General features: G+C 36.1%; 2 protein-coding genes and 1 pseudogene across 2 annotated transcripts; 1 reads left to right on the top strand and 2 right to left on the bottom strand.

Moving 5' to 3' along the window:
• Window positions 1-18,597: 18,597 nt before the first annotated feature.
• On the bottom strand, window positions 18,598-23,761 carry LOC115966711 (annotated as a pseudogene).
• A 7,024-nt stretch (window positions 23,762-30,785) lies between these two features.
• Window positions 30,786-36,417, top strand: LOC115969541 (mitotic checkpoint protein BUB3.1). Its single transcript, XM_031089211.1, has 9 exons — window positions 30,786-31,113; window positions 31,183-31,313; window positions 31,966-32,048; window positions 33,462-33,728; window positions 34,203-34,278; window positions 34,808-34,888; window positions 35,774-35,852; window positions 35,943-36,043; window positions 36,117-36,417. Exons 1-9 carry the CDS (start codon window positions 30,994-30,996, stop codon window positions 36,202-36,204), a joined length of 1,026 nt encoding a protein of 341 aa, XP_030945071.1. The 5' UTR covers window positions 30,786-30,993; the 3' UTR covers window positions 36,205-36,417.
• Window positions 36,418-37,536: 1,119 nt separating this feature from the next.
• Window positions 37,537-51,647, bottom strand: LOC115967651 (ATP-dependent Clp protease proteolytic subunit-related protein 1, chloroplastic). Its single transcript, XM_031086793.1, has 9 exons — window positions 51,331-51,647; window positions 49,958-50,073; window positions 49,592-49,795; window positions 49,398-49,502; window positions 49,180-49,242; window positions 48,872-48,983; window positions 38,292-38,353; window positions 38,020-38,202; window positions 37,537-37,936 (listed from the first exon to the last, which is right to left on the bottom strand). The coding sequence occupies exons 1-9, from the start codon at window positions 51,566-51,568 to the stop codon at window positions 37,853-37,855; spliced, it is 1,167 nt and encodes a 388-aa protein (XP_030942653.1). The 5' UTR covers window positions 51,569-51,647; the 3' UTR covers window positions 37,537-37,852.
• Between the last annotated feature and the right edge of the window lie 20,442 nt (window positions 51,648-72,089).

The raw sequence follows: 72,089 nt of genomic DNA, 5'->3' as shown, positions 1-72,089 counted from the left end.
AATTTGAAGTAATCATATACTCAATGATGTAAATTTAAAGATAAGGAAGCAAAGTCACTTATCTCTGATGGTTTGCAGTCCCAGCTGTATAGCGTTAGTGAGCTGATAGGATTCCAACAGAATACCAGCAGTAGGGAGGCAGTTTGTCATGATAACTTCAAGATTGAAGGGGAAAAATGGGTACAACTGGAGGGAGAGAGAGTATGCCCAGTTGTGTATAGGGGTTGGTTAAGCTTGCTCTTATTATCATGCACTTAAATGAGTTTCCCCTTTGACAATGCTCTTTTAGTTATTGTGGAGTTATGAATAGTGTTGCCTTCCATAAGAAGGGCTTTTGTATGGAGTATATGTGCCTTCTAAGAGAAGGGTTTTATGTAAGAAGTAGTTGTGCCTTGTAAGAGAAGGGCTTTTGTAAGAAGTAGTTGTGCCTTGTAAGAGAAGGGCTTTTGTAAGTAGTTGTGCCTTCTAAGAGAAGGGCTTTAATATGAGCTCTTGGTGCCTTCTAGGAGAAGGGCTTTAGTAGTAGAAGTTCATGCCTTCCATGAGAAGGGCTTTTAGTATGAGTGTTTGGCATGTCTTGAGAAGTGTGGAGATGGTAAAATATATAGATGCTTTGTGAGATGCAGCATCTGTAATATGTATGATATATGAAGTATGAGAAATATGGAGGTTAAAGATAGTAAAATGTGAGATTATAACCGCTAGAGAAGTTGTAGAGATTACTTTCCAAGAGGAAAGGTTTTGTAAGAGAAGAGTATGGAGATGTGTTTAGGTACTTGGAGATAGGAGCAATAAGATAGATTTATTTTCAGAATATGGAGAGTGAGATGATGAGTATAAGAGAGTAATAGTATTGTAGTGTGTTTAGCAAAGCTACTGGAATTTTTTGCTGGGATGTATGAGGGCTTCTGAAGGCATTTATGAGCTAAGGGCTGAAGAGTTTAGTTCCTAATTTGGAAACTAAAAACTCAGAAGCTCAGTACTTCATTAAGAGCTTCAGAAGATAATTCAAGGGAGAAAGAATAGGGAAGCTTATGAGAGAGTTGTTCTCCATTGGTGTCCCCCCCTTGAGGTGTTGATGAAGGGTTCCATTTAGCTAAGTTTAAAGGGGTATTTTAGTAAATAATATCAGCCAAAATCTGTCCTAACTAGCAATAAATCTTCAGAGAATCCATCTTAAGATTTGGCCAAAAATGGTATGTTTAGCTTAAAGATATTCTTGCTATTTCGGGTAAGAGTTGCTGGGGAAAAAGTAACAGAAAAGGAAGGTATTTTAGCAAGAGAAAGGTAGTTTCAATAGTTAGTTTTAGTTTTAGCCAAATGTGGAAAAATCAGTAATGCTCAGGCTGTTGGGTCAGCTGTTCTGAAAAAGGTTGTCCCAACTGTCAGAAAAGCTGTGACAGCTATCATGAAAAAGCTGTCCCAACTGTCAGGAAAAGCTGTTTGCTTTGGGCAGAAGCCAATGAGGTCAGATGGGTGATTTTAGACTGTTGGAGAGGTCATTCAGCATTTATTGGATGGATTTGACTGAAAAATGGTAAGATCTCTTTGAAGGGTATCTTGCTATTTTGGGTATAACAGCTGGTTGCTTGGATTTCAGCATTAAATGGCTGATGATATCACTTCTAGCCAAGTGTTAAGTGCTAAATGCATTGTTGGGGTTCAGCTGGAAATGTTTCTTTTTCGGGTGTTTGTGTTTTTGGTCCAAGGTTCCATTACAACACATTTCTAGTAAATAATAGAAGGATTGGTTGAAGGCTAAGGAAGCTTTAGAGATTTGGTCAAGGTCTCATTGTGTTGTGACATAATCTTGGTAAGCAAGAAGAGTATTTAATGCTCTGCTCTGGCAACTGGCAGAGACATATATGGTCTAATTGTGGCTGACAACAGCTGGGTATAAAAGATATCATGAATATTTTGTATATAGTTGGAAATAAAAGACAGCCAATCAGATTAGGCCATATGTTTGAGTTAGATTTTAGCTGAAAGAAGTAATGAAATTTATGTAGAATAATATAATGAAGTCTCTAAATTTGTATAGCAACAGCTGGGGATTGAATGAACAGTTACCCAGCAATTAGATGGCTGGAGATATTGAGTATTTGTCATATGATGAATATTAAGCTTTAGGAAAAGAGTAATGGGGAATTCTATCATTTTAAGTGCTACGTGATAAAAGATGCTTACCATATGTTACCCACTACACACAGACTCGTCAGAGCTTAGGGAGTTGGAGAAGACATGCCAAGCAACATGTTTCTTTTATCAACTTTGAACCGCTGGAGCTTTACTGAACATACCTCTTAGCCCTTCAAACCACGACTCCCAAAGTTTCCCTAAAGAGACTTATGAGTTGGGTCATAAGCCGAAGATGAGATGACGTACCTCGGGTTTTGTTGTCATTTTGTGTAAATATGGGCTCTTGTTGAAGAAGCCGCTTGCCATGAGTGTAAGAGAGGTAATATGGGTCGTGAGCTTTGATTCATTGCTTAAGCCCAATCCATATGTTGATGTTGATAATGTCATGGGGTTATGATCCCAATTGATGAAGAGGAAATGTGGACCATGAATCCGCCTCTTGAAGTAAGGATCTTGCGGGCCATGAAAGCCTAATCCATGTAGTTGAATGAGATATGAGCTTGTTTTGGGTTTTAAAGAGATTTACCCGAAAAATCAATAATATGTTGATGTGGCATAGGTTGCCAATGAAATAATGCCATGTGGGCCGAAAAAACAGTCCTCAACATTTAGCCCCCCGAATGCATGGGCTTGTACTGCAAGGGCATGCACGAGTAATGGGTTTGCTTGAAGACCTTTGTAGATAAGGCAGTATGAGATTGTTGACCGCTAGAGATGATACTGCTGGATTGAAGGCGGCAAGGTAATGTTGCAACTAGATTTGGTGATGCTGGGTTGAGGGTAGCAAGGCAATGTTAAAGTTGATCAGGATTGCAGCTAGGTGTGGTGCTGCTGGATTGAAGGCAGCAACGTAAGTTTGAAGTTAGTTAAGATTGCAGTTGGGTGCAGTGCTGCTAGAGTGAGGGTAGCAAGGCAATTTTGCAGCTGGCTAGGATTGAGTTTGTTGAAGTCGACGCATTTGGAGCTAACTTCATTCTTGTAGATGTGACCATGGTTGGTCCATTTAGAAATATTTTGAGAAGAACTTTTGATGCTAGGACTAGGGAGGATACTGCTCTTGATCTAGTTGAGCTGAAGCATTGAAGTTGTTGCTGCTGAAAGTCTGAATACTGAACTTACTGCTGGAGTAGTCTAGAATGTAGTTTGATATCATAGCAAATTAATATTTTGCTGATACCACTGATTGAGTCAATTCTTGAAGAAATTTGATAGATGGCCAAGATAATATAAGCTTTCCATTGAGATTCCGTCCTTGTTGGAAGAGTTGGTTTAGGAGGCATAGGGATTGCATGGCCACTTGTAGGATTGACTACATGATTATGATTGTATTGATAGAGTCGTACGTGATGATCATATTGCTGAATCTAATAGTACTACTGGAGTAAGAAAATAGGTGCTACTAGGCATGTGTAGATTCAATGCAGCAGAAAGTTCCATAGCTGGAGTAGTAGCTTTGATTTAATTGGTGGAGTGGCTGGTCTTCATGTAGATCTACATGTAGTCTTCTCAAATAGATAGTGAAAGACCAAGCCCCCAAGTGTAAGATGACGTTTAAAAAGATCGCAGTGGTGTGATGCATAAAACCGCCATGATTCCAATAGTGTAGTGCGTGGGACTACCACGACTTTGAAGAGGTTGCGTGGGATTGGCACAGCTTGATATAATAGTACTTCAATGGACAGAGCTCTATTTGTTGCTTGTAATTTTGTGAGAGTGCCGAATTGATGAGTAATGTGTTCTTGAAAAAAGTTGGCCGCTGGCTGGACCAATAGACATGTATAGTGGAAATGCCTCCATTGATATTGTTGTACTTTTTTGTGATAAATATCCAATCGTAGCCTCAGAGATGGAACCTTTGGATTGATAAGACCAATCCCCCAAGTGTAGAGAGGCCTTGGATAAGCATATATTAGCAAATGAGGAATACCTTGACAAATTCAGTAGTAAAATCGGCACTTTGCTGCTTGAAATAATGTAGGTACTTGTAGTAATGATCTTGTGTGATGATTGCTTGATTAAGCATGCTAGATGAGTAAGTTTGTCTGCTGGAGACATCTGTATAGACCGATGGATTTACTAGAGTTCTGAATATGAGTAGCTGGGATTTCTTCTATCTGCCCAGGCAAGCTGCTAGGTGCATGTCACTTTACTACTGGAATAATCTTTTCTTGATTTGAATAAGTGCTTCATCATTCCGAATGACTTTGTGATTTGTTTAATGTGGTGGAGCGTGATGAACGACATTGAGCATAGCTTTGTTGGCATCGTCTCCACCGAGAGGATCCTGTAGTGGAGGGCCGCGATTCAGGAGCTTATCAATGTGGGTTTCGCTATGGAGTTTATTATGGATCATCTTCGTGAGGTTGCCCAAGCCTTTTTTATGAGGAGAGTTCAGCCAACTGTTGATACTATCCTCATTTCCGGACTCCTTGATGATGATGCAGTTCCCTTCTTTCTCTTTTTCATTTTTTTTTTCTCTTATTACTTCATCCAGAACACTTATATGTTTCCTATAACACTTATCTGGCATGTGTTTGCCACAATTTGGGTTTGTAATTATGATGCTATACTTTGCTACTACTTTTACTATTGCTATGACATAGAGTGCTAATACCTCTTACTTTTTCATTACATATTCATGAAAGCACGTTACAATTCTGTCTTGTGACATAGTCACTTAAAAGAAGGAAAATGTAAAGGAAACATAAAATCTTTTTAACAAGACAAAAGAAAGGGACAACCACATAACTTTTCTCCTTAGGCATAATAACGTTTCAGCCACTTCCCATTGATGGGATCCATTAAATCTCTGCCATCCATTTGAGTCAGACAGTAATATCCACTTTGATGCGTTTCCCTTATCACAAGGGGTCCTTCCCACTTCGGTGCAAACTTAGATGGTCCTGCCATGCCTCGCCTAACATAGTCTGCTACTTTTAACACAAGTTGTCCCTCTGCAAACACTCTCTCTTTGGTCATCTTGCCATAGGCTTCAGTCATCTTTTTTCTGTATCTGCGGCTACGCTCCTGAGCTTTTTCTCTTTTTTCATCAAGTCCTTCTAAATCTTCACACCTTTCTGCCACAAAGGCTTCTCATTCCTTTTCTTTTTCTTGCATCTACATGACTGTCAGGGATGGAGTCATTATTTCTACTGGGCTTACTACCTCAGTTTCATAGACCAAGGAAAAAGGTGAGAAGCCTGTGACTGACTTTGGTGAATTTCTATAAGCCCAAAAAGCATCTGGCAAGTGTGTCACCCATCCTCCTGTATACTCTTGGCTCATCTTGCTGATAATCTTTATGAGAGTCTTGTTTGTTGCTTCTGCTTGCCCATTCCCTTGAGGGTAATAAGTCGATGACCGGTGGTATTTGACTTGGTAGAACTCTAGCATCTTCCTTACATCACTGTTGACAAATGGTGTGCCATTGTCACTGATGATCCTGTAGGGCACCCCAAACCTTACAATTATATTCTCCTTGATGAAGTTTGCCACTACTCCTCTTGTGGCCTTACGAAGTGGTACTGCCTCTGCCCACTTAATAAAATACTCTGTAGCCACTAGTATCCATATGTATCCACGCGATGGTGGATTAACTGGTCCTACTAAATCTAGCCTCCAAGTGTGGAATGGACATGGGGTGACCATGCTATGTAAATTCTGCGGATGAGTGTGAATCAAGTTGGCCTGTACTTGGCAACTGTGGCACTTTTTCATAAATTCTGCCATATCTCTTTTCATGGTAGACCAGTAGTAACCCATCTGCAGCAGGCATCTGTAGAGCTTTTTCTTCCCTTGGTGTTCCCCACACTCTCCTGAATGTACTTCTTTTATCATTTCTTTTGCTTCTTCAGGGCTCAAACACCTCAAAGGGTCCCCATCGTACCCTTTTTTGAAAAGGACCATATTATGCAAAAAGTAACGTGTTGCTAACCTCTTAAGCTTGTATCTTTCACTGTGCTTTTGCGGTAGGATGCCTTCTATTAAGTACTGTATGAATGGGCTTCTCTAGTCCTCGCTAATGAACACAGCGTAACTTTCTTCTCTGTCTGCCGCGAACTGGCAGGTCCCACATTGGGTTTGAACTTGATCTGCATCCTTACCCATACTTGGCCAGTAGAAGCCTGCCCTTTGAAGTCTGCAATAAAGGCTAACCTCCCCGCAAGATCCGCAAGTCTTGTCGTGTACTTCTTTCAATTTTCTCTGGGCTTCCTCCTGCCCCACGCATTTGGACAAGACCTCACCTGGCATCCTGCGGTACAACTCCTCTCTCACCAAGGCATAGTCTTTTAATATCTTTAATTCTGCGGCGTCTTCTCCTCTCATCAAGACTTCCCTTATGGGGATCCGCCAATCCCCTTTGCACTGTTCTTCCCGAAACCTTCCCTTCAACACCTCAATAATGGATTCTTTCCTTTTGCTGACTTTTATCCTGGTGTTATCCCCTTCGAAAATTATTTGTGACCCTAGTGCGGCTAATGCGTCCGCAAATTGGTTTTTGTTCTTTGGAGCATGCTCTATTTTGAAGGTTGAAAATTTTTCTTCCATCCTTTGGGCCATTGCTCTGTATGGGGCTAGGCTGGGCTCTTTTAAGGAGAAGCTTCCCTTGGTCTGGCAGACGACTAGGTTCGAATCACCCAATACCCTTAAATGTTTGACTCCCATTTCGAGAGCCATGGCTAGCCCGGTTAAATAGGCTTCGTATTCTGCCGCATTGTTTGAACAAGGGAATTCCAGTTTGAACGATAGCACCACTGCCTTGTCTTCTCCATGATACAAAACTACTCTCATCCCTCCAAATTGGGTGGTAGAAGACCCATCGAATTTCATTACCCATTATTCTCTGACCTCTTCTGCCATGGCTACTTCTCCTGGAACTTCATCATTCAGCGGGAATTCTTCCTCTCCTAGAAACTGTGCCAATAGATTCACTATAGCCTGGCTTTTCACCGCCCTAGGTGTCCCCATTCTCAAGTCGTACTATGACAACTGTAACAACCACTAGGATATTCTGCCAGAGAGGTTCGGTTGCTGTAACAAAGCTTTGATAGCATGGGACTTGGTCACTAGCCATACTTCGTAGGCCAAGAAATAATGGCGCAACCTCTACGAAGCATACACAATAGCCAGGCACGCCCTTTCCGCCTTCGAATAACGAGTTTCTGTATCTTTTAAAGCGCGGCTGATGTAGTACATTGGTTGCTCAATGCTACCTCCATCCTCTTGGGCGACTAATGCACCAATGGCATACAAGTTGGTAGCCAGGTAAAGTAGCAATGGTTTTTTGTGGATAGGGGCCTGCACCGTGGGGAGGTTCATCATGATCTACTGTAGCCTCTTGAAGGCCATCTACTACGCTTCTCCCCATTCAAAACTTTGCCCCTTCTTGAGCAGCTTGGTGAAAGTAGAAGTGATTGATACCAACCCAGGAATGAATCTCCGGATATATGAGACTTTTCCTAAGAAACTCTTTAACTCCTTTACCGTGACCAGAGGTCTTATGGTTGCTATGGCCGTGGCTTTGACCGGGTCCACATCTATTCCCCTGCTATGAACTAGGAAACCTAAGAATTTCCCAAAGGACACCCCAAATGCGCACTTGAGAGGGTTCATTCTTAACTTAAAGGCTCTGCATCTTTCGAATACCTTTTTCAACACGTAGAAGTGCTCTTCCCTCTTCTTTGATTTAACCACTATGTCATCCACATAGTCCTCTAGTTCCTGATGCATCATGTTGTGAAATATGGCCGTCATTGCTTGTTGATAAGTTGCACCTGCGTTTTTCAACCCGAAGGGCATCACAGTGTAGTAGAAATTGCCCATGGGGGTTCTAAAAGTAGCTTTCTCCGTATCCTTTGGTGCCATCCTGATCTGATTGTATCCGTTAAACCCATCCATGAACAAAAACATTACGCTTCCTGCCACAGAATCTATTAGTAAATCCATGTTCGGCAATGGGAACTCGTCCTTTGGATAGGCTTTGTTGAGATTTCTGAAATCTACACAACATCTTATCTAGCCGTTCTTCTTCTTTACTGGTACTATGTTGGATAGCTAGCGAGGTTGTTGAATAGGCTTGATGAATCCTGCGGCCAGCAATTTCTGTACTTCTTTGACTATCTGCCCTTCTATTTCCGTGTGAAATATCCTGGCAGGCTGGGCCACTGGCTTGGCCTTTGGGTCTACATTCAACGTATGTGCAACTAGCCCAGGGTCTAATCCTAACATTTCACTATAGTCCCACGCGAAAACGTCTTTGAACTCTTTCAACAGTAGTATCAACTCTAATTTTTCCTTTTCTGTCAAACTTGCACTAATTGAGATAGGCCTTAGTTCTTATGAACCAAACCCTAGGTCAACTTCTTCCAATTCTTCTTCTGCCACAACCTGTGCATCTTTTTCTGCCACAACTTCCCCATCCCTCTCTTCCTCCTTTTTCAAACTTTCTTGAGCGACATAACACGCCAAACTCCCGTGCTGCCATTCTCGGGTGGGGCCCGCTTGTATCTCACTTGTGGGCCCCACACATCTTCATAATTTGTACATAATCCTGCCATCAGGGCCTCAGACCGTGACGTATTGGGGTGTGTCATCTAATTCTGCGGCAGGCGCTTCTTTTCTTTTCTTCTTTCATGCTAACAACTCCCTTAGATCAGGTTCTGGATCACTTTGGACGTCTTCCCACTTAGGTACGAAGGTACCTCGTGGCTTCGATACTGAGCTTTCCCCAGACAGAGCCCATTGGTCATAGAACATAGTTTCCATTAGGTGAGCCTCTGCTTGCTCGAATGTGAGGGGTTTGCGGCTATACGTATCATCCTGCTATTCAATCTTCCTTTCACATACTAGTGATAAGTGGACGGGACCAATCGTTGTTTGTGCAACCAAGGCCTCCCCAAAGCACATGATAGGATACTTCTGTTCTTACCACATGGAAATGAGCTAAAGAAGCTATGGGGTCTACTTTCAACCACAATTGGATGTGGCCTGCGGTGTACTTGCCCTTTCCACCAAACCTTGTCACTTCCATTGGGCATCCTTGGATCTTTCTTTCTGAAATTCCTGCCGCTTGTAAGGTGCTCAATGAAATGAGGTTTACGGAAGCACTTGTATCTACCAAGGCTCTCTTGATGGGGATTTGGTTTATGGATGCTGCCAAATAAAGGGGCCTCTTGTGATCTGGGTGTCCCACCTCCATATCCTCATTGCTAAAAGTGATCTTGGTTGATTCCTGTAAGAGGGCTCTGTCATCTGGGATTTTTGCTGATAAACATTCTACTCCTACCCCAGAGGCGATACTCACCAAAGCCTCTGTGGCTATCTCTCTTTCCTTTGCTATGAGCCCCAACTAGTCAAACAAATTTTTGAATTTGGTGCTTTACTGTAGGGTGGTAATTGCTGCGGCAAGCAAGGCCGGGTTTTCCTCCTCGTCCTCCCCCGGGTCTGCACATATTACCACTACTGCTACATCCTTCCCCTTGTGATTCAGGAATGGGTTTCTTTAGACCTCCTGCTGGGTCAACTCCAGAGTCCCTTCTTTAATCCTGCGGTGCACCAATCTGCAGAGCTCCCAGCATTCTGCGGTGGGATGTTGTACATAGTTGTGCAGGCGGCAGAAGCGAGTGTCTCTTCTCTCTTCCTCTGTGGGCTCTCTGGAAACCTGGTTGGGTTTAAAGATTCTGTCTGCTATCCATTTATCTAGCAGCACATCCAGTTCCTTTAGGGTACGTGGTATGGGCGGGGGCATATCATATTCCCTCCCTTCGGTTTTCCTTCTTCGCTCTCCAATGGACACCGCCATAGCCTGCGGGGCATTTCTTTTGTCTGAGCTTGGTTTTACGGACTGGGCCGTCTTTTTGGCTTTCTACAATAACTGTGCAAACTGGGAAATTTCTAGATTTTTCAGGACTGCTCTGTATTCCCGAATCATGTTAGTCATGCACATTTCTACTAAGGTTCTTTCTTCACAATGGTCATAGCAGTCAAGTGCTATGTCCCTGAACCTCTTGATGTATTCCATCAAATCTTCGTCATTCCTTTGCTTGGTCGCTTGCAAGGTTGCAAGCATTATTGTTTCTTCTCCGTGGAAGTACTTAGTACAAAATACATCCACCATGTCATCCCAAGTTCGGATCAATCCTGGTTTTAAGCCAATGTACCAGGTGTATGCCCGGTCACATAATGACTTTGAAAATTCTCAAAGACATAAGTCTTTGTCTGCGGCGTAAAGACCAAGGGTATCAATAAACTTGCTCACGTACTCAACTACACTTCTCTTCCTGCCATCGTATTGTGCAAAGGCCCTCAGCTCATACCTCTCGGGGTATGGTTTGCTGAGTACCTTTAGTAGGTAAGGAGGCCTTCGTGCGTAAAACCTCTCCTTAGGTGTTTTGGCTCTCTCTTGTTCTAGGAAAGCCACTACTTCAGCCATAGTAATGAAACGTTATTCTGCATTTCGTGGGACACCTCCTGCTAATGTCTCTTCTTTATCTGCCGCATGCCCTGAGTCATGCTGGCTTCCTTTCTCCTTCGTCTTGTCTGCTTTTAGTTGATGGATTTCTTCAATCATTTGTTGCTGCGAGTGCTATAGTGACTGCAATACTTCAATGAAAGTATTGACATTGTCCATGGGAATTCTTGGCTGTGGCTGAGGATTAGCCCCCGTTCTGTTGGCACCTTCCATTTGGTTAGGCTGCTGTTGGTGAGGCGTTGTTGGCCTGGACTCTGCTTGCAAGGGCACGACACTCATATTTCATGTCGTTCTAGACTTTGGTGGCATTGTCTGCGAGGGATTCTATGTTTTTTTTTTTTTTTTTACCCCTGTTTCCCAACTCCCCAATAAAGTCGCCAATTGTAAAGTGGTGGGCCTTGCTTGTAGTGTTAGGATGCTTCCTGCTACATTAGGCCCAAGTTTTTTGGATAAGGGAGTTGGGACCGGTCCAACTGCAACACAATTTGGTCCGACTTGTGCGCAAACTATGCCTTGTTTGCCAAGAACATGCTTGCGGTAGGTAGAACTATTTCAGATAAGTTGTGGCAGACAGACATGGGAATAATAACAAAAATAAAATATCCTGGCTACTTAATGGAAAATGACCAAATGATCCCTATTCAAGAAAAATAATCATAGTAATAATAATCACAAAAAGAACAGAGGGAACAAATGGTAATATATGTGGGTTAATCAGAAGAGAAAGAAGTCAGATTAAATCTGGTCCGCAGGAGCAAAACTAGAAAGGAAAGAACCTTTCTTCTCAACGCAATTAATCTCCCAGGAAAGTCCTGCCGTGGAAATTAACTACCTTGAGGGAAACGGACCTGAATGGTTGATGCACAAAGGGCTCCTTTCGGTTTTAACAGAGAGTAGGATTTCGTGAGGGAGATAGGGAATTAATCTATTGGTGCATGCCTGCCGTTCTAACTCCCTATCTATTTTCTTTTTGGTTTTTCTCTTTTCTTTCTTTCCCTCACACTCGTTTCTTTTTGTTTCCTGGTCTATCTTTTCGAATTCCTATCCTCAGTTATGGTTCTTGTCGTTGTTGTCCTCCTTTTTGTTCACGGCCAGGGTCTCTTTTTATAGTGCCTGCCGTGATCGGATTTTACTGTTTTAGCCCTTAACCTTCTTTGTCTGGTCTGGGTGTATTTGCCGACCACCACTAGTCCATCTATGTGCCACCCCCCATCACCAAACAAAGAAGGGTATTTTGTTTGTTTGTCTGCTGTGACACCCTTTTCTGCTACGGTCTGGGTTCTTTCTCTCTCCCTATCCCTCATGGCATGCACCTAATGGTTCCAACTCAGCTTGCTTCTTTTGGGTAGTATGTCATCCAGCAGGACACTCCCCCCAAAAGAGCCTGAGCAGGAACCTCAAAAATAGGATTTTCCCCTCTTTCCACCACTAAACCATGCTCACTTACCTATGACCCACAACCTCACCATGCCCTGTATTGGCTGGGTATATGCTGGTGGTGCTTGGGCCTTGCGCGTGCCTCCCTTCCATGTGTGTCCAAAATCTGCCTGCTGCTCATTCGCCTGCTGTGGTCTGAAGGCTTGCCAGCATAGTCTGCCGTTCGTTTTCTTTAACCTTTTATGTGAGCTGCTCTTTGATTTCCCGCTCCCCTTAGGAGCTGGGTTTTATTTGATACTGGGCCTTACATTTCTTTCGGCCCATTTCTTGATTGCCCTCATTTCCTACCATATTATTCTATCATTCCTGCTATAATGACTCAATTCTGCTGGGCCTTTTTAGACCAACCATTTACTCTTTCCCCCAGTGGCTTGGCATGGCCATTGGTTTTCCTACTTATGGGCTCCTGTGTCCCTTTTGTTTTTACTCTTGGGAATCCTTGGCCCATTTGCTCTCTTTGGGCCTCCTTGGTCCTTTTACTAACTTTGCATTCCCATGGGCTTTTACTAACTTCATTGGGTTTCCCTGACCCAATTACCTTATTCTCATCCTTGTGGTTCATGGGCCTGCCATTAACCCGTTACTTTCTTTGTTTGCATTACTTTGGGCCTGTGGTGGTCCTTTTTCATTTTTCTATATCATATACTGCTCATGGGTATGCTATTTCTCTCTTTCCGGGCTCCTTTAAGCCCACTTGCCCCTTCAAGGCCCATTTGTTTATTTCATGGGTCTGTGATCCATTATTCCTGCAGCTTGGGTCTAATGGTTTTGCCATCTATTTGCCAATCCTTTGTTGCCCTTGTCATTGGGCTTTCTTCTTTCTACTTGGATTCTCAAAAAATGAATCTCAACAGGGTTATATTTTTAAATAACAAAAATTTCTAGGAGTGTGATGAGATGTAACACAAAATATAAACACATATGGAAATGTATAAATCTCATTACATCCCTAGATATTTTTGTAATCGGAAAAAATGCATCAATCCTGAATTATGATAAATAGATAGTTTTGTCATTTAGGGGGAAAAAAAAGCATCTTTAAGCACATGCAAGGCTAGTTTCTTCTAATGTGACAATTGTCAATTGTTTTGATTTTTCTATATCATTAAAAAATTAGTTTTAAAAATATTACTTAATTTGAGTGCCTCTTGAACTAATGCTTTCATCAACTAACATAAATGCGCTGCAATGTACGTAACTATGTATTAGTCCTTTCATGCATGCTTAAAGTTTTTTCTATTTTTTTAAATGTCAATACTGTTTTTTTCCTAATATTTATTTTTTTCTTTTGCCATTAACATATAAATTGTAATGGTAATGATAAGATACAAATAGAATAAATTTTGTGAATAGATTCATTAAGCAAAACTTAATTCAATATGAATTAGTACATCATTAATCCCAACATCTTACATGAATACATAATGTAAATATCTTGAATCCACTACTAAAATATTCGCAATTTTTTTTTTACTACTTCAAAGCTTACAAAGCATTTACTATTCCAGCAACAAAACTTTGTATGAGTCTCATGATTAATATGATACAAATTTAAGACTCAACTTCAACTAAAATATTCTTAAAAAATCATTATAAAAAAAAGTTTTACAAAGCAATAATTCAACTCTTGTTCTTGAGTTTGGTCCAATGGAGATTCGTACATTCTATTTGAAAAAAAAAATAGCAGTTATTTCATTATTATATAATTTGGACAGGACACAGAAATAGAGCAATAATATTTTTACATTGTGTAACTCATCCAAAAAATAAAAAAGCCTGAATACAATTTATGTTCTTTATAATTAGAATATAGAATCTATAGATAACAAATCCAGAGAAAGGGGTTCCCTATATAGCTTAACCCATTATGTATGTTGTGGGTTCTTTAGATAGTGGTTTCAAATTTGGGAAGAAATAGACCATTCAATTCCTTACTTGGATAGAATTGATCACTTGACTCAGCATCCACTCCAAGTGTGTTGTATTTGGTAGCTTTAATCCCTTGTTTACAGGCCTAATCAAGGAGCTTAGAATTAAGTCTCTTTCTTATTGAAAATAGTATAACAAAGTAGCACAAAGGAAAATGTGAGCGTGTAAAAGATTTGATAAAATTTCTTCTAAAAATTTGAAATTGACAAAAAAAATTTTCCATTCATGGACATCTTGGTTTTTTGGAGCCATAATTTGCTAATAAAATTGTATAAGAAATTCTAAAATCTCAAAAAAAAAAAAAAAAAAAAAAAAAAAAACTCAAAGAATAAGGTATAGACATAGACATGAATATCAATCCACTTGAATTTTTGATCCTCACTTAACTGAGTGCAAAGAAATTGCTTCAATACCAAAAGACCTTATTTGTACAAATCTTCTACAAAACACACAAAACAACAGACAAAATCAACATGCCATAATTTGCTGATAGAATTATATAAGAAATTGTAAAATCTAAAAAAAAAAAAAAAAAGATTTGGCCGCAATAAAGTTCTAGGCATGCTGAAGAAATGCTATCTTGGAATATTTTGGCAAATAGAACTCAATAAGGCAGTAAACAAAAAACTAAAAATTTAAAAAGAACATGAGAGAGAGAGAGAGATGCCTAGCATATAAATGAGATACACCAACAATTGTATCAAATCTTTGCTGATAAATTCCCACCTACACACCACCAAATTGAAACAAATAAATAAATCACAACCTATGAAAATCACAACACATAAAAACTAAAATGTCAATAACAGAATACATAAGGAAAGATTAGAGTACCAACCTTTCGAAATTTATTTTGAGTAATGACCTTCTTTACATGTCCTGTCTGCCAATCTTTTATTTATTTATTTATTTTTGGTTTCATAGTTTTCATACCAGACCTCTAGGACTCTTAATGTAGCAAAGATTGTTTTTTTATTTTTTATTTTTTATTTTTGAATTTGAATTTGCATAAAAGATGGGGACGTGAGGATAAGGATGGACAGAGTCAAATAAATTGTAACGGCTAGACTCCTAACTATTTGATGGTAATGGGAAGTTTTTTATTATTATTATTATTATTTTTTTAATTTATATGAGAGAGGGGAGTTTAAACTTGTACGTGGGTGAAAGAGTGGATTTTTTTTTTTTTTTTTTTTTTTTTTGTGTTGAGAAGAGAGTGGATGAATTTTCAGTAGAGTGTTTAGTATCATAACTTTTCTTTCATCACAATTTGAAAAAATAGATAGGATTTTTCTTTTTTCCAAAGAGAATAGGATTCCTATTTTAATAGTTTAAAAAAGATAAAAAGGACTAGCCTCTGAGCATGCGCTCACGCATGTGCTCAGAGGCTCTTCTATTTTTTTTTTTTTTTTGATAAATTTTAATAATTTGAATACATTATAATTTAGGATTACTACATTTTTCAATTACAAAATACTTAGGGTGTAATGAGTGTTATGCATTTATAGATGAAATATTTTTTTCATCACACCCCTAGGTATTTTGTGATTGAAAAATGTAATAATCTCAAATTATAGTGGATTCAAATTATTAACCTTTACTAAAAATATAGAAGAGCCTTTGAGCAAAAGGGTGAGAGCATGCTCAGAGGCTAATCTCAATTTGGGTTGCTACATTTTCCAATCACAAAATTAATTCCCTTATTTTTAAGAATGTTCAAAGGTTAGCAATTACACAATCATTGAACTAAAAATTTGAAATTAACTTTTTTTGAGAAGGAATCTGAAATTAACTCGAGTGATAAATCTAATCAAAGTAGTAGTAGCATAATTAATAAGGCGATTTCTAGTGTTAAATAATTAAATAGTATAATCGTTGATGGACAGCAAGGGTAAAGTTCTTTTGCCTTCTCATTAAATCTGATCAACGACTTTCAAATGAAATACCTTCAAGCAAAAGAATGAGAACCATGAAATAAATAAAATACCAACTTAGAAAATCAGAAGTACTAAAAAATATAATTCTGAAAACAATTAAACTAAAACTTTATCAAAGTAAATATATCGAAGTACTTAAAAAATGGCCAGTGAAGTACTAAAAAAATTGGATCTTTGAAAAGTAACGAAAGCTTAGAAAAGAGTGTAAAAGACTACATCGAGTGATCATAGAAATTGTGGCCATCATATTTCTCTCAAAAGACAGAATATTAAACAACTTACATGTTACATGAGTTCCAAATCTTCTACACAGCAATTATAAAATCTCCATATATGTCAAACCCCATATCAGTACATAAATTATTGATAAAAAAAAATAAAAAATAAATAAAAAATAAAAAACCAGCTTATGCCGATGGGACAAGAGAGAGACCTAGAACTCTCTAGAAACAAAGAATGAAAATATGGATTACCATTGAATTGTGATCCATCAATTGATCCACGCCCATCTCTAAGGCTCAGCAACAAAACTATAAACCCATCCCCATAGCCAATTCATCACCACTGTGAGGAATAGCTCTGGCCTCCTTCCATCCCTCGAATGTTTAAATTTCAATTTGTAAATTGATGGGAAACTGCAACAGTTTTATGTGACATTTTTTTTAGGAGTTAATGAACGTATTTTTACTGTTATGTCCTCAATTGTTTTCACTTATTAAACGTTGAATGCAAGGGTATTTTAGAAAATTTAATGGGGCATTTTTTTAGGAGCAGTTAATGGACATATTTTTACTGCTTTATCATCAATAGTTTTCACTTATTAAACGTTGGATGCGAGGGTATTTTAGAACGAAAATTGTCCAGGCCAAACAGGTACAGCCCCTTAAATAGTAATATCAGTCTCTGAGCATGCACATGAATAATAGTACTAGCCTCTGAGCATGTGCGTGAGGCTCTTCTATTTTTTGGGTAAGAGTTAATTTAGAGCATTTATTATAATTTGGGATTACTACATTTTTCAATCACAAAAAAAACCTAGGGGTGTGATGAGTGTCATGTGTGGAGAAATAATTTTCCAATCACACCCCTAAATTTTTTTGTGATGAAAAATTATTGTGATTGGAAAATTATTTCTCCATACATGACACTCATCACACCCCTAGATTTTTTTTGTGATTGGAAAATGTAGTAATCCCAAATTATAATAAATGCTCTAAATTAACTCTTACCCAAAAAAATAGAAAAGCCTCTGAGCACGCACTCACGTGCGTGCTCGGAGGCTAGTATTCCATAATTATTATCCATTTTTGCCAACTTTTTTTTTTAATGTAGTAATCAACGTGTTTTTGATTGGAAGCTGATGCAATAATTTAGTATTAACCTTTAGGGGGAGGAAAAAAAAAGATCCTCTGAATAAATCTTATAAATAGTGCATATATTGAAAATGCATAATAAAATTGTAACAATAAAACTATTTACAAAATACATGTGATGACCTTTACAAAAGCTATTATGAAGAAGTTGATGGATCAATGTAGAAAACTGAAATATTTACATCAGGTAAAATTGTAAAATAATGCACTACATCTGAAACATGGAATAGGTGAACTTATTAATATTATGCCGGCTACGGTGGAGAAGTTGGTGGGGCAATGTTATTTGTTTCACATTCTAATTGCTTTCCAGCAATATTTGCCATGAACCTATGATACAAAAGGTGTTAGTTTGTGTTATTTGTCAGATGAAATATTTGAACTGACCCAGTGATGATATTGCATAGCTTCATGTATGTGAAATGGTCTACTTCAGCTTGGGACTTGAAGAACTATCATTTAATTTCCAAATTTTTTAAAAAAAAATTATATAAAAACTATGTAATGAAGTTTTTTTTTTTTTTTTTTTTTTTTAAGACGTGTGGTTTTTTTTTATTATCTCGTCTTGACTTTTTTTTTCTTTACTTTTGTGTTGAAGATTGCATCTTTTTTTTTTTTTCGTATCTTTTGTGGATGTTGGACATTGATTCTTCTATTTTTTTGTGTTTTGTTTTTCCTTTCTCTTTATTCTTATGGATGTTGGAAACCTCATTGCTCTTGACAGTGATTTTTTGTTTGTCTTTGTTCTTGGAACTTCAAAATGAAGAAAAAAAATGTTTGTATATTAAGATTATCATTTAGTTATTCTCCTATTTTAAAAAATAGCGTAACACACATTTCCAATTCTTGTGACTCTAAAACTCGTTTCACTTCTTTCCAAAGCTCTTTCTTGTCAGCTCGAACAGTGAATCCCCAACTAGGTGAATAAATTTGCAATTTTCGAACCTAACCCATACGTAGCATGACATTTTTAATATTAATTTTGATAAAACAATAGAAAGGGATGCTGATTAAAGATATCATTAAAATGAAATATACCTTGTTATCAATGGCCTCCATGTTCGATATTGATTGATCATCCTTCCACTTCTCTCAATGAGTAGTAGGAACAGCATGCACTCCATTATTTACCATAGTAGACTCAATCCTCACATTTGAGTTGGGCATCCGTCCTGTTACCAATTAATTGTATATATAAAAAAAAACTTCAAGAAATGAAATATTAAAACAAAGATAGCATAACCATTAAAATTTGTAAATTATTAAAATAAATCTATATGTAAGACAGTTCTTTTCAACTGTTAATTAATACCTATGATGAAGGGAACAAAACATCTTTATACACAATATTTCTTGTGTAAACACCTTCCTCCTCAAGTATTCTTCCTTTTTGTACCAATAGTTTTATGGTGGATTGGGAGACTCCCCTTGACAACGCCACATATAATTGGCCATGACTAAAAACATGATCAGGAAGATAAATTCCAACAGTTGGAATTGTCTGACCTTGCGCTTTGTTTATTGTAAGTGCAAAGCTCAAACGTATAGGAAATTGTCGTCTGATCATTACAAATGGCAAGTGTACATTTTCTGTTGTCTTCAAAGGGATTCTTGGCAAAAAAACGTGTGTACCCACATATTGTCCAGTCAAAATTTCAACGTCGATTACGTCGTTAAAACATCCCCGGCATATCAATCTTGTACCATTACATAATCCGGCTTTTGGATCTATATTGCGCAGCAACATAATTGGAGCACACTTTTTTAGCCTTAGTATATGTGGTGGTAAACCCCCTAGAGATATAGAATTTAGGAATTCTTGTTGATATAGATGTTGCGTATCTCCTTCAACCTCATCAAAAGAATATAATATAAACTCATCTCCTGGAAACTGAGAAATTATCTTTGCATTAAGCTGTTCAACATCATCATTTATAGGTGTTAACAAAGCCCTATCAACCAGATACCTTGCATCATTGGCATGTTCTTGCAAACTTGGAAAAACTTGATCAATCAAGTTGTATATAGAATGCTGACCCTCCCATTGCATTGCCATTAAGGGGGTAGTTTAATCAAATCATCCATTATATATGGTTCATTCCCATCACCAATGTGTTGTATATACTCAGCAAACTCTTCATCATTGATAGACCTCATATTCTGCTTCAAATGTAACACTTTGACATCTTTCCATAATGGGGACTTGACTATGCATGCATCAATCATTTCTGCCTTTGTACCCTTTGGAACAACTGGAAGTACTTGATGAAAATCTCCACCCAAAATTAGCACCTTCCCACAAAAAGGTAAATTTACTTCCATAATATCTCTAAATGTTCTATCTAAAGATTCGAGTGCACGTCGATTTATCATTGGGGCTTCATCCCAAATAATTATATGGTGGCACGTCTAATAAGTTCAGCTAAGTCTGATTGTTTACTTATTGAGCAAGTAGATGAAGCATCGGGATTTAAAGAAATCTTAAACCTGGAATGCGCTGTTCTTCCACCAAGGAGTAATGTTGCTGCTATGCCAGATGTAGCTATGACAATTGCAATGTGACCGGCTTTTCTCAAGGTTGCCAATATTGTGCGATACAAAAATGTTTTCCCAGTTCCCCCTGGCCCATCAACGAAGAATATCATGCTTTCCTTACGATCAATAACTATCATGATTGTCTCATATGCAACTCTTTGGTCATTATTCAACTTCTCAATTAAAGTGAGTTCTTCATCTACATTAGAAATAGTTAGCTCATCTTGTATGAGTCTTGGTACAGCTGAATCATTGCCACATTCTCCAGTTGAAATCGGCAAATCATACTCTGTTATATGCTTTCCATATTGCAAGAGTAATGCCTCTAAATCATTAAGAAGTTTATTTGTACGATGTGTCTCTGTTGTAACAGATGTTGATGGGTAATCTTCTACCATGTATGGATAGAACTCATTCCACAATTCTCTTACTCCAATTGGTAAACAAAATACCAATATTGTTGCAAACAATCTTCTTAAAGTGGACGGCATTCGAATGTCTCTTGCCTCAAGCAGACACTGTCGTATGTTGTTATCATTTTGTAGTAAACCCCTTTGTTCAGCTGCTAGCTTAAAAGTTGGATAGGTTATCCCATTCACAGTCAATAAATCATCAAATCCTGTTGGCCCCTTGACATGATTAAGAAGAACACACAGATTGAACTTCTCTCCATCAAATGGTGAAACAGTATATATCCTGCCCACTACTTTTTTATGAGATCTTCTTCGTATCCATGTTTTGTTTTTATAATCCCAACAATAATGCTCAGGGAACTCTCTATATAGATAATTTCGTGCATCATGATCAATCATATTCATATAAAAAAATTCAGTGAGCATTGTATTTTTACTTCGCTCCAAAACATTAGCAATAGGTTCATGTGGTCTAAAATGTACCTGTTATCTATCTGGAAGATGAATTTGCAAACGAAAAACGGCAAGGTACATTCAATACATAGGAAAAGAAAATATCTTCCAACATACCTCTAGAGCACATACCCATCTTGTATCAATGTACTGTTGGACCACATCATAATTTGGGCCTGGTCTAACTTCCATAGAGACACAATCTGGGCCTTTATACACATATTTATATAAGTACTTTACACTCTTGATACTGTAACATATTTCAATATTAATATAACAATTATATTTCAACAGTAACAAAGGATTATATGGAACAACCCATGTGTTGTCTACCATAATCCTGCAATGATCATTCAATGGCACGAGATTATTAGTATCATATCGTTTGTAAATAGGATATGAGTCATTGCCTTGGTAGGTTTTTAGTGAGAAAGGCTTTGGGTATCCTTTTTTACATCGCCTATTTTTCATGCACAGTGATCTTGGATTTTGTACTCTGCAAGGACCATGTATCATATGCTTTAGTACAGCTTTATGTAACTGAGATTGTTCCTCCTTACACGGTATTTCAACTTTAACAACTCGATCGAAATCCTCTAGATTATGCAATTTATCATCTTCATTAAGAATTATAAGCATATGTGCATGTGGTAAACCCCTTTTTTGGAACTCAAAGACCTGCACATATACAATAACTCTTCCGAGAACCCCCTTAACCACAATATCATCTTTCAATTCTTCAAATTTCGATTTGAAAACTTTGGCAAGCAAGTCTGGACGATCTTGTGCGGTTTGTGTGGGTAATAGCCCATTTTGGATTTCTTCCCATCCTGGATTACACGTCATTGTGATGAATAAATCTGGTTTCCCAAACTTTTGAACCAATGACATTGCATCTTGAAATCGTTGGATCATATCGCGCAGGCTTTCCACAAATGATGAAGGTAGAATGGTTCTATGTCCAACATCTCCTAAATATAAGATGAAAAAGTTAGGTCATTAATAAATATTGATACCAATTTGCCATAAATAAAGTAATGTAAATTTCAAGTGTAAAGTTTACATTACCAGTATCACTCTCTCCTTTATGGAAAGCATTTTGTAGGCCTTGGTACAGATCTGCCCTAATAGAATCTTGATTGTGCTCAAACCACCCAAGTTTGTGTGTTTCAATTTTTACATAATTATCAACAACATACTATTGTGAAAGACGTCCTCCATACCAAATCATTGATAGAGCATCATCGCAAATCTTGGACATTAGTAAAAATAAATGTAAGTTCAGTCATTTTATAGTGTAAGTGGCATTTTGAAGTAAAAAAATTTGAAAATAATAAAACTGTTACCTGAAAGATGTATGCATAATAATCATGACATGACACTTTATTTCTATTAGTGTCGCGTGTGTTGATATCTCATCCATATATTCCAAATGGGAAAAGTATTGGGTATTGCAATGGATCATAATATCCTGCTGTATCTTGAACATTGATCAAATTACCACCAAACATTTGAACCAATATTTCTCTGCCACTTAAATGACCAACTTCTTCTCCTCCTACAATAATAGATGCCACTTGGGAAGTACTGGGAAGGCAATATTGAGGTTGGTTTAGAGGTTGTTCTTTAATGAGGAGTTTACATTGATGTAAATTTGGACTTCGAGATAGTTGACGAAATTTCTCCACAAATGGGTTATGCATGTCTAAGATCCTTTGAATAAGTCGCACAACATCTTCGTGAGCTTCTACAGATTGAGACATTCTGTGTTGTATTTCAAAATCGGTGTCGTAGATATACAATTGTAGATGCCGCACAGTTAGCACAGTTAGAGGTATATGTAGTAAAAGACTACCAATTCTATGATAGATGGCACCTTAGGCACGAAATGTATATATTCCTTGACTATTCAAGGCCATGCTTTCATCCACGTGCACACCCATTGAGATAAATGCAAACATGTTGTTGTAAAACAGTAAATATTGCCTGAAATATCTGCCCTGTGGTCTTTGCTCATAAATGAGCTCCCTAAATTCAGAACAAATTGGTATGTTGGGTAAGGATATTTTTCCATCCTTGCAACACATTGAGGATGTCTCTCGATGGAACAAATGGGCATTACAAAAGCAACATGTCTTTGGTTGTGGTAGTTGGTACCTAATGGTCTCTATACCTTCTTTAAAATCCTTTGCACAATTGTATCTACCTCGCATACAATTTATTACATGTGCAGTACCATGAAATGTGTTGTCAACACCTAATTTTTATTTTGAGGAAAAAATTAGTGATAAAGAGTTTTATGATAGTTGTGAAAGAAAATATTAAAATTGTACCAAATATTATGTTGTGAAATAAGCAAAATATTAATAATGTTTTGAATATGCAGCTTGTTAACAAATAATAAAATTGATAATGATAAACATGTAAATTGAAATTAAAATGGTGACATTGAGTAACAAACCTTGTTCTCTATAGCCATCCCCGTGATTTTGACCATTTATATTTTCAACTTCTTCAGTTCTTTCTACACCTACAATGTAATTATAGAAAATGCTCAATTGGTGTAATTATATATTAAAAATAATGATGAAAGCTTTATAGAAGGATATAAACATGAAATTGAAGATAAAAATGGTGACATTGAGTAATGAACCTTGTTCTCCATAGGCATCCCCTTGGTTTTCCTCAACTATATTTTCAACTCTTTCAATTCTTTCTGTAACTGCAATGTATTTATATAAAATGCTCAATTGGTGTAATTATATTTAAAAATAATAATGATTAAAGCTTTATAAATATATTATATAAAACTTACCAGTATTAACATTAAAATTTATATGACTTGGTCCAGCCTCAAAGTCATTTGCCATTATAGTTGGATAGGTTGGAGGGAGACCTAAATTTAATATTATAAACATTGACTTAGTATCTTTGTATACATTGACATACAACTAACATGCCAAAAACTATGGATTCTCTCAAAATAATAAGATTCCAAGCAATGAAAAATGTTTAAAGATACAAAACTATAATCTTACCACTGACTTCTTGCATAGCCTTATGCTCAACTGGCATATTGCGTGCCAAGTTACGGATATGTGTAAGTCGACGACTTCGTCCAGCCTCATGATTAGATGGTATTAGTGATGGGTTTGTTGATGTTGAATTAGAATGTACAACATCTTCTTCATTTAAATTTGCTAGGCCTCCCACTAAAATGTGATCACCACCCAAAGTTTGTTGTCTTTGTCTTGAGTAATTAGCACGACGTCTTGCCAATCGAATATTTCTGCTTTCATTATCTTCTCAAGCGAGCATAATATCTTCATCGTTCTCGACGACGTTCTATGTCATCGATATTCACCATCGCTGTATTTTGCGAACTCATTTCTACATAAAATTATATTAAATTTATAGTGGTTGTTGCGCATACATACACAATAATCAATAGATTTTTCCTTGTCACAAATAGGGTGTATTAAAACCTCAATAAAGTGATCTAATTTTGAACAAATTAATCACATGTAAGAATTGTAATAATATGTGTAATTGTAATAAACTTTTAGTAAAATAGGAGAAATAAGTTACACTTCTTAAAATTATTAAATTATTATTTTAGGTAGAAGTTTTGAGAATATATTTAAATTTAGGTTATGATTTGTTAGATCAATATGACGAAAATATAATGTAGAAAATGTTTACTTTATTTCACAAAATCATTTATAGTTAAAATTAGATTAAATTTTATGTACTGATTTCACACACTTTAAAACAAAACCATGCCATTTTGGTTAATTTGGATGAGAAAATAATGTGTCTATTTGTAACTTTGTGTTTGTGTGTAAATAAAGAGAGAGAAGAAGTGGCTTAGTGAGTTTAGAAGTTGAGAGTTGTGGAGGTGATGAGGAAGATGAAAGTCTATAAGGGTACCCTTAATTACGTGGGACATACTGATACATGGCTTGCATTTTTGGATTGAGATTTGGATGCTTCTACTAATTTTTTACATTAGTGAGTATCCAATGAGTTTTAAATTGTCAAACTATCATTATCAATACTTATATTATATTTTATAAGGTATGTAACATTTTTTATGGAGTAGTAAATTAATATGATTTTTGTTAAAGGAAATGCTCTTGGAAAGATCCTAAAATTAAGTAACTACACATCCACTTTTTTTTTTTTTTTTTGGTGTTGTTGATGTTGTTCTTTTTTTCAAATTTTATATATGGCAGTTATCGTTTTTTGTCTAATCCTAAAATGTAATTTCTTAATCCTAAAATTTAGCCATTTACTACACATCCATAACATAAGTAAATAAAAGCTTAAATTTAAAATTTTATGGCAGGAGATACACGTTATTTTTGGTGTTGTTTTTTTTTTTTTTAATTAATAACATTTATCAATTTTTGTTTAATCCAAAAATTTAGTTTTTTAGTCCTAAAAGTGAGCCACTTACTACACATCTATAACAAAAGTTAAAAAGAGTTTAATATATCAACAGCATCAACAACCTTTAAAACTGAGAAAAAGGTACGTAACATTTTTTATGGAGTAGTAAATTAATACTTATGGAAAAAATTTGAATTTGACATAGAATTATACAAATGATAAATATAGTTTATTTTACAAAAGGAATTTTCAGTTTGCTAGACACAGACAAATACACGGGTGAAATTATGATTTATATGAGACTTTTTTTTTTAATATAAAAAACAAATTGAGATTCTGGTCCAACACCATGTGCCATTCCACACCAATCATATAGATCACATCCCAAGAATCAACGGTTTGAAATGCCTTAGTTTAAAGTTGCAAAAACTAAAAACTTTAGGAGTGATAGTAAATCTTTATATGGAAAAGTTTAGGCCGGATGGGTTAATAAAGTGGGTAGGAATTCAAACTCAGCTGATTCAAATTTTATTGCAGGAGATACACGTTATATTTTTGTTGTTGTTGATCTTTTTTTAAAAAAAAGTTAAAAAGAGTTTAAATTTCAAATATATCAACAACATCAACAACCTTTAAAATTGAGAAAAAAGTACGTAACATTTTTATGGAGTAGTAAATTAATACTTATGGAAAAAATTTTAAATTGAATTTGACTTAGAATTATACAAATGATAAATATAGTTTTTGTTACAAACAAAATTTTTTTACAACAATTTCTTAGATAACAACCACTTTATGTGAGATTTAAATCATATAATAATCCTTGTAAAGTCTCTGACCCAAACTTATCTAATATTCCATTCCAATGACTCCTCAATGCAATCCAAAAACTTGTGCGTACGTGAACCTGGGAAAGATAAAAGAATTAGGGTTAAACCAAGTATTTAAAAAAAAAAAAAAAAAAAAACTTTATTCAACAAACCAAAGTTAGCATGTGTGGCAATTAAAGATAATAGTATAATTTTGTTAGAGTTTGTGTTTGATTTAAATTTTGATGAAATCATTTTTTCCTGAAAATCCTATTAAAATTGTTCAGAATAAAGATAAATTTTTTTTAGAATTTATCTCTATCATGGACTCTTTAAAATCTTATGACCACATCACCAACTATTTAAATAAATAACTAATGTAGATCTAAAAAAAAAGGAGTTAATGTGTCAAAATTACATTTAAAAAAGAAAAAGAAAAAAAAGGAGTTAACATTTCAAAATTAAATTTAAAAAAAAAAAAAAAAAAGGAGTTAACGTGATATGTATAAAATAAAAAATAAAAAAAATAAAGAAAGTAGAACTCAAGGTTGCTACATACCTAAATAAAAAAATAAAAAAATTTAATCAACAAACCAAAGTTAGCATGTATATCCTATGTTTAAGTAGAGACAAAACTAAAGGACAATCCAATAAAAATGCAACTCTAACTCTCACAAAAACATTACCCTAAAAATAGGACAACTCTCCTATTAATTTTAAAATTAATTTATTCACTTATAAATTAGATTTTCAAAATAAAAATTATATATATATATATATATATAATAAAAAACACAGGTTTTTTTTTTTATTTTTTTATTTTACAAAATAGGATCACTAAAAAAAAGGCCTCATCGCACGTCCATTTCATATTAAGAGGATTCATAAAGTTAGTTACTGCCTTTTTCATTTCCAAAATTACCCCTAATTTAATTAATTTATCATTATTCCTAAAAATAAGAAATGAGGTTAAAATCGTAAATAGATAAAAATTTTAAAAAAAAAAAAAAACCTACTGATTATTAACTCCCCACTAAATAGTCAACGTTGATTAAAAAAAAAAAAAAAAAACCTTCCCACTACCCACGTTTGAAAGAAAATAATTACCCCTCCCATAAAATAAGGAAAAACTATCCCACGTTTTTAAAAAAAAAAAAAAAAAGTTGTCAGACACCATCCCACGTTTCTTTTTTAAACTATTACATTATCTTTCTTTCTTTTTTTTTTTTTGATTTATTACATTATCATTTTTTTATAACTATTATATTATCAATTGGATTTGGATAAACACGCAAAAGCTTCTAATTGAAAAAGGAATCTTATTCTCTTCGGAAAAAATATCCTCTCTATTTTTTCAAATTGTGATGAAAGAAAAATTATGATAATAAATCTATAAATTTTTTTTAAAAAAAACCTCATCGCAGGCGCGAAGTGCATGTGATGAGGCTAGTATTATTAAAGATAATAGCATAAGTTTGTTAGAGTTTGTGTTTGATTTAAATTTTGATGAGATTATTTTTCCTGAAAATCCTATTAAAATTGTTCAGAATAAAGATAAAGATTCTTTAGAATTTAACTCTATCATGGACTCTTTAAAATCTTATCACCACATCATCAACTATTTAAATAAATAACTAATGGAGATCTAAAAAGAAAAAAAAGAAAGAAAAAAAAGAGTTAACGTGATACATAAAAAAAGAAAAAAAAAAGTAGAACTCAAAGTTGCTACATACCTAAATAAAAAAATTTAATGCCAAAAACATATACAATGATGGTAAAAAAAAATTCTTAAAAAGAAAAAAAATACAAAGAAGGAATGGAAATTTGTGAAACATAAAAAAGAAAGGAGAGAGTTAAAAAAAAAAAAAAAAAAAAAAAAAAAAAAAAAAAAAAAAGAAGAAAAAGAAAGAAAGTAACCCAGAAAGTAGCTGTTCTTAAAAAAAAAAAAAAAAAAAAAAGTAACATAGAACGTACCAAAATATATGGTTGCTTTTTATTTTCTTTTTCCTTGTTTTCAAAGTTGGGTACTTTTGAAGTTTGAATGTTGAAACTTGAAACTAACTGATGGGATTATGGTAACTATTTTTATTTCAATTCAAAATATTTAAATAAAATGTAAACAAAAGCTACTAAAGGAGGTAAGGGAAGCCATATTGTTTAATTGTTCACAAATGATTTTGAATGCTTCTTTTGTAGCATAAAGCAATCCTGTCTTTGGATCACAATACCTACAACATAAAATTACAATTCATTAAGAAGTACAGTGGTAGAGTATGTGAAGGAACCATTCATTTCAAAATTACATTAAAAAAAAAAGAGAGTTAACGTGATACACATAAAAAAGAAAAAAAGAAGAACTCAAAAAAAGTCAATCATAAACAAAAGAAAAGAAAACAAAGAGGAACTTGCAGAAGATAAAACCTGAAAATTTGTTGGAGCCTCTGACAGTAAATGTCTTTAATCTAAAGAAAAAGAAAGAAAGACGTTGAGCTAAACTAAATGTCTTCAATCTGAAGAAGAATGAGAGATAGAAAGTGAGATAAAAATTGCAAAGCGTACGTGAGTTTGTGGGTCTTAAAGTGTAAGAGTTTTAATTTACATATTTATCCCCGTTAGATGAAAACTTGTGAGTGGATATGATAAGGGTATTTTAGACATAAAAAATGAGGAATCCAAACACACGTGTGCTCAGAGGCACTTCTATTTTTGGATAAATTTTAATTATTTTTTGATCTCTTTACACAAAATGCACTAAAAAAATTAAACATGTGAATCTGGGCTTACTAAACTTAGGAAGACACTTCCCAAATCCAACTCCCACAATACATTCTAACATATATTTAGATCTAGACAACATGAAATAATTACCTCTAGAGATGATATTGCTCTGTTAGGAATGTAGGCTTTATAATGAACTTTAGCAGCCGGGTTGTCAACATGAAGGGACTTCAAAATAGTGGCATATCATTTGTAGCACGGACTTCACGTCCCCTACCCTTTGATTGCAAACTTTTATCCTGAAAACATAAAACAACGTTCATTATAGAGGCTACATACAAAAATAGTTGTTGCTATGGAGGATAGGGATGGAGGGAGAACATTATAACTGCTTAATGATAATAGGTGGAAGTTTGAAGTTGTGTTTGTGAGAATTTGTAGACAGATTTTTTTTAAAGCGATAGTTCATCATAGTTTATTTTATCCAATTGTCAACTTTTTTTTTTTTTTTTTTTTTTTTTGGGAATATATATATATATTTATATATATATATATATATTTTTTTTTGATAAAATTTTTGTTGGGAATATATATATTTTGATAAAATTTTTGTTGGGAATATTGGTGGTTAGTTAAGGAATAAGAAAAAAAAAAAGGTGGTCAGGTAATTTTTACCAGATTGTCCTTTAATTTTATTTCTATTATCTTTATTTAAACATAAGAGTGTAAGAGTATTTTTGAACTAAAAAAATAAGGATCCCAAACAGGGAAACCCCTTAAATAGTAGTATAGATAGATAGAAGAAAACGTGGGACAGTTTTTCCTTTTTTGGTAGAGGTAGTTATTTATTTATTTATTTTTTTGAACATGGGTAGTGGGAAGTTATTTATTTATTTATTATTATTATTATTATTATTATTTTTTGTGTGTGATTAACGTTGACTATCTAGTGTGTAGTTAATAACAAGTAGATTTTTTTTTTCTTTTAACTTTTATCTATTTACGGTTTTAACCTCATTTCTAATTTTCAGGAATAAAGATAAATTAATTAAATTAGGAGTATTTTTAGAAGTGAAAAATGCACTAACTAACTTCTGAATCCTCAAATTCTCAAAAAAAAAAAAAAAAAAAAAAAAAAACTTCTGAATCCTCTTAATATATAGAAGATTAATATATAGAAGAAAGAAAAATGATATGTTTACAACATTTTTACAATAAATCCTAAGTGATAGGTTGTTATTGGTTGTTATTGTTAGGAAAAAAAAGTAATCTTAGTATTAGTTTCAAATTTGAACCAATAACAACTAACCACCTGTGATTTGTTGTAAAAATATTATAGACGTAGCATCTCTTATAGAAGAGAAACGATATATTTTTTTTTAAAGAAAACCTTAGTTTCTAGTTGACATTAGTTAATAACTGGTAGAATTTTTTTTTTTTTTTTGGTTGAGAAAACCTTCATGCCAAATTGATTAGAAATAAATTGGGTAAAATACAGTTAACACTCTTGAGTTTTGGACTAATGTCAATCAAGTCTAAAACATTTCAAAACGGATCAATTTAGGTTGAGTTTGGATTGCACTGAAAAACTGTGGAGTCTGCATTTGGCGTTTTTTCTATGGGTCTCATACACTGTTCATGGGATCTGCAAGTACGGAAAAACACAAATGTTAAGTTAAAACTGGGTCCCACATATTCACACATTTAAAAATTATTTTACTACAATATTTTCAGTTTTCAGTAATAAGCGATATCCAAACAGACCCTTAGTCTCTAAATTGTTACTTATTTTCTTTTCTCTCATAGTGATTAGGGAGTAGAAACCAAATTGGTCAATTTTCAAATGTCTTAGACTTAGCTAACATTAGTCCAAATCTCACCGTATTAATTGTATTTTACCCTAATAAATTAAATTTAAATAATTAAAAATAAATGAATTATAATGACAAAATTATTATTTTTTTGAGAAAGTAAAAAAACTTTTTCTTTGTCATTATAATGACAAAATAAAATTGACTAGATGTAATTTCACTAATTTGTAATTAAATTAACCTAAAAAAATAATTTTGTAGTTAAATTAAAAAAAAAAAAAAATGTAATGAAAACGAAGGCAGAGAGGTCCAAAAAATTAAAAATGTCACCGCCTGTGTCCCATGTCTCTCGTTTGAATTCAAATTCCTCACCCTACCAAATTTAAAATATATATCTTTTTCTCAAACGTACTGATTGAGATCCGAAATCATACAAATCAAAATCCCATCTCACTGTTTTTATTGTTACTCTTATATTTTCAAAACCACCTTCCCTCTCTCTCTCTTCCAAAACCCTAAAACTCACTCTCACACACACACAGTGAGTGATAGACTTGTGAAGCAGGCAATATCGCCGATGACAGCTGTCCCAGCGCCGACGCCGGGGCGCGAGCTCTCGAATCCGCCGTCCGACGGCATTTCCAACCTCCGCTTCTCCAACCACAGCGATCATCTCCTCGTCTCCTCCTGGGATAAGGTATTGATTCTCTCTCTCTCTCCCTCTCTCTCTCTCTCACTAACATTTCGTATTGTTCCGATTGGGCAGAGCGTTCGACTCTACGACGCGAGCGCCAACGCGCTCCGCGGCGAGTTCATGCACGGCGGTCCCGTACTCGACTGTTGCTTCCACGACGATTCTTCTGGTTTCAGTGCCGGCGCCGATAACACTGTTAGGCGGTTAGTCTTTTTTTATTTATTTATTTTATTTTATAAACATTTTGCCCTAATTTTCTGTTTGGTAGCTGAGAAAGTGCGTGAAACGAAAAGGAAAATTAGATAATATTGAAGCCGATTTATTCTATTATACGGTACTAATATAAAATATAAGTACATTCACTTAACTGAGCTTAGTACAAATTAGTTGAGAGTTAGTGAGGTTTTTGTTCTCTGCCCTAATTTGATGTTTAGTTGCTGAGGTAATGAGGGAAAGGGAGAGAATGAAATAGGCTTCACTGAGTTGAGCTCAGTGAAATTAGTCAATTATTATGGTTTTTGTTGAATTAAGATTTTTAATATAATTTAATAGCTTTGGAGTTGAGTTTTCACTTTCGATGTTCATAAATTGATGTGTTTTTTCTTATTTAGAGTTATGTTAAAAAAAATCTGCATACATTTTGCTAGTTGATTTAACCTTTTGCGTGTATGACTAAAAAATATATAATGAGCTTGTGACTATCTCTATCATTCTGAATTTAGCTGAAGCTTTGCATTGTTGTCTTTGAGTTTGAGTTCATTACTTCTATCTAGTTTTTATGGCCCGTTTCTGATGTTGATTATGATTTTGGAGACATAATTTTTCGCTGCTTAAGATTATGGGTCAATGTTTCAGGCTTGTTTTCAGCTACAATAAGGAAGATATTTTGGGAAGGCATGATGCACCTGTGCGTTGTATTGAATACTCTTATGCAGCAGGTTTGTTTTCATAGTGCTCATATTCACCTTTGCCCATCTAAATTTTCTTGTAGTTGTTTTGCTGGTATGTGATGATTTGGAGGCCGTTGCAGCTTCTGTGTTTGATGAATTAATAACGGTTTTTATTACAAACCCTTTCAAATCTTAAACGAACCTGAATATATATACATTCTAGTATTTTAAAAAATATAAGACTTTTCAACCACAGGTGTGTGAAATTATTGCTGAAAAATGTCACTTAAGGCATCATTGTTATTTACCCTCTCTACTGTAGGTGTTTTAATTAAAAGTGAAGGTTTAACAGTTTCAATATGCTTTAGTATTTAGCAACTCAAAAAGTCACTTTATATATTTTAATAACTCACTTTATAACAATACACCTAACATCAAAGGTTCTATTTTTACATTCATCCCATTAAAACAATATAAACAACTTATTAAAATAAAATAAAACTTATCCCACAGAAATTCATAGCAGCTAGCCATGTTCACCACCACCACCACCGTGGTAGCCACAACCCACCGTTGAAAAAAAAAAAAAACCACAAGAACGACAACAACCACCCAAATGTGACAAAAATTCAAAGAAAATTGAACCAAGCCAGTAATTTCTAGATTGGGTTGGTTCTGTTCCTCTGTTCATGGTTGCATAAATGGTATTTCCACCTCCCTTTATAATGAGATGGGCTATGGAGGGTAAGGTTGTGGGTTCAAGTCTTACAGGGTGTGTGTGTAATTTGAAAAAGAGAAAAAGAAAAGAAACATTGCTAGGTATTAAAGTTACACTCACACTCATTTCTTAAGTGCCTGTATTTGTATCCATCTTGAGGACTTATAGGGAAGGGGAGTTAAGAAGTGTCCTGGCTAAATTCTGTTCTTGGCATCAAAACAAATATGTGGGTTGGTGGCACATAGTAATTATAGTATAAGATAATGATTTTAAATAGTTGGTTACAGTGTAAGAAATCAATTATGCCTGGTAACTGTGATACGTCTAAACTATTGTATGGTTTTATCTTCTGCAATGATTACTATAGAGGAAAGCCAATGTGATTATTAATTTATGATAATTTGACAAAAAGTTCTTTTACACGGTTTTGAGGTCCTTTAGTCAGTTTTAACATTAGAGTTAGGGATGCTTTGTTGGATTAGTTGCATTGATTTTCTGGGTGCTGTTCAACGTTAAATGGTATTGACTTATTAATTATGAACCCAAGTCATTACAAATAGATGCAGTTGCCAATTCATCATATAAGATTCTCCTACATACAGGGTATCAACTTCCCTTTCTATCTTAGCAGTGTTGATTCTATGATTGGCATCACTTAGTAGTCAAATATATACCAGTCAAACAGAGCCATTTTTGTTTCAATTTACAGCATTTAATATTTTCTCTTCTGATAATCATCTCAGGGCAACTAATCACGGGTAGTTGGGACAAAACTCTGAAGTGTTGGGATCCTAGAGGAGCAAGCGGGCAGGAGCGCACTCTTGTTGGGACATACCCACAGCCGGAGCGTGTTTACTCGCTTTCTCTTGTTGGACATCGTTTAGTTGTAGCAACTGCTGGAAGACATGTAAATGTCTATGATTTGAGAAACATGTCTCAACCTGAACAGCGAAGGGAATCTTCATTAAAATACCAAACTAGATGTGTGCGCTGTTATCCCAATGGAACAGGTAATTTTCTGACCTTCTATTGTTCTGGTGCACTGACAGTCTTTTCCTTATGTCAGTTTGCAGTAAAAAATACTAGTAAAATCATATGGCTTTGTGCTTAAACACCATCCCCCTTTTCCTCTCTCTGTCTCTCTCTCTCTTAATTCATTTATTCTCTCCATATTTAAGAAATAAGTCAACTATTTACTTGAATTTGCTATACTTTCTTATGCTGTATTTTGAATTCCAGTTGACTACTATTGGTAAACTTACCAAGAAATTTGTAGCATACCTATTTGCTAGTGTGATAAATCCTCTGATTCAGATTGCCCAAAGTGGACAGGTAGCTATAAGATTGTATTTGGCCAACAGGCTGTTTAATCACAGAAGGGTTTATAGCAATTGGCTAAAAATAGTCCACAGTTTGTCTATGTGATGCACTCTTGATCTCTGTTTCTAGGATTTAATTCCGACTCATTTGAATATTATATGCAGGATATGCGCTTAGTTCTGTTGAAGGCCGAGTAGCAATGGAATTTTTTGATCCTTCAGAGTCTAGTCAAGCCAAAAAGTATGTGTTGAGCTATTGATGCACCATTGAGAAGCAGAAAATTACTTGAATAATGTGCCTTCTATTCATCAACTTTTGTAGTTTGTCCTGCTTCCTTTGTGTTTCTGTTAAATATGCAAGGTATTCCTGAAATGGAGCACTTCTGCTGATGCATTATCAATTATGATGTTTCTTGCATACCCTTGAATGTTTCCAGAAATGAATATTTATACATATACATAAGAGGTGCAAAATAATTGAGGCATTTTAAATCTTCCCTATGGCTCTGCCTGTGTCTATCTATTTACAGTTAAGAGTGTCATAATTGTGGAGTTTACTGTTGGTTTTCTACAATTACTGGGTGCATAGTATCACTTATTAAACAGTCTTGGTTAAATGACAAGCATGGTCGTGTTGTGTGCCATCATCTGTGGATGGTCCTCTTAGGGGCAGTATTGTATGAAATGCAGGCATGCCTATATGTTTATTTTATTCTGCTGCATGCCATTCAGCTATCATTTTAGTAATTTAATATATCAGCTTTTTGCAGGTATGCATTTAAATGTCATAGAAAATCAGAGGCTGGAAGGGACATTGTCTACCCAGTAAATGCCATAGCATTCCACCCTGTGTAAGTTTTTACTTATTACTGTTCTTTGTGAGTTGAATTCTAAGTCTTGTAATTATTGGAACACATAAAGGATAGGCCAAAAGTCCAATATTCTATGTCAAAAGAGTAATCTTTATGATTTAAAGAATTGTTCATTCTTGTCAATTTAGTTTCCTAGGTATAATATTCTTCCCTCTCCTCGTGTGTGTGTTAAAATTTATTCTTAAAAAAAAAACAGTAGGTTAATCCCACGTTAGAAAATAAGTGAGTTAAAGAGGTTTAAAGTTTGTGTTGTGTATCCAAGAGCTAGGCCCTTTTGGATATTAAGCACTGTCAGTTTCTTTAAGACCTTCTTCTCTTTCTCCGTGTGTGTGTGTGTTAAAATACTTAGTATTCTCAAAAAAGGAAAAAAAAAAAAAGTTTCCTAGGTATAACTGTCCCATGGTTTATTGCTCAATTGGATACAAGAAGCACATGCTCAGATTGTTGCACATAAAAGCAAGAATCTGGTCTCATAATAACTGAGAAAGTGATGGCTCATAGTATAATATAGTCATCATTTAGGGATTAATAAAGAAATTGTTGACCTGAAAGAGATCTGAGTAAATCAACTTGGGAACTTGAGTTGATAGATGATATAATTTAAAAAAAAAAAAAAATACATTAAGCAAATTTATAAATAAAGGGAATTTACAGATTTTCATATGTTCTTGCACTTGATTGGCTGATGTGAAGACTATTGTAAATTTGCAATTAATAAACTATCTTTGCACTGGGGTAAACTTCACACCCTGAGATTAAATGTAGCAGCTTCTAGTTTACCCTGAGATTAAATGTAGCAGCTTCTTTCTGTACTAGTCAGTACTCACATAGTTACTGGTCCATTCTTGCAAATTTGATCTGCAGATATGGTACATTTGCAACTGGAGGTTGTGATGGTTATGTGAATGTGTGGGATGGGAATAACAAGAAGAGGCTGTATCAGGTAAAATTTTGCTCATGTGATAGTAATATCTTGTTTATATTGTGGCAAGCTTGAATTTTTTGTAATTTGCTATTTTCTCTTCTTATTCAGTACTCAAAGTATCCGACAAGTGTTGCAGCACTGTCATTTAGCAGGGATGGCCGCCTGTTGGCAGTGGCATCGAGTTACACATTTGAAGAGGGAGATAAACCGTAAGATCAACTCTCTCTCTCTCTCTCTCTCTCTCACATATTAGCTCTAATGTATTGTCTTATCAATTTGCAGTCATGAACCAGATGCTATCTACGTTCGCAGCGTAAATGAAATAGAGGTCAAGCCTAAGCCAAAAGTGTACCCTAATACTCCCGCATAACTTGCTGTGTAGAATCTCCTTGTTACATAGTAGTCTGGACATATTTTTATTTTTATTTTTTAGTATTCTGTGATGCTTCAGTTCTTCCTAATGAAGCTTGTGAAAACTTGATTCAGAAACTGATGTCTTAAGGAGATGAGCTATCTTTTAACTTCATATTCTTACCAAGTTCTGAAATCAAGAAAATGCCGAGACTTGTCGGATATTTTGAAATTACAACTGGCAAACAACCAAATTGAAATTCACTAACTCATGCTCAGCCAAAAAAAGAAAAGAAAAGAAAAGAATTTCACAATAGAAGTGGAAAAACATATAGATGCCGAGACTACAAAGCAACACTGACACCACATCACAAGCTTGTCTAACATACGCTAGGAATATGAGTAGTATATTCTTCAGCAGCACTCTCTTCAACCTAGTCTCAAAGGGTTAAAGTGCCAATTCAGCCTTGTTAAGAAGCAGGGTATGTGCGACTCCAAAAGGTCTCAGGGTTTTTTTTTTTTTAATCTGAAACAAAAATCAGTTTCTGAGGCCTCAATAGTGAATTGGGGATGAGGGATGGAGAAAGAATAACATGAGACAAACCAATCACTCTTCCTCCCAATTCTGTATCTTAGTTTTGTAAAGATCATCCTCTAATCACCGAGCCACAGTTTTTGTTTACCAATCCTACACGGTACGAATGAATAGAGGATTCCAATTTCCAATAGTAAGAAATGTACATGTTTGAACTCTATATACATTTTCCACTATTGCCTTACTATTTCTGGCTATAAGAAACAAAAGCAAGATATCATTACTCCTAAGCATGCTTTTATTTGTTCGTTAGCTCTTCAAATTTAATTAACCATAAGGAAGTATAGTTGCTTAGGACTTACGGCTACAAGGATAGCTTATTGTGTCTATTTTGTAGAAGTCACATTGAGATGAGAGACTATTTATCTTTTGAATGCCATCTAATACATTGACTACGAAGATATTTTAAGATGTCTAATGCATCGACGGGTTAGAGACTGGAATGCTGAACTTGATTGGACTTTTGAGGACCTTGAAGCCGAAGGTAAGAGCTTTCAAAAATTCCATTTAAAATAGAGTTCTTTGTAGTTTTTGGAGGATTGCTGTTTCTAATTCTAAAGTGTTTCTAATTTTAGACTGCTTGCGTGCTCTATTTGTTTTCTCTGATGTTGCAATAGTGAGACTTGAGAGTTCCGTATCAGCAAGCTTAAGATGCTTTGGTTTATGTTGTTAGGTTTTAATTAAAGGCAGATAGTTCTTCCCTGCTGTTTTGTTATCCTCGCCCGTCTGTTTTATAAAGCCAACAATAACAAATTCTATGTCCAAGAATATTAAAAATAGCACCTAAAAAATTTGGCAACTGCAGAAGTCACTATAACATACGTAGCATATATACAAAAACAAAAAGCCAAAATCTATTCTTAATGTCTTTAGGTGAGGCAAGTGATTAAACATTATACATTCTCCAAGATACCATGTATGAATAGGTACTGAAGAAGCTCCCTACAGTCAAATCATTCCCACGCCATGACTATATGTTCAACTGAATCCCCAACATAACCACCTCCAAGGCTTTGGATACCAGCATAAATCTATCTTCTCGGACGTTTATGCTACTGCAATTGCGCTCTAATTACCTAAATCCTGGAGCTGCTAGTGGACCAGCTCCTGGTGATCCTCTCATAGCTCTTGATTTAGCAAGCAACTCATCATAATTCTGAGCAGAGAAATTATAATTAGAACTGACATGGGGCTTGAATCTTTAAAAGAACGCAGAAACAAAGAAGAATGGAACGTTACCCTTTTCTCAAATGCACTATCCTCTTTATTGATTATCTTGTCTGCAAGGCCGTACTCTATGGCTTCCTGTGCTTGGAGATATTTGGGTCGCTGGGTGTCTTTAGCAATTTCTTCTTTGGGTTTCCCAGTTCCTTTTGCTAATAGCTCAATGTAGGTTTCAGTATTCGCATCTAGTTCTTTGGCCTGAAAGAAGTTTGTCACTGAAGTGCATATATATATATATATATATATATAGAGAGAGAGAGAGAGAGAGAGAGGGCAAGAGCAAGTACCTTGATCCACATATCTACGGCAGCCCCGCTTGATCTGTTGACTTTTGGCAGATATAATTTTGCTGTAATAAAGAAGTGAGAGGGACATTCAAAAGAAGAATTGGAGCTTAAATGTATACTATATTGTGGGCACATACCAAACATAAGGGCAACAGTTTCAAGTACATAAGTCAATCAGCAGGCTGCAAAGTTGTACATAATAACAAACAAACCGTAGTCCTTTTTATTGGTAATTTACATATGTACCCAATGGGTCTTGAACTCATAACCTCACCCTCCATACAAACTACAGTTTGACACAAGAAGTTCTCATCTCATAATGGATTTTAACATAAATTGAAACTGGTGAGACATTACAAGATTTAAAATAAATAAATAAAATTGAAAAATGGTAAAAAGATTCTTCTGGAGGGAAACAGGTTTGGAAAAGGCCTCAAACATGTAGTAACTTGATCTGAGCAAAGCAGATATATTTTACAAAATGGATGTGAAGCAACCAAATATGTGACTCTTTATTTCTGTAAGAATACAATTCATAAAATCGCAAAGGAGTGTAACTCAAGTACATAGGAAGTATTCAAGAGATAAATACATGACAGATTAAGTAAGGATTGTTCTATCTGAATTCTGGTTTCCTTGTTTCTGATGATGATAATGTCAAATTGATAATAGTAATAACACTAAAAATAATAAGAACAGAATCTAATTTTTCAAGAATGAATGGAATAATCAACTTTGTATTTTTTGAAAAAAGGGTGATAATGACATATCCATCATTAGCTAGATAGAGGTGTACGGTAGCAATCTTAATTAATTAAACCCCATTTGTGCAAAATGGTAAGTGAATCTTGAGTAAGATAGGATGTGGGGGAATTTTTCTTTTCTCATCATCTTCTTTTTTTTTTTTTGGGGGGGGGGGGGGGGGGGGGGGTTGCGCTAAGATTCTTTTTTTTATTTTTTATGTAGAGTAACCCTTCAGTTTCCAGGATTGCAATTTCTAATTCAAGCAAAAATCAGATTTCCTTCACTTGTAAGTGAAAAATCTTGTTCATAGTTTAGGCAGAAATATTATGAAGCCTTACATTAGTTGATTCACAACATAAACACCACTTTTGGTCCTTAAAGTTTGTCCTATTTTCGAAATTGATTCTTAAAGTTTCAAAAGCATTAATCAAATCGTTTAAGTTCATAAAATGATCAATTTTGTTAATTTGGATACTAATGCGTTATATAATTAGGGACATTTATAATAAAAAGGTCTATGTGCCTTAAAAATTGCTCGCAGGCAGTCCAGGTAGTTTAAAAGTGCATGTGACCACCATGATTGCTCACCATCTCCACGTGGCATTGACGAGGAATTAAAAAAAAAAAAAATACAAAATAAGATTTTCCAATTACTAAACACGAATTTACAATTTTTTTTTTCCCTATTCCATGTTTGGCTTGAAGAAACAATGTTAGGAAAGTACAAAGAAAGGGTGGAAAAATATTTGAGCAGTCATTTTACAACCTTTTAAATCCCTAGGGACCAAATTGGAAAATGGAGCAAACTATAAGGATCAAATGGGATTATTTTACACACTTTTAAGGATTTCATTGCTGCTTTTGTTATGCACATGCATTATTGATAGGGACAAAATACAATTTTCATTGCAATTACCCTCACATACAAAAAATATTTGAGTGAAGGTAATTCATTTTAACTCTAGTAACACACTTCCCAATGATAACATGGTTTCAAAGCAATAATGTGGCAAAGAGTGAAGAAAAAAGGGTATCCAAGAAGCTAAATTCAAGGCTTATGATATATTATATAGCAAATTGGGGATGAAGGATGGAGCAAAGAATATATATAAAAACTTGTTAAGCCAATAAATAAATTGTGTCAAGTGCATCAAAGATGAAGATCACATAATGTTAATAAAGGAAGAGGAGATTACAGAGAAATGAGAAAATTATTTTGATAGATTTTATAATGAAAGTGATACATGAGATTGGAGTGAATTGAGTAAATCAACTGAGGATAGAAACCGTTGCCCATTAGGATTGTGCACAGGTTGGGTGGGTTGAGGCCTGTATATCTAACCAATTTGCTACTGACTCGGCAAGTTGGGTGGGTTTGCAAATTTATACAAAATGCATCTACTTAAATTAGGCCTTCTCTAATTGTGCCATAAAATAAAGCATTTTAGTTGTCCTTTTAATAGGTATTATTTCTCTTCTTAAAAAAAATTAATTATTATTTATAATAACTCTTCGTTCTCTCAAATAAAAAAGGAAAGAAAAAAAATTGTTGTAGGTGGGGGTCGTTTCTTAACGGGTTAAAAAATCCTAACCCACAAATCAAACTGACTTGCTAATTTGAAGGTTAGAACCACCTAACCTGCACCAACTCACATAATAAACCTGCATGAGTCACAGCAGGTCAGGAGGGTGAGCAGGTCAAGTTGAATTGTTGGACAGCCCTAGAAACCATTTTTTTTCTTCAAAGTATTAGAATAACCGATATAGAGGATGCACTGTTGAGGAGGATGGAAACAGGAAAAGTCGTGGGACTTGATAAATTTTTTATTGAAGTTTGGAAATGCTTGGGTGTATGTTGGTTGACAAACGTTTACAATAAGATTGTGTGATGAGAATCACAAAGCATTCAAGGATCCATTGCATGTTCCAGTTGGGCCTATTACTAAAGCAAGATCCAAGAAGATCAAAGAAGCACTTTTTTTTGATAAGTAAAAGTTTATTGATCTCAAAAAATGGAACACCCTAGTACACAGGGAGTGTACAAGGGTTCAAACAATCAAGAACAAAAATTACAAGAATCTAAGAAATCAAGAAAGGATGGAAAGGATTGGTTCCGCAACGCAGCCAACCAATCCATTAATGTTATAAAGAAAAATAGCTTCAAATCTGATATGGATCTCTCCTTATCTTCAAAGCACCGACTATTTCTCTCCCTCCAAAGGCACCACAATAAGCAATGAGGAACCATAAGCCATATATACCCATTTCGATGACGGCCAAAACTGCCTTGCCAACATGCTAGAAGCCCCACTACATATTGTGGCATAACCCAACTCACTCCAAACAACCCGAACACCATAGCCCACATATCCATTGCAACCGGGCAATGAAGAAAAAGATGATCAACCGATTCCCCATTACACTTGCACATGTAGCACCAATCTAATATCCAAACCTTCCTTCTTCGTAAATTGTCAATCGTTAAGCATTTCCCTAAAGCAACAGTCCAAACAAAGAAAGCTACTCGAGAAGGAACCTTCTGCTTCCAAATGCTTTTCCAAGGAAAACAATAGTCAGTAGGGCCCACTAAGAGATTGTAATAATCCCTAACTGTGAATCCCTTCTCTCTAACAGACTTCCAGCACATTTTATCCTCACCAAGCCCTCTAACCGAGACACCATATATGGTATCCATGAAACTGGCCAGTGCCTCTAGTTCCCGAGCATGCACACCCCTAAAGAAACTTACATCCCAAAACAGGATTCCGTTATCAAACTTCATAACCTCAGCCACACTAACCTCTTGATCTCGGCAAAATCTAAACAATTCAGGATAGCTGACTGCAAGAGAAGTTTCACCACACCAATGGTCTTGCCAAAATTTCACCCTAGACCCATCCCCAATCTCATATAGAATGTGTCGAGAGAAAGTAGACCATCCCCGACTAATATTTTTCCACAAGCCAACACCATATGGACCGTTAGTAGGTCTAGTACACCAACTTCCCCATTCACAGCCATATTTCACAGCTATCACTTGCCTCCAAAGAGCAGCCCTCTCCATCCCAAATCTCCATAGCCACTTCCCAAGTAGAGCTTCATTAAAAGGTCTTACCTTTCTTATCCCCAAACCACCCGAAGCAATGGGTGTGCAAACAGTAGCCCATTTGACCAAATGGAATTTTGGTTCATCACCAATGCCACCCCATAAAAAATCCCTCTGAAGTTTCTCAATTCTGTTAGCCACAGAAGCAGGAATAGGAAATAAAGATAGAAAATATGTGGGTAAGTTAGATAGAGTGCTTTTAATTAAAGTGACTCTACCTCCCTTGGATAAGTACAAACGTTTCCATCCTGCTAATCTCCGTTCTATCTTCTCCAGAATTGGGTTCCAAATTGATTTATCCTTACATTTAGCTCCCAAAGGAAGGCCTAAATATTTCATTGGAAGGGTACCTTGTTTACAACCAAGGACATTCAACAATAAGTCAAGATTATGCACCATACCAATAGGAACCAGCTCTGACTTGCCCAAGTTTATCTTCAGACCAGAAACCGCCTCAAACCAAATGAGAATCATACGGAGAAACAAAACTTGGTCCAAATCAGCATCACAAAAAATTAAAGTGTCGTCTGCAAAGAGCAAATGGGACACCTCCAAAGTTCTTCCCTCTAAACGACCCACAGCAAAACCTGACATGTGACCATCATGGACAGCCTTATCCAACATTCTCCCAAGGGCTTCCATCACCAAGACAAACAACAAAGGGGACAAAGGGTCTCCTTGTCTCAACCCCCTGGAGCTCTCAAAAAACCCACAAGGAGTGCCATTTATCAATATAGAGAATCGAACGGTAGATATACAAAAGAAAATCCACTGCCTCCATTTAGCAGAGAACCCACTCCGTTCTAGTAACTGCATAAGAAAACCCCAGTTGACATGATCAAAAGCCTTCTCAACATCTAATTTGCAAAGTATCCCTGGCAAACCAGTTTTCACTCTACTATCGAGGCATTCATTAGCAATAAGCACAGGGTCAAGAATCTGCCTGTTCCTCACAAATGCATTTTGAGAAGGAGAAATTATATCTTCCATGACCGTGCGAAGTCTGGTGGCTAAGACCTTGGCAATGATTTTATAAACCCCCCCAACAAGACTGATGGGGCGAAAATCCTTGACTTCAATTGCTGGATTTTTTTTAGGGATGAGAGTGATGAATGTTGCATTTAAGCTTTTCTCAAACTGACCTTTAGCAAAAAAATGGTGAAATACAGCCATAAGATCAGTTTTGAGAATACCCCAACATGCTTGGAAGAAGGCCATTGGAAACCCATCAGGTCCAGGAGCTTTGTCACCATTAAAATTCTGTATGACATCCAAAATTTCTGCCTCCTCAAAGGGTCTATCTAACCAATCAGCATTATCACCGGATATCCTAGGAAATACCAAGACTTCTGGAAAAGGTCGAACAACTTGCTGCTCCGAGTATAAATTCATAAAGAATTGAGTAATACAATCAGCAATCATACCTTGATCAGAAGACAAGGTTCCATCAACCATAAGGCTCTCAATACCATTATTTCTTCGATTGGAATTAGCCATTCTATGAAAAAATTTTGTACTTGCGTCCCCCTCCCTCAAGTGTAGCATTCTAGACTTCTGCCTCCAACTAATTTCTTCCAAAAGAATAAGCTTTTCAATCTCGGTACGGAGATTAACTTGTTCTAACTTCTCCTCAGCTATTAAAGGTTGAGTCTCCTCTTTAACATCCAAGTCATTCAATTTCTTCCATAACAACTGTTTCTTTAAAGTGACATTGCCAAACTCCGTTTCATTCCATTTTTTTAGGTCCAACTTCAAGGCTGCCAACTTCTTAGCTAGCATAAAACTCGGGTTGCCTTGAAACAAATAGGATGCCCACCAAGTTTTCACTTTATCCACAAAATTTTCCGCCTTCAACCACATATTTTCAAAACGAAAAGGAGTTCTACCTCTCCGATGACTCCCCCCTTCCAACAGAATTGGGTAGTGGTCTGAAAGTATCTTAGACAACCTTCTCTGTGCCAATAGAGTGAAATGATCCGCCAAAAGTGGAGAGAAAAGAAACCGGTCAATTCTAGAGGCAGAGAAATTGTTGGACCAAGTATAAAGGCCTCCTTCCATAGGTATATCCATCAGCCCATGAGAAGAGATAAAATCCGAAAATTCATACATAGCCCGAGTACTAGTTGTAGCCCCTAATCTCTCCAATGGAAAACGAATTATATTAAAGTCACCTCCTAGGCACCATGGCACATCCCACCAACTAATCAGCCCTGTCAATTCCTCCCACATCTTCCTACGCCTCTTGTTCGAATTTGGCCCATATACACCTGTAAAAGCCCACTCAAATTGATCGCCTATGTTTTTAAATCTGCATGAAACAGAAAAGCGCCCTACTGCTTCTTCCACCTTTTCCACTGCCCTCCGATCCCACATCAATACAATACCTCCAGAAGCACCTTCTGAACCCAAGTACAACCAATCTACATATGGACAACTCCATATACTTCTGACTACTCCTCTAGTAATCCATTCAAGCTTAGTCTCCTGCAAACAGACAATATCAGGTCTCCATGCACGCAATAAATTACGAATCTGATGTCTCTTCCCAGCCTCATTCAATCCTCTGACATTCCAGGAAATCATCTTCAGATTCATTTAGGAACAGAGAGAGCCCGCTCCCTATTAATACCATTGCGCCTAGTTGAAGTAGAACCATAATTAATCGAGCTGAATAGACCCTTCAGCTCTCTAATACCTTTCACTCCAGAACTCTTCAACTCACGTGCTTTTTTTTCCAAAGCATCCCTACGGTGTAATTCAGCCTCAACAGCCAATAAAAAGGTGGTTGCTTGATTTTCCAAACCTTTTAGGGACGTGCCTAGGAAGTTATCAAACCCTTTAAATCTGCTTTGGACCCACTCAGAGTAAGCTTCTCCCCTCACTGGATTCTCCACACCCAACACTTCCTGCCCTTCCATTGCCAAAGGTAGAGAAAAGGCCAGTGGTTCCACACTTAGAGGCGACAAACCCTCTACATTAGGTAGCTCAGAAGACTCTGAAGTGTCTGAGACCCAATCCTCCACAAGTACTTCATTCTCATCAACTTGGGCTGAGGACACCTCCACAACATTTGAACACTTCAAGGGGACCAAGGCCAATTGGGTTTGCTCTTCCAATACCTCTGTGACTTCACCTGGAGGCAGAGAAATTTGAATCGGAACCGCCACTCTTCTTCCATCTCGAAGTTCAAGCACCCACTGATCTGAATTCCCCCATTTCTTGCTAACATTGCCGGAATTCTCCTGAAGTATCAAACGGATGTCTTGGTGCAATTTCTCTTCACCGTCGGAGGTGTTTGCTGACTCATCGGACTCATCGGAGCTGAAAGAAGCTGTATCGGATCCATCGGAGCCGAGAATCTCATTATCGGGCTCATCGGCGCCGATAAAGTCAATACCGGCACCGTCCGAGGCTTTAATCGACTGGGCTAGCCTCAACAAGCTTTGGGAGTCAGCTTGTGGAAGTTCGCCTCTGCGTGTGTCGCTGACTGAGCTCTTCGAAGCATAAAACAAGTTACGTTGGTGAGTCTCGCTGCTTTGAAGAGTTTGTTTTGACTTGGGCCTCCAGACTTTGATGGGCTTGGGATTAAATTTGGGCTAATTCATGAGATTTGGGCTAATTCAAAGAAGCACTTAATGGGCTGATTCAAGAGATTTGGGCTAATTCTAACGCAGGACATTCCAAGCTTGGCCCAAAGGAAGATGAAGGTGTAATAAATTTAATCCAAGCTATTGAGGGCTGATCTGCTTTGATTGGGCGTGATTTATGGCGTGGATTAATAGTTGATTGACTTTCCAGCCCCATATTAGTTAATAGCCATATTTCCTATTCTGGAACTTATTATTTTAGACCAAATCTACCTTAATTTTAGGCTTTTATTATTTAGAACGTTTTTTTAGCTATTTTCTTATTTTGGATATGCTAATTTCAGACCAAATCAACTTTTATTTAGGGTTTTATTATTTACTACGTTTTTCATATTTTCTATTTTTCAGTCATGCCTTATAAGTAGCATGCACTCATTGTAATAGAGAATTATTGAATAAAAATCAGAAAAAGTGAGGCTTTGCTCTTCTTTTGGTTCTTCAAGAACTGTGAACTTATCAGAGATTCTTCCTTGTGGCGTTCAAACTTTATACCTTTGGTTCGTGATTCAATTATAATCATTGGGTCAAGGTGTTACTTATACCTTTGGTTCGCGTTTCACTTATAAACGTTGGGTCAAGATTTTCTATCAAAATTTGAATTTTAGTTTTCTTGGACAAGTATTCCAATATTTTTGTTGGGTCTCAAAGCGTGTCTATTGAGGTTTGCATCATTGTGTTAACAAAATGCATAGGAATAGAGAAGCACTAGATTAATCTTTATATATATGTGTGTGTGTGTGTAAGAAGCACTCTAATATCTATTTAAGGGAGATATTCAAAACTATGCAATTACCATGGAATTAAGCTTATGAGTCACACTATGACACTTTGGGAGAGAGTGGCTGCATATAGGTTAAGACATGAAACAACAATATCGGGGAATCAATTTGGTTTTATGCTGAGTCGACCAAACATGGAAGCTATTTTCTTAGACATGTAAGATCTCCAAATGGTTTTATTGACCTAGCAAAAAACTACGACAAGGTACCTAAAATTTTATATGATAGGTGTTAGAGGGGGGAAAAACCCTCTAAATTATATTAAGTTGATTAAAGATATATATGACAAAGCTATAGCAATTGTGAGAACAAATGAAAGCATCACAGGTGGGTTTTCAAGCTTATAAGCGGGTTTTCTAGCATTATAAGCTTGCATTGAGGATCAACATTACATCCATATCTCTTTGCACTACCATTAGAAGAGATATAGTTCGATTCAAGATGAATTACTTTGGTGTATGCTTTTTTGTAGATGATATAGTTTTGATGAATGAAACTAGACATGGAGTTTTATCAATATATACCCCCCTAGACATGGATTTAATCTCAAATTAAAAATTTGAAGAGATTCTCTAAAGTCTAAAAGCTTTTGGCTTAGTAAAACAAAATAGTTCAAAAAGGAATGAAAGTATGGTAAGAGTAGAAACAAAGATGCAAGGGTTGTAAAATTTGATGGTTAAGAGATACCAACAAGTGACAATTTTTGATATCTCAGATCAATAATTCAGAAGGATAGAGAGATTGAAGAGGATTTGAATCATAGGATAAGAGTAGGGTGTATGAAGTAGACAAGCACGTTGGGAGTATCGTGTGACCATAGATAACTATCAAGTTAAAGGAAAATTTTCCTAAGATTTCCATAAGACTAACTATCCTCTATGATAACAAATGTTAAGGCTGTTAAGAAACATGTTCATAAAATGAAAATAAGTGTAGCTGAATTTAGAATGTTAAGATGACTAAGTGAAAATGCAAGGAAAAATAGGATTTGAAATGAGGAAATTTAGTTAAAGATAGAGATGACCCCCTATTGATGAAAAGACTAGGGAGAGACGTTTGAGATGGCTAGGTCATGTACAAAAGAGAGTGATTATTGCAACATTGAGCATGGGTGAGTTGATTCAAGTCGAGGGGAATGAAAAAAGGTAAAGGAGATGTAAAATCATTAATAGAAGCAGTAAAAAAGGACATGTCAGTTAAGCAGGTAATGGAGAGTATGGCTTCAATTAAAATAGAGTGGCGGATAATAATATGTGGCCAACCTTAATTAGTCATGTTGAGAATCCACACCCAACCCTTAAATTTTGACATTAAAGCTTGATTGTTGTAATTGTTTTTTTTTTTTTTTTTTTTTTTTTTTTTTTTTTTTTTTTTTTTTAAAATTGAGTGACACAAGCATTTTGTAATACTTGCTAAGAATTTTGTGAGTTAGATAATGGTAAGAGTAACATTGAATCGTGTTCAAACAAGAATTGAGTTGACACAATTTTTTTAGGAACAAAATGAAGTCAGTCCTAAAAGTTGAGGACCAAAAAGTGATTTTTGTCTAAAAAGAAATAAGCCTTTTAAAACCAAACGAATTGTAAATCAGCTCAACAACATGGATTAGGATCCTCCCATTTCAAAGGATCCATTTCATGATCAAGATCTTCTTTTCAAGAATCTAAAAGTGTGCATAGTGCCATGTCATTTAAAATCTCATCCCACCATATAAAGAATGATAGTTGATTTTAAATGACATGCCAAGAGGCTTGTAGCTCAATTGACACCTTTTGGTGTTTCCAATGGAGACTTTAAGGTTCTAATCCCCCCTCCTCGACTATTGATTTTTTTTTTTTTTTAATAAAAAAAAACCCTAAATTTTTACTGCAAAATGGACCCTTTTAGTTTTTTGGGATTTGTCCTGAATGGCTATTTGGTGGCCGAACCTACTGCTTCAAAGTACAGTATATTACAAGTTAACAACTGAGTGGTAACACCACTGTAATAAAGAACCCCCTTCTATAACATTGAAAGCAGAGATCCTAGGTTTTCTGGAAGTTCTCCCAACCAAAGGAAAACAGACTTAAAAGAAAAACTGAAAGTCATTTTGTAAATTGTAAAAGACACAGCTGGAAAATTGTGAAATGGCTAGCTCTACACTATGCTTCAGTTAAAGTTGATTCCTAAGTTATTTCTTTTTTGACTGTGAATATAGTGCAGTGATACAAACACAGCATCCTCCTCATAGCTTACAGAGGTGCAGAACAATTGCATAAAGCAGTTATTCTAATCTTTTGAATTTTAGAGGGAAGTGAATCATACTGGAGGAATTTGGCTGCATAGCACGATAACCCTTTGCTCCAAGTGATAGAAGCATTGCTGCTTGACCATATGCCATGCCACAATTTATGGTATAGACTTCTGATTTGACATACTTCAGGAGGATAAAGAAAGACATGAACAAGTTAAAGAAAGTAGGTTAGGTAGGCAAATAAATAAAAAATGATAACCAAACCAAATAACATATGAAGAAAATCTGGCCATCACTGTGGGCCTGTTTGACCACCATTATATTGCATCACAATAGTCATTTATGCAAACAATCACATGTAGTTGATGATAATACTTACAGCCATCATGTCAGCTATGGCATATGCCTCAGTTTCAGATCCGACAGTCTCATTCTTCTCATTCTAAATGGCAAAAGGAAACAAGATGAATTAGATACACTAGTTTTGATAACAAATGTGATTCAAAGTTTCAGACCTTATAAATATTATTTAACAATAAAAAAATTTCAAAATCAGGAAAAAGCAGGACAAATAAAACATCAGATTCCACTGCCAACCTGTGTTCCGGATGAGTTTATGTATAGATATATAGGCTTTGAAGGGTTATCATAATCCAACCACATAAATTGAGCAACAAGGAGCTCAGTTACTGATGGTACAATCTGCAAAAAGCAGACAGGAAACAATCAAGATGGGTCAGATCAAATGGAAAGAACATGCCAGCCCAATGAGATTTAGTATAGTGGCTTACTGGCATGCCCAGATAGCATATACGAGCATCTAAGAGCAAAGAAGGCAAATCAGGAGGAGCACTTCTAGGTCTGCCATATCCTCTGGCTCCTCCACGATAAGTGCCCGCGCTCATACTATATTTTGGAGGACCCTTTTCGCCCATGCCTGATGTACTCCACATGCCCCCATGATCCAAATAGTTCCTGGCTGACGAGATGCTTTCCTGTCAAGAGATGTCAAAAGATAAGAACCCACTGGGATAACTGAATTGGCAGCAACAAGATTTAAATTCTAAGGAAACCAACTTCCAACAAGAATAATAAGTAATGGGTTTTCTTTACTATTATAACACCCTAGACAATATCAAGGAGTAAGTGAGAAGAACCTCTGTAACTCTTTCTGACTGCCGTCGGATAGGATTATCTTCTGTCATGAAAATTTCCATTTGTGAAGCAGTAAGACCATAAAACTGTTTGGGTATATTCTTGTAATTGTCCATCACTGTCAAAGGAAATATGGAGGTAAAGGTAAGTAAAATTATTTTGTTTTGGGCTGAAACTCAAATTTAAAAAGCAGCTTTTCAGAAAGTGTAGCCTTTTCACTTCAGTAAGCAATCTCTTACAATATATGTTGCAAACAACAACAATGAATATATATATTCATAAGTAATAAGTTTTATTGATATAAAAAAGGAACACCCTAGCACTAGGTAACAATGAACATAGATTTGACATGATACAGATGAACACACCAGCAAGAAATGAAAATACAATTATACCAATATAACCAAGTATTTTACTCTCGTGAACACTAAGCATGCGTTTAGCATCACCATTCCGTGTCTCAAATATGGAGTCCTATTTTAATATAAACAGACAAATCGCTATGCATTTTCCTAATGCTTTTGATTCCAAGTTGTTGAATGAATCCCCAAAATTTAAGGCACTCTTCAGAGAACTGTCATATGTGGCTTACTTTCTTGTTGCATATAAAAAATGTCAAAGGGTCATGTACCCTGTCCAATTATCGTGGGGGTCTTAAAACAAAGAATAAAACTTTCACTCTACAGCGACACATTAAATAAACTCCCCTAAGATCCATCATTCCCTCCCCTCTCCAAATCACCTGTGGAAATGATGTAAGTGCCACTCATAAAGCCACCAAAAGTTTCTAATAAATGCATGAAACATACATACATCTAGGCTGTTAACATTTCCTCCAATCGAACAGCTGGGTAACTAAAACATAATTGTAAGTCCAATTATTTCATACTATTTTATGAAACCTTTCATTCTAATTATAAGCACTCCAATTTATCTCTTTTAACTTAAAACAAAACCTGAAGTTGTTAGGCTATTCAATTATCCTAATGCTATCTAAATATGACAGTACATATGCATATTTTGTTAGTTATAACAGAAACAATCAGCAAGAAAACTAACCCCTCTATTGGTTACTGAGGAAAGCTTTTTCACATCTATGTTTCTAAGAAATAAAGCCAAATAAAATGAATTACAAAACCCATTTTGTAGTTTCACATCTCAAGCAATCAATCAAGAGTCTAAGATTCTCATTTCCGTCCACAGCTTTTCTCTCCCAAACACAAAACAAAAAAGCCCACTAATCTTCCATTAAAATGACCTTTAATCAATCCCAAAACCAAAAAAAAAAATGTAAATTGAAATGAACAGTGGCAAAATAGTATAGATAAGAAGGGTGGGTGTGTTTGAAGATTGAAAAAGAGAGAAAGAAACTCACATCCATCTTTGAGATTTTCTTCCCTGAACTTCTTGGGAATGTGGTCCAAAGACTGGGCAAATGGGGACCTGAAGCACCTTCTAGTTATGGTCCTTCTGAAAGAAGAAGGAGAAGGGAAAGCAGAGAAGAGCTTTGTGCCTTGAAGGAAAGGGGAGGGACCCACTTGGCCAAATGCTCGAAAATCATCGACGGTGGACGAGGGTGGAGCTGAGAGTGGAGAGAGAAACGAGGTAGCCATAGAGAGAGTTGAGGGTTTGTTTGGTGCAGAGGAATGGATGGGTATGCTTTCGTGACACCATGTGGCATAGAATAGAAGTAGTCCACGACAACCCATGGGTTAATGGGCTTGGGTCTTCGTTTTGGTGATTGGATTTACATCCACAAAACAGAATTTTTTTTTTTTTTTTTTCAAATAACCTTACTCTACTAACAATTTCGTTAGTTGCCCGGTTTTGAAAGAAAGTGGGAAACTAACATCTCGAGTTTTAGAAACTCGAAATCAGTCTAAAACTCGAGTTTCTAATACTCGGTTTTGGGGTTTTTCATAAAATGACGTGGACAAAGTTTTCCACGTGGATATTGAGTTTATAAAACTTGCTTTACAAACTCGAGTTTATAATACTCGATTTCTAATCCACGTTTTTGTTAAACTCCCTTCTAAAATCGAGTTTAAGAAACACGTTTTCTAACCACTTAAAACCTAAAATCTAGGTCTCACTCGTCACTCTTGCTTTCATACACTCACTCTCGGACACTCTCACTCTCAAGCTTTCATCAAACACTCTCAGTCACTCCTCACTCTCAATTCTTCTTCTTCTTTTTCTTTACCATTTCCACCTTCGATTCCAGTCCTCAAGAGCGCACTCAAGCGCCCCAAACCCAAACTCACTGAGCCATTCTCAGAACTAGAAGGTTACTATTCTCTCTTTCCCCACTTTGTTATTTGGAACTGCTTTGCCTTGTGTTTTCAAAACTCAATTTTGGGGTGTTTAGTTCAGCTCTTTAAAAGCAACTAATTTACATTTTGGAAAATGGGTTTCATGATTTTCAATTTTGGGTGTTAAGTTCATCTCACTGAAAGCAACAAAAATCACTTTTTGGAATATAGGTTTCATGAGTTTCAACTTGTCTTGCTTTTTTCATTGTTGTATTTGTCTAATTTTACTTCCCTATTTTGTTTGGTTGCTGAGAAAGCCAAAAAAGAAGAAGAAGAAGAAGAGGTTTTTTTTTTTCTCTCTCTCTCTCTCTCTCTAAGCTGTAACAAAGAAGAGTTTTTTTTTTTTTTTTGGTACTACTATCTAAGCCTTAATATAGGATTATGGTTTTGTCTATTGTTTCCTCTCTATAAGTTATGTTTTATTGGTACCCTAGATAGACTATAGAAGACTATATTCTTAAACCAAAGACCATAATCCAATAAACCAAGTGAAAGCTAGACTGCTTGTTACCTAGCCTTTTAACCATGTTTGCATTGCCTCCATTATAATGATGACTCCCATTTGGTAAATTAAGTATATAATATTAAGCTATTAACTTTGGCTATAACTTATTAGGGATTAAAATTTTTGTATTGTTATTTTTATGTCAGAAGTAAATTATTGTCTTCCCTTGCTTTTCTAGAGTTTGCTGCTGGTATTCACTTAAATCTATACCAGCTTACATTTTACTTCCCTAGCTCATGTGTTTCTATGTCAATTGACAGGGTCATCCAAATGTGAAGGCCATCCATCATCTAAAGCTGTTGGTGAGCCTCCATTTTTTCTAGCCTCAGCTGTCTTTTTTGCCATCAAAGATGCCATTACAGTTGCAAGCGCGGAAGTGGGTTGTAATGACTGGTTTGCTCTGGATAATCCTGCAACACGCGAACGCATCCGGATGGCTTGTTTGGATGAGTTCACTGCACCATTTATTAGCTCTAATTTCCACCCTAAGCTCAGTGTTTGATGCAATAGTCTTATTTCGATTTAGCATATCTTAAAATTCTCACTTCATACAGTTTACTTGTCTTTAACAAAGCTTCCTCAAAATAAAATAAAATAAACTAATTTTACTAGTCAGGGAAGAGCAAGGGGAACACCCTTTTTGTAAGTTAAATAATGGTATTCTCATTGTTTACTATGGTACAAGATGTACTTCCATCAGCACAATTAGAGAAACTCAACTTACAAGATGTACTTACTTAAATTTTGTTTATAGAAAAAATATTGTAATTTCATTCCTAATTGCTTCCCTGTTTGTAATATTTACACCAGAAATTTCATTCTGTCCATTTTGTTAATGGAAAGTATGAAGGGAAGTAAAATTGAGTGTTTTAGAATTTCTAATGCTAACCTAAAGCATCTTGCTTTCCCTTGCTTTCTTAGTGTTTTTGGCAAGAGAAGAATCTTGACTTCTCTTGCACTCCCCCCCCCCCCCCCCCTTCCCCCTTGTTTTGGCATACTTTTTGGATTGGAGGTTGTATGGCATGGATGTGAGCTTTTCAACTGTGTTTTTATGCTTCTCTATAATTACTGTCTTTGAGGTAAAAGCAGAATATGAGTTTCTAATACTCATGTCGTGACAACCTATGTATATGTATCTCCACTAAATTTATTAGAGTAACATTGCATTTGGCATTGGCTGAAAAGTGCATTTTTTTACTGTATGTCTCATTAAGAAGTTTGTTTTTTGTGTTTGTTCCTATTTATGATTAAGTTTCTTCCCACCAATGGCAAATGAACAAAGTTGTATGACCTCAGTCACATAATCTGAGCAATAAAGACCCTTCATAAACCACTTGTTCACCTCTCCAATTGATTGGCTGGGTTAAATTTAAACTCAATGCAGCTAGCTACCAAGTCAAAATTTGCATGTTCTGCCTGTCTTGAGAGGAATAGCAGAGTGAAAATCGTTGGTTTATGGGCTAAAATGCCATATGATTCTCTAAAAATGGGAGGCTCTTCAACTCAAAAAAAAGAAAAAAGTTGCTAATTACAAAGGCGATAGAACCGATGTCAATTATCCCACACAAGGCTCCTCCATTTATAGTCGTGTTTGTTTGGGAACCGTTTATCTAGGCTTTTTGCTAAAAATTTATTTATGAAAGTGGGCTACAGTATACTTTGTACTTAGGAAAAATTTGAAAAAAATGAGAAAAAAGGGGAAACAAAAATGAAGTTTTTAAAAAGTTGTATATAAAAGTTAAAAACTGAAGCTTAAAATTAATGTCAAACTCATGTACACAAAGCAAGCCATGTTTTCAATCTGAATGAGCATGATGGGGGTGTCAAAGCAATTTCTCAGTGTTAGGCCCTTGATCCTTGAGAGGGGTGATTACATGTGTGGCACCTTCCTTCCATACCAACCACAGAGAAACTCATGGACAAGAAGGAAGGAAGCATATCATGGGTTGAGCAAGAGTCATTAAGGAAATAGAAGACTATGCCACTTCACTCATTGTGGTGCATGCATACTTGTGTTTGACTTTAGAGCCAATGTGTTTGTTACCTTGCAAAGGTAATGAATCTGTGGTCATGGTTTGGTAGCTTGTGCCAGTGTGATCTGATTGAAGCAACTTAAATTCTATGCAGGTTTATTTGCATCCTATGATTCATGATGCACATGGGCGCAAGATGTCTAGGTCCTTGGGAAATGTCATTGATTTGCTTGAAGTAATACATGGGATATCCTTGGAAGGTCTTCATAAGAGGCTAGAGGATGGGGTATCATTAGTGGTGTAATAAATTGTGGAATGCTATACGATTTGCTATGACCAAGCTTGTGGAGAGCTCTTGAAGTTTTGATTTTACTTAATGTGCTACCTTCTTTTCTATATAAAGCTGCCTTCCCCAGTGTTTTTATTTTTATTTTCGAAAGCACAGTGGCGGAGCCACATTAATCCTTGGGGGGGCCTTGGCCCCTATATATTTTTTTAATTTTTTTTACAATATAGGTATTTTTTTTTATAAATATTTAAAGGTTATATGAAAAAAAAAAAAATTAGAAGTTGGCCCCCTAAAAGAAAGCATTGATTAACTAATCTAGTAATCCTTTCCAAAAAACGTTTAGTATTAATATACAATTGCAATAGAATGAAATAATTATATAGTAAGTTTTGTGAGTAAATAGTGGGACCCCTAATTTTTAGCTCAATTTCAAATCCTATTAATGCATTCAAATCATTCAACATTGATAATATATGCAATTTGGTTGAAATTTTCTATTCTCAAGATTTTATCAAGAAAAAAAAACTCATATGAGGCTTCAGTTATAACAATATGATTTTGATTTGTCAAACATGGATGAAGTTTTGTGAACAGTTTATGTATTAAAAAGGAAATTATGTATAATTTTGTTATAAAAATAATAATTTATGAAGTTTATTACGTGAAGTATTATTGTCAAGCATGACTTTGATGGAAGATACAATATTCGGGTTTTTTTTTTTGGTTGTTGTTGTTGTTGTTGTTACTGGGCTTTATATTTGTATGTTGTATACCCAATTATACAATGTTTGTATACTTATTAGAGTTTAAGAAGATTATAAGTTTCTTTTATAAAGAAGATCTTGTGTCTAGGTGTATATATATATATACATATTAAAGTTGATAATTTGTGTATATGTATATAACTTACTTTAGAATAAACAAATTTATATTTATATTTTCCTTCACACACATATATATTCCTCTCATTTTTAGGGTAGTGTCTATTTGTGATTTGAGTTTATCTTGACACAATAGTTCGGCCTCCCCACCTCAAAATTTATGACTCCGCCACTGTGAAAACATATACCCCACCATAAATAACAATAAGCAACAAAAGAGGAAAAAAAAAAAAAAAGCATTAGCTAAGAAAAAATGCTCATATGTACAAAAGAAAAAAAAGTGAGATTTAAAAAAAAAAAATGAAAGGAACTCGAGCCTTTGAAACTCGAGTTCCAGCAAGCATTAGCTAAGAAAAAAAGCTGATATGTACAAAATTCAAAAAAAAAAAAGCGAGATTTAAAAATATATATATGAGAGGAACTCGAGCCTTTGAAACTCGAGTTCTATATAGTGGGCGTGCTTTGTTTCAGGCAGAGAGCATGCTCTGTTTTTTGAGTGTTCACACCAATGGAACTCGAGTCTATGAAACTCGAGTTTCACTAGGAATTTTTTTTTCTTGGACATGTAGGCAAACCTGAAACTGAAATGTGTGCATGCACCTGCTGAGAAGCTGAGAAACAGAGATAGAGAAGCTGAGAATGTAATCCACAAACACTCATTGAGTGGTAGAGAAGCTGAGAATGTAAATGCACTTAAATTACATCAAAAGGCATTCTTAATAGGCACCTGTTGTGGGCCTTTTTTACAATATTGGGCTGGGTTGCCTCCTGCGGTATTGGGCCCAAGTATTCTGAGTAAGGGAGTTGAGACCGGTCCAATTGCAACTCACTTTGATCCGGCTTGTGCACAAACTATGCCCCTTTTTGCCAGGTTTTGATCACATACTTATGGCAGGCAGAGCTATTACAGGGAGTTATGGCAGACAGGTATATAATAAAGGTAACATAAGAGGAAAACTAGACAAAATAAATAAAAAAGGGAGCGGCAAGAAGTACCCTCCGTATACAAAAAATAACAGAAAATAATAGCAATGGGTTTCTTGGATTAAGAAGAGGGAAAAGTCAGTTTGCCACACCGAGTGCCACTACGGAGCTTGAAACTAAGAAGGGAAACCACTTCCTCAATGCAAATAATCTCCTCAGGGAGTAAAATTAATTGCTTTGAGGGAATGGGCCTAAATGGTTTATGTTTAATAGAGATTTTTTTTTTCCTTTGATAGAGAGTAGGACTTTGAGAGGGAGAGAGGGAATCAACCTATTGGTGCATGCCTGCCGATCTAACTCACTGTTTTTCTTTCCTTCTTTTCTAATTTTTCTTTTATCTTTCTTTTTCCTCTCTTTTCTCAATGCTTGTTTTCTATTCCGTGGTTTTCTTTTAAGTTCCTATTACCCTCCGTTCGTGATCCTTGTGCATGGCTAGGGTCCCATTTTTTATAGTGCTTGCTGTGACCGGATCTTACTATTTTAGCCATTAACCACCTTTGTCTGGTCTGGGTGTACTTGCCAACCACCATTGGTTCATCTGTGTTGGCTGTGCCATTCCTACCACCAGACAAAGAGGACTATTTTGTTTGTTTGTCTGCCGTGGCATCCTTACTTGCTACGATGTGGGTGCTCTCTCTCTGTATCCCTCATGGCATGCACTTAGTGGTTCCCACTTACCCTTACTTCTTTTAGGCGGTATGTCATCCCAGTAGGACATTTCCCCTAAAAAAGCCTGAGTAGGAACCTCAAAATAAGTTTTTCCCCTCTCCCCACTGCCAGACCATGCCCTCTTACCTCTAACCCATGACTTCACCATGTCCCGTATTGGCTGGGTACAGGCTGGTGATGCCTGGGCTTGCGCATGCTTTACTTCTATGTTCCTTCAAAGCTTGCCTGTTGCTTACGCGCTTGCCATGATCTGGAGACCTGTTTGCACATTCTGCCGATCATTCTTGGCTTCTTATGGCGTGGGTTGTTTTCTGATCTCATATTTTCTGCACCCTTGCTTCCTTTGGGGTTGGGCTTTGCCAGATTGTGGGCTTCCTTTTCTCTAGCCTATCCTTTTACTCTTTCCGTAGCCTTGCCATTGTTTCCTGCCATATCACTCTGCTATTCCTGGTGTGATGTTATTTGGTCCAAGCTTGCTGGGCCTCTTTGGGCTTGTTACTTATGACTCAGTATAGTCATTTGGGCCTTTTTGGTTGTACTGCTTGTGGGCTCTTGCGTCCCATTTGTTTTTTCTTGGGTATCCTTAGCTCATTTGCTTTCCTTGGGCTTCCTTGGCCCTTTTCCTAACTCTGCATTTCCATGGGCTTTTTACTAACTTCTTTTCACATCATATACTGCCCATGAGTTTGTTATTCCTCTCTTTCTGGGCTTCTTTAAGCCCGTTTGCTTCCTCAAGGCCCATTTGTTTATTTCATGGACTTGTGATCCATTATTCTTACCACTTGGGCTTAATGATTTTTTCTATCCATTTACCAATTTTTTTCTGCCCATGTTGCTGGGCTTCTTTCTATTTGGCTTCCCCAAAACAACCGTCAATAGCACCAAACTACAAAAATTGTTACGCTTTCTACATAAACATAGCTTTACAATGTAAATGCACTTAAATTACAGCAAAAGGCATTCTCAATATATTAATATTCTAAACATGTCCAATCAGGCCTAATTTGTAGATCTAATCGTACTACTCAAATCACAAAGTTCAATCAGGTACATTGGATAGAGAATTACAAGTACATTCAGCAAAAACCAAAAAATTAATTGTGCTGATACAACGTAGTCAATTTTCCTAAAATCAGCGGTTAGCGCAACAAAAACATCATCCAGGGAAGCATGCCTGAAAAACGTAGACTAATTACGTTAGGAGACAAGATAGTAAACATTAGGTAAAATAGAATGAACAACAATTATTTAACCGATCCAGAACTTTTTGCCATCTTTCACCTACCTAGTTTGGAACATGACCACTTGTGGAAGTGCCATGGGACTGCGGACATTTTTTGCGGTTATGCTCGAAAGCATGACACAGTCCACATGTTTGCTTGGGTTGACTCTCTATCAAATTTGCGTCCTCCCTCTGCCATCTCGGTTCTCGATCCTTATTCCTTACTCTATCCATCTCATTCCTTATTCTTGACTTTACTGGTCGACCTTTGGCTTGCAACAATGCTGGATTAGGCAACCACTTTGGCCTTATGGGATCCCTCCATAATGAATCTGACTTAGGAACTGCAAATGCATGTGAGTAACTGTTAAGGGCATAGTCCAAAGTATAACATGGGTGAATATGTGTGGTCAAATCAATCTTTAGTGCATCACATACTCTAATTGCATATGAACACAGGATTTTAATGTTTTGCCATTTCCCACAATTGCATGTTCTTTCCAGTAACCGAACTTCATAATTGTGGTCTCCCCTTCTGTGCTACACATGTTGAGTGAAGTAATTACTTGATATATCATATGTTGATTGCTAAATGCCCTGAGATAGGTTTCTCAGATTTATGCCTATTTTCCTCACGTGGAGAAGGCATATGTACTCCATTTCTTACCCTCTAACAACTCATGAGTAATTTCTTTGTGCCGGTCATGGAAATATTCAACAAGTTTGGATCAAATGAACTCAACCATTGCAACAATAAGAAGGCCCCGTGCACCTTTCAGTACACCATTGAAGCACTCTGATATATTGGTTGTCATTGCCCCAAAACATTTCCCACCATCATGTGATTGGGTCCATATATCCACAGACTCGCTCATTAGGTATGTGCATGGAAGATAATCTTTTTCCTTTTCCTTGCCATCCTTCCCCGTCACCTTCTTCTTATTCCTAATGGCCTCAATTTCCACCTACTTAATGGATTCCATTATGGAATCAAATTTAACTACCTGAGTAGCATGTCCCGCTTTCAACGCTGCTGAATTTAGAGTCAAGTTTTGAAAATGTGTGTTGAAGTTGCTAGTAACATGTCGAAGGCAATATCCATGAAATACCCATGCTCTTCCATCATCCCCTCTAGGCCAATTTGCAATGGCGTTTTTGGTACCGAGATGTTGGTTAGAAATTATGCAAATGCCTTCGTTAGGTATCACATCGCTAATCATATCTCTGAGGCATTGTAAAAACCACCTCCAACTGGACCCTGACTTATAATTCACAACAGCAAAGGTGAGAGGGAATACCTTGTTGTTAGCATTGGTTGCCATTGCGACCAACAACTTTCCTTGATATTTACCATACAGATGGGTCCTATCAATACTGATAACTGACTTGCAATATTTGAACCCATCAATGCATGGACCGAAAGACCAAACACATAATGCAAAAATACGGTGTCATCTTCACCAATGGGTGTGGGACGATAGAACACCTGGGTATTCGGATCCTGATCAATATATGCCATTAGCAACTTTTGTAACCTTTGGTAAGACTCTTCCCAATTCCTAAACATCTTCCTAATCACCTTTTGTTTCGCATCCCATACCTTGTAGTAAGAAGGCTTATGGCCCTCATATTTTGACTCTATCATAGATCTGAGATGCTTAATTGAGGTAGTGTGATCCTTACATAACTTTTTAATGATTTCTGATGCAATAAAATTACAATTCATTATTCTACCATCATTTCGCACCCCAATCGATATACATGTGTGAGGACCCACATACACAGTGACCATCCATAGTCCGTGGAGATTGGGCTTCATGACTGCGCAGACATACCACTTACATGACTCATCCATGCATTTTGCACAAAGTTTGATCTTCGTTAACCTATTGATCATAAAATGTTCGTTTTCCTTAAGGGCACAAATTGTTAATGCGTGCTTCACCTCCACTTTATTGGCAAAAGTCAACCCTTTGCACAAATTCATCCCTTCTTTCCAAGTAGACATAAATGGTATCTCAATATTTGAAGGATCAACCATATTTTCCCAAGTATTTGCAGAAAATGACAAGGTAGGAGGTGCGTAAGTAGGGATTGTGTTCGTAATGTTTTGGACACTAATAACATTGTCTGCATTAGGTTCACTACCGTCCAATGTCTCATCGTCATCAATGTCTCTCTCAAAGTCCCCAAAGTCCTTTCGTTCAATCCTCTCTTCATACTCATCTATATTGACAAAATCTTCACCGTTAATGGTAGTAATCTCATCAACATCGTCGTCATCAACATCGTCGTCATCATCATCGTCGTCATCATCATCATCATCATCATCATCAACATGAACATCATCATCCTCTACATGTGTAGAATACTCATATTGAGCATCCGGAACTGTAACCTATAAACTTGTGGTTGTTTGTTGGATTTCCTTGATACCAACTTCTGCACGCGGCTCCAACTGTATGTACAACTCAATACCATCTACTTTAGGTTTTCTTTCCAACTTGTCAAACATGATCTTTACATGTTTGTTTGCTTCTATCGACATATACTTATAATTAATCCGGTGCTTCAGGACTTCATGTGGCATACATAAGTAATTTGTATGTTGTGTACAACAAGATTTGCACACAATTCTTCCATAACTATCATCTTCAATTCATTAAGGGTCTTCAACCTACGATCAATTTGGGTATAATAGCACTTTATACTTGGCCCTTCAAATGGCAATTTGTTGTTCGCATTGGCATTCTTAAGCGGACCACCGTGGTAAAGGATTATATCAATTATAGTCATTGTGAACCTGTTAGAATCAAGTTACTATATTTGTTAAAAAACATTTTATCTAGTCAAACTACACAAAGTACAAATTCCAATTCATTTAAAGGGTATGAATTTCATTACACATTCGTTACACATTTCATACCCAAATCCTTTTTCTGTCATGCTAAGACTACCCATTTCATACCCAATACAAAAAAATAAAAAAAAAAGCCAAAATCCTTGTAAAAGTATACAACATTTTATCTAATTAAATACCCATAACATTTACATACCCATTTCATACCCAATACAAAAAAAGCCATTTCATTACACATTCAAAGGGCATGAATTACATACCCATTTCATTACAATTCATTCAAAGGGAGTAAGTCACTCATTTCATTATATACCAATTTCATACCCATTCAAAGGGCATGATTACATACCCATTCATTACAATTCATTCACCACCCATTTCGTACCCAAAAAAATGATGAATAAAGTAAAAAACTTGTAAGATCATGATAAAAATAAGAGCCTAAAAATGATGAATAAAATTTTGATAACAAAAACCATGCAAATAAATTACTCAAAAAATTAACACTAACAAAACAAAGTTCTATAATTCACAATATTGGTATCTTAACTAAATTATGTTAACTATCTACAAAATAAATAGTCAAACTCTTTAACCTACACCCAACAACAATGACAATCAAATCAAAAAATCCTTACTTGAGACATGAATTTGTTAAGAGGGAGGAGCAGTGAGAGAGGCAATGTGGTGAGTGAGAGTAAGAGGCAATGTGGTGTGAGAAGTGTGAGAGTTATGGGTGAGTGAGGTTGAGGCAGTGAGAGTGTGAGGTAGAGTGTTATGGGTGAGAGAGTGAGGGCTGAGTTAGTGACTAATGCGTTGTGTTTATAAAATTTTTGCCTAGCAAAACTCGAGTTTATAAGACTCAAGATCTATGCATTATTTTTCTCGAAGCAAATCGAGTCTTAAAGACTCGGTTTTTGCTTTGTAGAAATTGAGTCTTCAAGACTTGAGATCTATGTGGCGCAATCTGTCCAAGTCAGCAAGTGCAAAGCGAGTTTCTAAAACTCGAGTTTTATATAGATCTCGAGTTTCTAAAACTTGAGATGCTATTTTGCTTAATCCTTTGAAACGTGGGTTAGCTTACTATATAGAACCCCCTTACTATGCTAGTTCCCAAATTCCCTCCACAAAACAAGTTTAAAACTAAATCCAAACCAATAATAACTTATTCCAAAATATTTCGATTACTACTACATTGGAGGTGGGGAAAAATTCTCTCTTTGTTGTCTCATAATAACACGGTTAGATGCGCAGATTGAATCCTTTCCCTCCTAAACCCCAAGAACTTTATATGCGGAGAGAAGAATGACAATTTTTATCCATATCTATGAATCCACCCATTACCCATCTCATTTGGATAAGTCTTAACCCAACCGATTTAAATATTTGGGTTAAATGTGTAAAGACCAATTAGGTTATTTGTAAAGTTGTGATTTACATTATGTATTCTGTTGGCTTTTATTCTGTGCCAAATTTGATTATAATTAAATTCAATCTTTTGTACCCTGTATTTGTTGTGGGATTTAATTGTAAGGATTGTGTGATAGAGAGAGAGAGAGAGAGAGAGAGTGTGAAGACTCATGCAATTGAAGCCAGAAGATTTCTTGCGGGTAGCTCGCGACTAAGCATCCCGCAAAGTAAAGCATGTGCCTTGCACATGACTGGAATACAAAGAGTCAGTACAGATGGAGACAGCTGTGTTTCGCGAGTATCTCGTGGGTAAGGCCTTCCTGCGAGACACCCGCGAAACATTCTGTTCTGCCAGACCGTATTATCTGATACACACTTTCTGTACCCACACTATATATACCCACATTACCCACAAATGTTAAGAAGTACTTTTGAGAGAAAACCCTAGCCAAACACCTTGAGAGTTAGAGATTACCATACCCATATATCTTTACACATATGCTTGTGGATTTCTTCAACTCTTACCTCTCCATTTTCATACCATTGAGAGGTCGATAGCCTAAACACTTAACACAACCTTTCAGAGTGTCAAGTGAGGTTTTGGTGCTATTGAAAAGCATTGGAAGAAGCCAAGAATGGCAGATGCAACATGGAGCTTGTTACGGGATCCGAAGAGCTAGACAAGACACGGTTCCGAGAAGTCTTATTGGAGTAGGAGCTTAGAAGGCTTAGGTACAGTGGGTAGATTAGGCTTGGAGGGTCTCTCACTAACCCATGTATCCCAACTAATTGTCTAGTGGATCGATTACCGCTTGGAGGACGGCGGAGAGGTTTTTCGCCAAGTTCTTTGATTTTCTCTTCGATAACACATCGGCGTGTTATCTATGTTTGCATTCTTCTTCCCTACTCTTTTACATTTCATTTTACTGCTATGTTTATATGAATATGTGTTAGAGTAGCTTGTTTGATTATCCGCTCGTATTTACACTATTCCGCACTTAGAATTAAGTTAGTGTAAAATCTATCGAGCCGTAATAAATAAACTCACTAATACCTAATAAACCTATTTAAATTTTAAATAAATAACATAAAATCTAAATTTCTAGAAAATGACTGAAATACCTCTAAAACTTAAAAAATAACCAAAATACCCCTAGACTAGGCACTGGACGAGGAATGTCAAGGGAGAGAATTTGAGAAATGTGAAGGGTAAGAGAGGAATTCTGCTATTTATAGGTAGCAAATTTTGGCATTTGAAATGACACAACCAACCAGAAAATGACATGTGGCATATTCCTCAAAAAGGTAAATCGATGCGACCAGTCACCAATGAGGTCATGACACGTGGCATGACGTTTAACAACTAATGTAAAGGCACGTTCAAAGAATAGCTGTAAATTTTACAGTGGTCTGGACGACCTTTGGACAAGGGGGCAACTGATGGTGAACTGAAAATTGAACTCCAATTCGTCCATGAGGGTTGTCCAAGCCAAGAAGGCAAGAATGGCTGTACTTAGCAAAACGATCGTCCAAGAGCATATGGGTCGTCCATGAGGCAAGCGCTTGGACGACCCTTGACACTTGGAAAATTCCATAGAGATTTATCTACAAGAGCTAGTAAAATTGAACCACATGTTATTATTTCAAGGCATGAGAAAAATCTTGGTTCATCGCTATAACTTCCTACTTAGTACTTAACTTCCAACGACAGTTATAGAAAAAAATATTTTAACTCCTATAGCGGTTGTAGAAGTTATCCTTGAACCTTCTGACTCCTCAAATATATGGGAAGTTACAAGACAAGTAACCGTTTCAAGAGCACACTATATAAACACTCATTCACATCAAATGAAGGTAAGTTTTAAACAACTTCCAAAAAGTTGGAACTCCAGAATTTAAGAGAGAAATTAACTTAAGCATCGGAGGGTTCTTGGCCGGTTAGCCCCAGTCTCCTTTGATCGTTTGTTTTTCTTTTCAGGCCTTTCAAGCAATTATTAGATCATTGAAGCCCCGGAGCATTTAGCCTATTGATTTTCTGTGCATCATCAATTCTCTCTCTTCTCATCTTCATCTCCATCCTTTCTTGGTCTTCTCTCATTTTCCAATTCCTCATTTTGTGAATCTTCATCTTTCATTTTTTCATCTTTTCTTTATTTTCAACATCTCACATTTTTTTTTAATAAATTTTCTTTCCCATTTTTTTTTTGAACTTCTAAGAAAAGTATTTTCTCTTAAGAGCATTAACAAAGAAGAGTTGATTAGGCCATGGGTTCATTGCATTCTTTTCTTTTTATGGGGGCACATATTTACTCAACACATCAATCATTCACTTCATTGTTATTATTATGCACCTTTTACCTTTGGATGACCATCAATTTCCTAGAATTTCTAACGCCTCTAGATGAAGATCAAAGATAGTTGAAAGAGACTCTAGATCAATGAAGTTCTAAACACGACACAAGTTTGAGACAAATGAGTATTTATGAGCACAACAAGTTGGAAGAGACTCTAGGCAAAAGAAGTTTCAAGCACAATGAGAGTTTAGAGATAGTAGAGCACAAAAAAGAGGACCTTGAAGGAAAGTTGGAGGAGTTGAAGAAAGGAGGTAACGAAACAGGGGATCATGGTTCATGGATCTAGATGATTCTGCATATCATTGCATATTCTCTTTAAGCTAGTTTTGCATGAATTAACTACCATCTTGATTGATTAGTCTAAATATGAATTTGGAATTTGATCATCTCTAGTAACTCAATCATTATCCTTGTTTGAACATGCACACCTCATTTTTCTTACTTCTCTCTACTTGTATTCTCCTAAATCAACTCATCTCTCATGTATGATCACTTTTCTCCTCATCATGGTTGCTTTAGCTTGGAGCTAGTCTTATCTTTCCTTGTATGTTCATTCCTTTATCCATTCCATTCATGATTTTCCCTAGCTTGGAGTAAGTTCACCATTTTCATTAATACTCCTCTTCACTTCTTTTCAAGGTGCCCTAACTTTTGCCTAAGCTGCCCTTTCAGGTTTTCAACCTAGCGAGCCTTTCTTCTTTCTTTTCTTTATTTCTTTTTCTTTTTTCTTTTCACAACTAAGGCTAAGCTTTCCAAACTTTGTAGGGCTAAACAATCTCAATTGATCAGAGAGGACTTGTTTATGGATCGTAATGAGGCTAGGATTCTAAGAATTAAGAAATGAAGGGTATTCGAGGCTCAAATTCAATTTTATTCTTTAGGTATCCTAATTGCCAAAGATTACTACTCATCTCGTGCTTGCATTGTTTTCTTCTTTTTCATCCATTTTTCCTTGTCCCTTTTGATTCTCACTTCCATTTCCTTTTCCTTTCTTGTTTTCTTCTATCTCTTACTTTCTTTCTTTTTTTCTTTTCTTCTTTTCTTTTCTTTTTTCTTTTTTCCTTTTTGCAAGTCCCTTTTTAGGAAAAGGGGTATCCTTTCACTTATAAATCATTCTCACATCCCTCCATCATTCATCCACAAAATTTGCCCCTAGTATAAGGTTGATCATTTCCAATATTAGACTATGCCCCTAGTGTTAAGGGTAAACCTTTCAAATCACCATCTCTTAAGAACATGCCCCCAGTGTAGGGGGTAATCTCATGGCATAGGTATAAAGAAGGAATTCCTCTAGGCTCAATGGGGTTAGCAAGTGGAAATAATCTTTCATTGTAAAAAAGGTAGCAGAAAAATGGCCTCTCATCCCTTCAACCTTGATTGCTTAGTCTTTCCAAACCTAGGTTAGCCCTTTCATCTCATCAAGCTCCCATCATTGTAGTGTCATCCATGTGAAACAACAAGTTATTCATTCAATTTCTCTTTCCCACCTTTGGACTCATTCTTGTCTTGTGCATTAAGGAATCTCTTATCACTCATTATTCTCATTCTTGTGTACTCTCTCACTTGATCGAAGTCTTTTTTTTTCCTCTTTATCTCTTGCCCTCTTTCTCACTTTCATGCTTGCTCTTTATGATTGAATGAACTAAGACAATTCCCTTATTTGGATTAACCAATGTGTTAGGTTTAAGGATTCATTCATTTCAAAGCTAGCAAAAAAAGATCACATGATACACATCATATTTGAATGACCATCTTTATTGAAAGTGAAACAACACTAATTTGAAATTTCAAAAGAACACGGCTCAACATGATAAGAGGAAAGACTCGACAACACAACAAGGGAAAGACTTAAATAGACTCAACAAATTGGAGACACGACAATTGAAAAAGACTCAACAAAATTGAAATGGCTCATCCTGTAGCAAAGGTGTTCACATGGATCAAATCTCTTAGGCACATCCCTTTATTCATTATTTCTTGTTTATCACTCACCCATTTCTTGAGGTTTTGACTTGGCGATCACCCCTTGATCAATTAGATCTTGAACTTCATGCTTCATCCTTAGGCAACTATTTTCTTGTGTCCTATCCTTTGGTGGAAGGCACAATGATCATTCCTATTCCAATTTGGTGGGATTGGATTTGGAAGAGGAGTAGGATCAAGTGGCTTGAGGTGCCCCTCCTCAGTCAAGACTACTAGTACTTTTGACAAAGGCATTTGGAGATTATCAAACACCTTCTTTTGCAGTCGAGTAAAATCAACATTCACATTGTTGAGAGCACCCCCTTTTCTCCTCCATTGAACATTTTCTTGGCTTGAAACTTGGATTCACTTAGTTCTAACTATCCAGTATTAATGTCATCTTCAATTCTAGTATCGCAATCACATAACTCCAAAAAGGAATTGATATATGATGACAGAAGCCTATTGTTGTATGCTAGAAGCAAGTTCTTAATAATCATGTTAATTTGATCCTTTTCATTGGGTCTATTAACCATCCTTGAAATTTTGTTCTTCCACCTCATCATATACTCAGAAAATGTCTCATTGAACCCTTGCTTAGTAGTCTCCAAGTCTCTCAAAGTCACATCAATCACGGTGTTGAAGATGAATTAGTCCACAAACAAATCCACTAGCTCATTCCACATCTTACTCTTGCTTGGATCCAAGTTGTAGTACCATCTTGAGGCATTTCCCGTGAGAAACATAGGGAAGGCACACAAAACTTGATTCTCATCCCTTCATTCCAACCAAGCTCAAATATTGCCGAATATGTTGCCTTGGATCACCATTTCCATCAAACTTTTCAGCATCAGAAATCTTGAACTTGGGAGGCAATGGCATCAATGGGGTTGAGACCAATCCACCCATAGTATACAAGAAGTCATCCATCCCTTGGGCCTTGTGAAAGGCTTGTTGCATCTTTTCCATCTTTTCCTTTATCATGGCAATCTTAACAGCTATCTTGTTTATCTTCCCATTCTTGCCATGATTAACTTCATCTTCCTCACCTTCCTTATCTTGTTGGGGTTTCTCCCTTCTTTCTTCTTCCAAAAAATCTAGGCGATTTCCAAATTATGCTAGCATTTCTGCTTGCTTAGCCAACATTTGGATAATTGCCTCATTAGTAACTCCAACCATGCTTTCTAGTACAACAGTGTCAACTTCCTTTAGGCGACTAGGGATAGGTGATCGAAACCAAGTGAACTTAGGAAGTTCTTTTGAGTAGAGAGTATTATTGTGCCTGAAACAAAATTTGATCAAATAAATATGTGCTTTCAATTTCTTTTAAAGTTTTGGACCACATGTCTTAATCAACTTTTCTTGCTTGCATCAACTTGTGGACTATATTATGCCTCATTCGTGTTCTAAGTCTTGCATTATTTCATTATCTTGGACTTAGAAATAGAATGAGCTACACCAGTCTTTCAAAATTCATGTTTTCCCCTATGCTTAAAGCCCAATTACATCATTCACACTTCTCACTCTCTCATCTTTCCTCACTTAGATCCAGGCCCAACATTTTTTTTTCTTTTTCTTTTTTTCTAGGATTTTTTACTTTGGGCTTTGAATCTAATTACAAGTCACTCATCTCGCCCTCTCATCCTTATTTGGGCTAAAGCATAGGTTGTTCATGAATTTTGCAAGATTAGTCCACATCTTGTGCTCTATTAGGCTTTATGAAAATGGTCTCACCAATAAATTCAAACATAAAAATCTATGCCCCATTTATTATGCAAGTCCATCATGCTTTGGAAAATTTCTTTTCTTATGAAAAACTTGTTTGAACTTGTACTTAAAATGAGCCATGACAATTAGAAGTCCACATTTTTCTTTCTTTTTAAATTTTTTTTTTAGAGAAAAAAAAGTGACCAAGTTTTATCATAACACATCAAAATCTTTTACTTGTCCCATTACAAAGCTAATCTTGAATGTTCACTCTCTCCCCTCATAAGGGCCTTGCCCTTAGTTTCAAAAGTTTGTTCCACCGTTATCTTTCATTCTCAAATGGGCCTTGCCCCTAGTTTGAAGAGTTTGGTCAATTGGTTCAAAAAGATTTCCCTTTTTAATCCTTACTGGGCTCTTGGTGAGCCTACCCATGTCTTTGGGCTTTAGGGTTTCAAAACTTTCCCAAAGCATGGATTGGTTCACAACTTTTCAATAAAGTCAATAACATACTCATGATCTTGGGCTCTCTTACTATTGAAAAAGATTTTTGGATTTTGACCCAAAAGCTAGGGTATGTTATAACTTTATGACCCAATGCCTTCCTCCAAAGTCTATGGTATACTCATGATCTTGGGCCCTCTTGATTTGAATTTTTTTTTGAATGGGCCCAAAATTTTGGGTATATCATGGCTTTATGGATCATCCTTCATCTTCTTTTAAAAATTTTCTTTTCAAAATTTTCTTTTATCATTTTTTTTTTGAAAACTTTTCCTTTTTTTTTTTTTTTTTTGAAAATTTCACTTCTTAAAAAATTATTTACAAAAGATTTTTTTTTTTGAAAACTTTTCTTCTTTCCAAAAAACTTTTTTTTTTTTTTTGAAGTAGTCCTCTAGCTAGGATATATTGTAGCCTTCCTCTCAAAGTCCATGAAATTCTCATCATTTTGGGCCTAGGCATGCAACAAAGAGACCTAAGATTAAGGAGTTTCATTTTGGGCTTTAAAAGATGTTGGATGCTAAGTCTATAGCATACTTGTTACCTTAGGCCCAAGGTCCTCTTTTCGAAAAGGCCTTTTGATTTGGGCTTATGATAGCAATTAAGCTATGGTCTTATGAACCTTTTAAGTTAAGATATACCTTTGGACTTTGGGATAAGCTTCTCAAATGTGAGAACTTCTTTTCTTTTCATCTCAATATCTTAGGGTATGCCATAACTTTTGGGTCATCCTCCAATTCCTTACATCTTTTATTTGTCCTTTAGAATTAGATGATCACAAGATATATGGTTGAATAACAAGGAGTATTTAAAGGGTACCCTTTTATTGATAGGATCTAGGGTTTGTCTAAGTGTAGGTAGGCTCTCTAAGGCTAAAGGGATAGATAAGTAGGTCACTCACAACTTGGTGGGTTATGATTTCAACTGAGGGCCTAAGTGGACCCCATAGTGGATTGGTAGCAAACTTTAACGTACTCAAAGCCCATTATAGGCGATGACACCGATTGTGAGTTGGTGGGATGAACTTTGAAAGATTTGGGCCCGAATGGAGCCTTCCATCTTCCCACTCATCACCAACTGCAGTTAAGGGAAAAATGAACCATGTGAAGTGTGTGCAAACAAGTATTGAATAAGCCTTTATTAAGGTTAAGACATAGGACACATGAGAATTAAACTTACATTCCCCAGTGGAGTCGCCATTGTAGACATAAGGGGGAGTCGCCACCTAGTTTTTTACAATGGTCTAGGAACCATATATATTGCGTCCTTTTGAGGAAGGACCATTGATCTTACTATCAGATATATGGGTTCGGAGTTAAGGTACGGTCTTGGGAAGGTGTTAGGCACCTAAAACTGCCTAACCCTAAGGTTGGCTTTCTCTCATTGTCTTATATCTTAACCCTATTAAAGACACATTCAACATTGCATCTATACTCACACTTACGCTAGCATACATTTACCTGTTAGGACATATGTGCTTCACATGTTAGGAACATATGTCACTATTTTATGTAATTGGCTAATTCTTTGACAAAACGCACTTTACTTGTAATTGGGTAGATCTAGGATGTGTTTAATATTTCAAGAAACAAGGTTTCAAGTTCAAGTGTTAAAGCCATGCAAGTTTGTCTAAGATTCAAGTGTGAAAAGTGCTGTTTATTAAAACTTGACAGCTAGCTTGATAGCTAGCATCTATTAAGCCTTGAAGAAACTGTTCCAACTAATGGCTAGACAGCTGCTCGACAGACAGGTATCTATTGAGGTTTATGAAAAACTGATTTCTCAGTTCTATTTTCATCCAATCTGTGAGTATGTGTTTGTACTTTCTTTTCTCACAACCCTAAACATATATAAGGATTATTTTAAAGGCCGTAAAATGTTACACACAATTGCATAAGAGCAAATTTCACAAGAGTGAAGAAGTGTGATTGGAAACCTAGTTTACCCTAGTTCTTGAAGAAGCTGATGTGTTTTTACACCATAGGGTTTTGTGACCAAGCAACTTCATGATCTTCATCGTGGAATGAATAGAAGAACTTTGCAGTCAACAACCTTCTCTAGTTGGTGATTGAAGTCGTGTACTGGGATTCGTGCAATTGGTTAGTCACGTACTGGGAGTTGTGCATTGAAAATGAGATATTGTCACTACAGAACAATTCCAATTGTGTATTGGGGTAAGGGTTCAACTGTAGGTTGGTATAAGATACTGTGATTCTTTTACTTGTAACCGCTTGTTTTGATAATAGTGGATTCTTGGGAGTGGTGACCTTAAAATCACCCGGTGGGGTTTTTGCCATGTAAGTTTTCCCCATTCGTAAACAAATCACCGTGTCAATTTAATTTTTGCTGCATACTTAGTTTAATTGGTGATTTGTTTGTGCTACCACGCGATTTGCATGTTAATTTGTGTTAGGACATATGTGTTTCACTTGTTAGGAACATATGTCACTATTTTATGTACTTGACTTATCCTTTGACAAAACGCACTTTACTTGTATTTGGGTAGATTTA

The sequence above is a fragment of the Quercus lobata genome, chromosome 11, assembly GCF_001633185.2.
Source record: "Quercus lobata isolate SW786 chromosome 11, ValleyOak3.0 Primary Assembly, whole genome shotgun sequence".
Taxonomy (NCBI): Eukaryota; Viridiplantae; Streptophyta; class Magnoliopsida; order Fagales; family Fagaceae; genus Quercus; species Quercus lobata.
The sequence above is the reverse complement of the archived record's forward strand: the minus strand, read 5'-3'. Positions and strand labels throughout refer to the sequence as shown.

Excerpts from the sequence above, each read along its gene's own strand:
- LOC115969541 (XM_031089211.1), top strand. The coding sequence starts at position 30,994 with ATGACAGCTGTCCCAGCGCCGACGCCGGGGCGCGAGCTCTCGAATCCG. Across the intron at positions 31,314-31,965 it reads GCCGATAACACTGTTAGGCG|GCTTGTTTTCAGCTACAATA; the intron begins GTTAGTCTTTTT and ends TCAATGTTTCAG. Across the intron at positions 34,279-34,807 it reads GAGTCTAGTCAAGCCAAAAA|GTATGCATTTAAATGTCATA; the intron begins GTATGTGTTGAG and ends AGCTTTTTGCAG.
- LOC115967651 (XM_031086793.1), bottom strand. The coding sequence starts at position 51,568 with ATGGCTACCTCGTTTCTCTCTCCACTCTCAGCTCCACCCTCGTCCACC. Across the intron at positions 48,984-49,179 it reads CCATAGCTGACATGATGGCT|TATGTCAAATCAGAAGTCTA; the intron begins GTAAGTATTATC and ends ATCCTCCTGAAG. Across the intron at positions 38,203-38,291 it reads CCGTAGATATGTGGATCAAG|GCCAAAGAACTAGATGCGAA; the intron begins GTACTTGCTCTT and ends AACTTCTTTCAG.